Consider the following 72,089-nt stretch of genomic DNA (forward strand, 5'->3'; position numbering starts at 1 on the left):
ACTCTCCTTTGGCGGAAGATTGAGGCATGGTCCATCCTTGTGAGCAGACTGTGCTCTGCCCTGCAAGCCAACCAAAACATGTCACACACTGTGTTCCTCAATCTTGGGTTTATTAAAGTGAATATTGAATGTTCAGAAACTAAGACAGATGGGAACTCCACGCCTAGTAATCTGAATTATTCAGATTTGATAAAATACTGATTCCTTTCACAAAATGGAACCCTGATACACTCTAGGCTAAGCAAGAAGGTGTTACAGATATTCACTAAATCCCAGGGTCTTCCAATTGGAAAGAAACTGAGAGGCTCCTAGTGTCAGGGACTCTGGGGTTCTCAGTAGCAATATCTACCGGGAATTACTATGTTGGGAGTCATGTAATAGAGGATGCAATATTTTTTTAAATAATGAATTTAAAATTTAGAACGAAAAAATTCTTTCTAAAGTTTTAAAATGAACATTCTTGGGTAATTGCCCCCTCTTATGTGTTTATTTTATATTACTGATCTGTGCCTAATATATGCTTGGAGAAATAAAAATGAATTTTTTAAAGCACTATTTCATTTGGATGAGAAATTTCCATTTTAAATTTCTCTGTGAAATTATTGTAAAAACAGGATTTGTGTGTGTGTCTATGTGTGTGTTTTGGAGGGGATTCTGAGTAGCATAGAACACACTGATGTCTACATCCTCACTACACAAACCCTTGAAAGCAATGATGCTGTCCTTGCATGAAAATGAAGATCACTTCAGCAATTGCTGTATTTTGTAGCCCTTCTTTCAGCATATTGTGTATTTTCTTTGTACACCTTTTTTCTCTTTAAATACCAAATGTCAACGTAATCGATTCACCCGAACAGAGGCCATTCTCATTGCAAACTCAGGGAATTGTCTATATTGGAAAAAAGAAAAGAAAAAAAAAAGCCAGGAAATCTGCTTGGACTTAAGGATAAACCATAGCACACACTCCTCAACCTATAAAAGCTGGGATTTCACAACACTGAAGACAGAGAACAGCAGGAGAGGATGAGAGACACTGAATGCAATGACCTCTGGTACTACCTGTATGTGATGTCTTCCGATCTAGTTATCTGGTGAGTGCGTCTTGAAGATTTCGTACAGAAGATAAGCTGAGTGTGCAAGCGCAGGGCAGGGGAAGAATTTGGTTTCTCTCTCAAGTCTGGCAGAAACCTAGGGCCCAGGAGAATGTTACAGGCACTCCTCAGGGAATGCAGACCAAGGAAATCAGCTATCTAGAGGCATGTGCCACCTGCTTTAGTTCTACTTCCACCTCATTGTTGTTCAGTTTTGTATTCTTGAGTAAAAATACTGGAACACATAGCAGGTGGGTATTACTGGTCTCTCCCTGCCAATCCTCTTCCCCTCCTGCAGTACTGCAAGGTCTTAATACATTAAGACCCATCTAAGCAGTGAGAAATGTTTTTGCAAAACTTGTTGATATTCTGGAAATTACACAAGTTCGTGTAGCTACGTCTGAGTACTTAAATTATTATCCAGGTATATCTCAGAGGAAGTGAGAAATATGTGTCCCATTTGGGATTTTGATGAAAACAAAGTATCTTTATAGTTTTAGTCATTTTCTTGTATATTAAAGATATAAATTAAAAACTCCATGAAAGTAACAAATATTGGAGACTAAACCCAATTTGAAGGCATATTGAGAAAATTATTCTAAGTGACTACAAATTGTAAGGTGGAAAGAAGAGGGGCTGTCACTGAATTTATCCTGACATAGGACTAATATCTACCCAGGGATGTCACGGTTGTAGAAGCTTGATTAAATATCTAAAGATTCTCACGCACAATTTTACCACCTAGAATGGCTTTGACTAGAAAAAAAAAAAGTGAGATTCTACACATCTTAGCCTATAAAACAAGGCTGTCACATGGAAAGGCCTTTATAAGCAGTCTCACCTTCTAGGATAAATGTCACAGGTTACTATAGACAGTGGTATGCAGGTAAATGTTTAGCAAACAGCTCTGAAAAGAAAGAATTTGTGTACATATGGATCTATTCACACATGTAAATTTATTATAAATTTCACTGATAACCAAGATGTGTAGCAAGTAATTTACAAATAATATAATACTCTTGTTAATTTCATATAGGAAATTGAATTTCTCAGCATGCTTCCACTGATTTTTTTTTTAAAATTGTTTCCATAGCCAAGCTATGGTTGCAACTGACCACCTCGTGTAGTGATGACATGAATATTGGTTAAGATATTCACGTTAATTTACGTTAATAAGCGAGGTGTACGTGACACAACAAAGATATATGAGCAACTTTACTAGTTCATCAATAATATAAGAGACTACTTTTCTGAGTCAAAAAATAGTTTTGAATACTGGAACAATCTCCCCTTAATTTCTTTTTTGTGCCATTGATAATGTGACAGCTACAGACACGAAGTACTTTCAAGTTTAATCTGCTCTATTGATGTTTTTCCACATGTCCTTATGTCCAGACCATCAGCAAAACAGCAAGTCAAGCCCCAGCTTGTAGCATTTGCTGATTTCTGTGGTGTGAATTCTTTCATCATAGCTGACGTTAACCTGCCAATGTGACTCTGCTGCTCACAGAGATGGATTATTACACAGAGATGAATCACGCAGAGATCACCCAGAGATTGATTATCTATATGCTTCTGTTAAGCAACAGGCTTACAACATTCCTGAAAATTCAACAGTCAGCTCTTGAACTCTTGATAAGATGTTTTGCTCTTGAATGCTAAGACTACTGGTTTCTAATACTCAGAATTTTATGGAGAATGAAGATTTCATCTCCTTTGGTCGGAATCCAGTAACCAATTTAAAATAAAGTTATCTTCTTTCTGAGATGTGCTGCTTACAGCTTACGTTCTATCACCTGTGTCTATGACAGTTATGATACAGTTGCTGAAGTTTACATTAAGGGTGAATGTATGAAAGCTGCTGTGGAAAAACCCAAAGAAGCATCTGTTGATATGCCTTTCAGTGTATTAGCTTCTTCAATGTCAATAAAGGATAGTGAAAAAAATCTGTAAAAAAAAAAAAGAAAAAAAAACTATGAAAATCCATAACCACACTATTTAATTTTTTAAAAAATCACCATGAGGGCAGCCCGGGTGGCTCAGCAGTTTAGCGCTGCCTTCAGCCCAGGGCGTGATCCTGGAGACCCGGGATCGAGTCCCACGTCCAGCTCCCTGCTTGCAGCCTGCTTCTCCCTCTGCCTGTCTCTCTCTCTCTCTCTCTCTGTGTGTGTGTGTCATGAATAAATAAATAAAATCTTTGAAAAAAAAAACACCATGAATGCTCACCATTATGTTGAGTTGGTCTCAACACCCAGAAGAAGTGATGTATTACATGGTGCATTCTTATAGATTTCCTCTCATAAAAAGTAAACATTCAGTGTAAGTGAAAGGAAGTTCAAATGTCCTAGAGAGCACAGCACAAAAGGATAATGATGCAGGCCAGGAAGACCAGGGACCATAGCAGAGAGTACACTTTCATCATTCCATTGCAGACTAAGTGTTATGATTTGGTTGAAAATTTGAATAAGACTTCTGAGATAATTTGCTCCTTATAAGATTACCCAAGGTTGCTGAGAGGGCAGGATGGGAATTTAGTAACCATGTCATCTCATTTTTTTTTTAAGATTTTATTTATTTATTCATGAGAGACACACAGAGAGAAGCAGAGCCATAGGCAAAGAGAGAAGTAGGCTCCCCAAGGGGAGGCTAATGTGGGACTGGATCCTGTCACTCCAGGACCACACCCTGAGCCAAAGGCAGATGCTCAACCACTGAGCCACCCAGGCGCCCCATGTCATCTCATTTTTAAATGCACTTGGGCTCTGAAGAGTTAGATTTCTATCAAAATCATTGAGCTGTGTTTACATCTATATTGGTAGGGGCACCAAAAAAATCACAGATAGTTTCCCAAAAATATTAACACAGAAAAAATTCCGTTTTGCCTACATTTACACATTTGCCTCCTTCTAGACTACCCAGAGTAATTACATCAGATTTCTTTCAGCAAAATTTACATAAAAACCAAACAAATGAAGACAGATAAGAAATTGCAAAGCATACAGAATTGTTTTAGCCTTACAAATAGGAGGATCAGCATATTTTCAAGTCTTGACTAAATCTCAGCTTCTAAGAACCAATAGTGTTGCGGAAGAGCTATTTGATTCTGTTTCTTGGCTTTGGGGTACAACTGTATCTCAGGACTGCTGTAGTACTTTGTACCATGTCTTCTGGAGATGTGGTAACAGGTTAATAGGTGATTCACATAACCGGAATAATTCAAGCAAAATTCTGTTATGGAGAAAGGAAATAAGTAAGTAGAAATAAGGAGGGACCTTCTTGGTCTCCAAGGCGGTTGCTGTTTTAAATTCACTGTAAATCCAACAGATGAGGAAATGATTTCCATTGAAAAGGTAGTCGATTAGAGTTTCTAGAAGGTACACCATGTTGGGGGAAGCCACATGGGAAAGCTTCTCTGTCAGGCACGAGGCAGTGAAGGGGGAGAGCTCTGGGCTAAAAAGCCTTTCCTATGGTTTCTGAGAAGGAGAGGGTGAAGAAGGGGAGACAGGTGTAGGATTTACTAGCTTGAATGATTTCAGTGGGCTCTGGGGCACAAGGGCTGTCCAGGGTTGCCTGGCATCTGGCCCTGGGGTGTTCAGGGTAGGGCCCCAAGCCCTGTAGACTCGGGATTGATCAGTTTGTATTTGAAAAGCAACCCCAGGAAGCGGACTCCTTGGGAAATGGGTCCTATGGGAGGGAGGATGTCAAAGCCAGGAAACTGGGGCTTCTCTCAGTTGTATATGGTCAGATGATTGTATCATTAAGTCTATTTCAGAGGCTAGAAACACATTTAATACAGTTACTGATGTTCAAAATGTATCATATAGAATACTCACCTTCTGTTGAGTGCTTATAACTTTCTGTTTGTCCATCAGCAAATCTGGGTGAGATTTTAACATTTACCTTATATGAGATTAGAAGAGAATTCATGGAGTGGCAGTTTATATAAAGCTCTAAGAGCCTTATGGTAAAAAGTACAAAACAGATTCAATGTTTAAAATAGCAACCACAAGCAAATAGCATAGATGCATGGCAGAGGTTAATTCCATAAGCCAAAAAGCTAATGTTTTGAGTGAAAGGGGGGAAAAAATCATATATTTGTACTTGCCGTTGTAAACAAGAAGGCATGCTGGGTAGGTAGCCTGAAGCCAGCCGAATTAGAAAAACCCTTTCTGAGATTTCTCTTTTCATTATTTATAGGCTGGAGAAGATTCATTGTTTGCAAAACAACAGGGGCAGCTCTCTTTCTACATCCATTGACACAGGAAAATCTTCTCATGGAGGATTTATTTGAAGTCCTGTAGTGATTCCCGCCCGCCCCTTGTACCTGGACATTATGAATATAAGAAAGTCAAATGACATAAAACATTACACTTGGTACTAAAACAAAATTAAAAGGAACCTGTATTTTGAACAGGGTGAGGTGAGGTCAGAAAAGGGAAAGAAAGAATTCTCAATAATACATAGATGATATAAGTGGGAAATTTGTTTAAGGAATAATTTAAAATCGTGGGGGTTTTTTTGTTTGCTTGTTTAGTGATTTGCTTTGTTTTCTTTTGCTAAGATCAAATGTAAGCATTTCCAAGAAAGTGTTCATTTTTGACTGAGGTAAAGCTGATTTTAGGAGAATATAGGAGGTTAGAGTTCTAGAATTCAAGTCTACCCAACTGGTATGCAGGGTGCACCATTTGCAGCTGATCCCTCAGAAACTGTAATTTCTCTCAAAATCTCTTAAGCCTAAGGAAAACATTAAGCACATTTGATCTGTCCCAGAAGGAATTTATTAGTGGCTCGATGCTGATTTGTTGACACAGCAATTCTCACTTCCAGGAAAATCTCCTAATTACCCTTAAAGATTGCCAAATTCAATCTTAAAATGATGGCGTTATTTTCCCAATCCACAACCAAAATGAGTCTCGTTATTTTAGAAAGATTCAGAGAATAATTTCTAACTACTGACCCAAAAGTTGTGATGATTTCCCTCCCTGACCTATGTGATGTCTTTTGCTTGAATGCATCAGAAACGTATCTGTGCTCACGTGAACAGAAGTTGAGAGGAAAGTGGCCAGACCTCAGGACAAAATCAGGGCATCTTAGATGATTTCAGGTCTTTTCATATTTGCCTCATTGCGCATACCTGCTTGATTCTTCTTTGTATCTGCAGAGGGTCCACCCGCACTTATCTAATTCACATGGGAAAATAAAAACAGGCCACATGGGGCTCTGACATCCATCTGTTGCGGATCAGTCTCCCAGAGAGAGCCTGGATCAACCATCAACCTAGTTTCCAAACCCCGGAGGAAGGCCCTCAGAGATCCAACCCATGGGGAGAGCAGATTCAGGGGAGTGGGTGCAAAGGGGTGCTACTGTCAAGTCCTGTGAGGGGAAGGGGCTATATCCAGGATGGGGGGAAGGGGTGCTGGGCCCGAGGGCACAGCCCCAGCACTTTGCTGCAGGTGTCTTGGTCCTCAAGCTCTCATCAAATGCCTTCACCACAAACATCGAGTGTGTGGTGTTGTAAGCAACTGGTCTCAGAACCCTTTTTTGGGGGGGCATGTTTCCCCTGCCCCCATCTCCCCAGTACATCATATTCACCTAATTCCTTCTCTAGGGTTCCAGATTTTAAAACAAAACAAACAAAAAACCCAACTCAGATAAAGCAAATAATCTCTTTAGTTGTCACTTTTCCTAACATAAATGGACTCATGTTATTTCTTTGGAAATGCAGATTGTATCATTTCCCCACTTGATTTCTCCTTTGACCCCAGTTCTTGCAGGGTTATATGGGGCCCAGGTTCCTGGATCTCCACCCCTGATTCTTTTCCCCCACCATCCACTCATATGCCACATGTGAGGTCCCTCTGAAGTGAGAGATCTTCATAAGCCTAGGTTGTTCTCGAGGCAGGCATGCACGGTGGGTCTTTCAGAATTGCTTACCACCGAAATGCCTCCAAATCCATACTTTCACAGCTGATATTTCCTAGCTACTAGAGGTCACCTCTTTTGAGGATGTTTAATTCTAACTTTGCAGCTATTCCATTATGGCTTCAAAGTATATGAGGAAGATGGATTTCTCTGGGGGAAGTTTCTGGAGAGAACTCTCATGCACAGTGTTGGGTTTTAAGGCAGCATTAGAAGGCTTTGCCTTTATTCAGTGAGAACCTCTCTTTCCTTCAGGGATTGCTGGTAAAGGCAAATAAACTTTCAAATGCATTATTTGCTGGGCCACTAATTGATCATTTGATGTAAGACTTCATAGGCTAGGCTGGAGCATGTTATATAAACTCCAAGCTACAGAGGGAAATCCCTTTCTTCCTGAACAGAAGCACACCAGGTAGAAGAAAACGGGTGGAGGAAAAAAGTAATCCCCAGGCATTTTACCTTCCCAGACAAGAACAGAAGAAACATAAGGAAGATTCACATTTCACAGTAACCCTGCCCATCAAAACCTGCACACATGTCTGTCTCTTGGAATCTGACCCAATCATATTAAAATTCTGTCTCCTTTGAGAGGAGAAAGGAGTTCTTCCTCTCTCTTTACACCACCTCCATGCAATGCTTGCTCTCTCTTTCTCTCTCTCTCTCTCACACACACACATTACTATAATCATCATAATTGCTGTAGAAGCACAGCCATCACTAGATAATGTAGTTTTAAAGCACCAGAGTGAATTTAATACTAAAAAAAATCTTTCCACATTCGAGCTGATATTGTCACTAAATGCCACCCCTTCCCACCCCTCCATAGAACAATAAACTTAGAACTCAGATGTGAAGATTACAAGAGGTGATCCAAAATAGTGCCTTTTATAATATTTTCTGAGCTGCTTTTATCTTCATCTCTATTTTAGATTTTAACACGTGAACTATTGCAATTCTCATTTTTGTGACCTCGGCAAATACTCCACTCACTGCCCCTAATTACCTGTTTGAAGAAATATGAGAATTAGGTTTTTACATCTTTCTTCCTAATTTCACTCTGCAGATTGCCCGCCTGCCCACGTCCTCTAAAGTCACTCACTTCATTCTGACTTATTTGGTACCCTATTTCAAATTTGGGTTCTTCCCCTGCCTTCTCCACCCTCTATCCATCCCCTTAGTCTATACTTGAAAACAGCCATTTGCTTAGTATCTCCATTATGAGTGCCTGGATCGGCCATCTCTCTCCATCTATATAATCATCTTGTCTCATTTGTCAAGAATGTTCTCAAGGAGTCCCTGGACAGACAGATTTGCAGGGTAAGAGAACACACATGTGTTTCTCAAGCTTCTCTTGGAACACTTAGCAATTGTTCTTCAACAAGATGGAGACTGGATGGAGTTTGGTACCAACCAAAAATAAAAATAAAATTTTCAGTGCCAATATACTCAGAATGAACATGGTAATAAACAAAGGCAGGGTAATGAGTTTTTTTTTTTTTGAAGAATGAGTGGGTTTTTATAAACATGCTAAGGATTTGTCAGTTGTATGTCTTCTTTGAGTTCCTTTACCAGTAGTGAAATTGAGTTTATACTGATTCACTCGTCCTTTCTCATCCATCTTGTCCTGCCTCCGGAACCAGTGGAGTGTGTTGTTCAGATGGTTGGCTGGAGTTACCAGCGCAGTTCATGGCTCTAGCACAAAGCAATGTTAATTGCATAACAGGGGGAGCAAGTCCATGACTTTGGGGCTTAGCAGCATAGCAGGTTTGCAGATTCACAGAGCTAACCTGCTGGTAAGAAAGAAACAGGTGTCTTGACTACAAAGTCCATCATAACACTAGAATTTATGTGCCTGGAGGAGCAGGGATTTTGTTGTAAGTACTGCCTAATCATCGCTGGAACCCTATAAATATTAAACAGTAAGCACACGGCTCAACGATATTGCTGTCTGCAACTTATTTTGCATGCATAATTAGAATAAATGACAAATACATGTCAGTCTGTTCAGAGAGGGTGCACATGGACAAAATTAATTGTTTAGTTTAAAATCTGAAGTGAAACTTTGGTAGTTTAATAGTAAAATGGCATTATGAATCATCTTACCTATCAATATATATAAATCTGGGTATTAAAAGCAAGTCAAAATAGTTTTTATTTAATAAAACATGACACATTGTCATGATGCTATTAATTATTGTTCTGTAGAGTATTTTACTGTGTGTCTATGAATATTAAATATCTTTCTGTTGCTCAGTAATCTTGAGCCTTTCATGCTCCTTGTTAAAGTGGCATCCTACCAACTGTTTTGCCGTGATTTAAATCATTATTGATTCCTTTCAAAAAAGTACACAGCAACCCCTAAAGACGATGAGTATTTGGAAGCTGCTAAGTGACTTCACCGGCATTGAGACCGGATATCCTGGTAAGCAGCATTTCTTCTTCTAAGCCCTTTGCAATGTTATATTTGTTTGAGGCAGAGGAATGTAGTGAAAAAACAGATACAGGCTAGGGATTTTGTTCTATGATTTATCAATTGTGTGACCTCGGCTAAGACAATTAGCCCTTTTGCTTATACTTCCTTATCTTAAAAAACAGGAAAACATTTGCTTTTCCTGCTTCAAATATAAGGATAAATGAGATCATTTATGTGAGAGTGCTGTGTAAAAATGCTCTGGAAACAAGGTATTTGTTCTTTGTATAGTAACACATACCGGAAGGGAAATGAGAGAGTGTGTTGATCTCTGTTAATGGTTGGCATCTCCTGTTTGAATATGTCCTGTCCATAAGTGGTCCTCAAGTTTGCTCCCAGAGAGCTGCTTGGCAGATAAATAGATTTGTGGCAGTAAGGCTTAGCTAGGTATGTGCTGATGGAGGGAGCTCTTGCAGTAGAATTAGGGAAAACTTATTTCCTAGAGGTATAAAGATCCAAACGAGTCTGAATTTAAAGATACATTATGATTTGATCTTCCTAAAGTAGCCAGAGTTCACTGGTAATGGTGATCTAACAATTCTATTGTAGATAAGATTATGCTGTTATTGAAAATCATATTTTTTCCAGGAGAATTGTGGTAAGATGTATCTAAAATACATTTTATTTGCTCTTTTAGTAAATGTCTGCTTTATGGGATCCATTTTTTTTTCCTCATGCATTCAATAAGCAGAGATTTAACAAACAATAGTACCTATCTATGCCATGTAATGAAGAACAAGACATGATCTTGGTGGTCTGAGATTTTATTACTCTCTTCACTCACCAGACCAGTTTCTCTATGATGGTTTCTAATTTAGTAAGATTAAAAAAAAAGATTCTGGAAAGCCTTCATATTGGCCCTTTTCTTTTCTTTTCTTTCTTTTTTTTTTTTTTTTTGTAGCAATAACTACAAGAGAGAGAATTTCTACTTGTCCTTCTACTACATGTCAGTGTCACCTTGTTTTATGAGATTCAAATTAAATTTGCTCAAGTGTCCATTCCTAAAATACAGGAAGACTTCATGAGCTCTTAGAATTTCTGGGATTCTTTTATAGAGTTTACATGGTTCTTAAACACTTCTGTTTTTGAATTTTTGCTTCTGGTGACTGTTCTGTATTTCGGTAATTTTTGCAAGCATATGATGTCTGTTTTCCATATGTGTTGCCTTACTCTGAGTGCTCAAACTCTTTTATAGCCTTCTAGCTCAGTGCAATGGGTGTTGGATCAAACTTGTGCTGAATTTCCATGACATTTACACTGAAGCATTGTCAACAATTTAACACTAGATTAGAAAAAGCAATAAAACTTTTAGAAGAAAAAAAAAAAACTTTAAAAGAAAATCTAAGTGACGTTGGATTTGGTGATTAATTTTTACGTACAACACTAACAGAATGATCCATGAAAGGAAAAAAAAATGAAAATTTAGATTTTACTAAAAGTAAAGACTTCTGCTATGATGAAGACACTGTTCAGAGAATGAAGGGACAAGCTGTAGACTGAGAGAAAATGCTTGCAAAACATGCATCTGATGAGGGATGTGTACTGAAAATACATTAGGAATACTTGTAACTCAACTATACGAAAATAAGCCACTCAATTAAAATACAGGTGAAAGGGCACCTGGGTGGCTCAGTTGTTTGAGCCTCTGACTCTTGATTTTGGCTCAGGTCATGATCTCAGGGTCATGAAGTCAAGCCCTCCGTAAGGCTTGACACTGAACATGGAACCTGCTTGGGACTCCCGCTCTCCCTCTGCTCCTCCCCAACTTTCTCACACTCTCTCTCTCTCTCATATATATATGTATGAAAAAGAGATGCCTGAGTGGCTCTGTGGTTGAGTGTCTGCCATCGGCTCATGTCATGATCCTGGGATTCTGGGATCAAGTCCTGCATCAGGCTGCCTGCAGGGAGCCTGCTTCTCCCTCTGCCTATGTCTCTGTGTCTCTCATGAATAAATAAATAAAATATTTTTTTTAAAGAAAGATCTAAGAAGATGATGTGTCCCCAAAGAAGATATACCATTAACATCTAATTTTAGAGGCTATAGAAAACACACAAGATGACATACAAAATGTTGTAAAAATCGTATTTAAAACCAAGATAAAGTGCTGAACAAAACTTTGGGAAGAAAAGTAGAAATAAAGATGGCATTTACATGTTGAAAACAAAATTATAGAAAGAGAGTTCATTAAATCCCAAACACTAGGGGACAACTGAATGGGAGAAATCAATTTTAAAGAGTCCAAAGGGATGATAAGAGCTACAACAAACCATGAAAGAGGTAGAACAAATGGAAAGCACATGGAAACATGAGAGAAATAAGAAACAATTTACCTGTTATTGTTGTATAATTGACCATTGTCATATGGATCATTCCAGCCTCTTTTCCTTTCCTCTCCATAAGTTTCCACTGGCATACTGAGAAACCTGGCTCCTACCATCCACCAACTATCTGCATAACTGTTTCATTGTACTGTACACCTGTAGCATCAAAATTATTGACTGGTATCCCTGTGGGAAGCAGCTTCATTGACTAGAGTCCAGTACAATATAGAATTTATTATACTTGGTTTTATAGACTTGACTAATCTCCAAAATTATTTAGGTCAGCACCTTTCTCCTCATCCCCTCTAGTGAGGTGGTTTCAAATATTTCCAAGATAGTGAAGTTCTCCCATCATATTCTGACCCCCATCCTGGGATCCTGTAATCTGATACTTGTCTGTGGGCACCAAAAGCCTAGGGCTGCTTTAAAATGTAATCTCAACCTTAAAATGTCACTTCTAGATTTTCTTATAACTGAGGGCTCTTTGCCCGTTTGCTTCTTGTAAGTTTTCACTAGAATTGTGTCCACACTGTGGCTTCCAGGACCTAACCCAACGTCTGTACGGCATCCACATTTAGGTGTTTTGTGGATGTCTCCTTTCAAACAATTACATTTAAATTTAATCTAAGTTTTCCTCACACTTCTGAAACCCTTTTCCTCTCTCTCCACATCATTTCCAGTTTACTTTTATCTCCCCTTATTTCAAGTCCCTCAAACATGGGGATTTCTAAGTTCCCAGAGAAATAAACTGACTGGCCCATTCAGAGTTTGCTATCAACCCATGGTCCAACCGACTCCAACTCAACCAGGCATTTGGAATTACAGAGATCACTGTACTCTCAAAAGGATTATGGGAGGAAACGTTTGAGGAGGACTACATTAAATAAACAGGTAGAGTTTTTTTTATCTGCTATATTAAAAGAAAAAAAATTGCAACAGAATTTCATAAAACTAGGCCATTAAATCCAGTGATCATCTTTTAGTTTCATCTTATTTGACCTATGAGTGATATTAACAAACAAAACACTTCCCGACTCCTCCTGGATTTTTTTTTAATTGGCATTCAGAACACCAAGGTCTGCTGCTTTTCTTTAAATCCTGCTGATTGCTCCTTCCAGCCTCCTCTGATAAAGTCCCTTTTCTCCTGACCTCCAACAGGTGAGATACTCATAGACTCAATTGTTTGACATAATCTCTTGGTACGCCTCTAATGATCTTATCCAAATCTCTTTCTTTAAACTGCATCAATATGAGATGAGATGATACTCAAATTATAGTCTCTAGCCTACACCTCTCCTTCGAACTACATATTTATGTCTTTACCTGTTCAACATGTCACTTGTATAACAAATAGGCATGACACCCTTCACATGTCCAAAACTGAGCTCATGACATTCTCCCTAAACCTGTTGATCCTATAGGCTTCTTCATTTTAATTATTAGTGAACATATATTTCCAGTTTTTCAGTCCAAAAAGCCATGTGTTATTCTGTATCCCTCTCACACACTCCATGTCTGCCTGTCATTGAATCCCGCTTCCTCACCTTCAGGTATATCCAGATTCTGACTGGATCTGCTAACCACTCTAGTCTGTCACCAACCTCTTAGATTGTTTCAATGGCCTGCTTCCACTCTTGGTTCCTGTTCAGAGTCCTAAATACACAGCAGTCAGAGGGATGGTGGCAAAAATAAACCAGATCCCATCTATCCCCTACTTAAACTCCCCCTGCCCCCACGTGGCTTCTCACTAACAAAAAATGAACCTGGAGTCTATCCTCTGGTTCACTGACATGCACATGACCTAACTGACATTATATCCAGACCTCATCTACTTCTCTTGCTCTTCTGTATTCTATCTAGCCACACCAGCTTTCTTGCACTTTCTTGAGCACACTAGATCTACCTGCACTTCAGGAAACCATTGGCTTACCATGTTTTTTATCCAGATATCTGCCTGACTTGCTGTCTCATCAATTTTATGCCTTTCTTCAAAATTCACATTTTCTATGGAGGCTTCCATGGCTACCCTACATAAAATTTCATAATATCAGACATTTCCTATCCCCAACACCTACTTTATTTTAGCACTTAATACTATTCATTGCCTACCATACATTTATTGTACTACTTAATATTGTTTATTGTCCATCTTTCCCACCAGAATTTAAGTCATTTGAGGACAGGGAGTTTTGTCTTTATAATCAACCATATTATTCTGAATTCACGAACATGTCATAATACAGAGACAGTGTCCTACCAGGATTCATTAAGTCAATAAAATAAATGATAGATTGTTTTAATTCCCACAGCAACTCTAGTAGATAAACATCATTCTCAATAATCACATGAGGAAATCACAGTTCAGGCATGAGGTCATCACTTGCCTACATCGTGAACGCAGCTGGACCTCAGACTCAGGCTTTTATTTTGAATTTTAAGTTTTTTTTTTTTCACATTATTTTTTTCCTAGTAAAGGCCTATGATAATTTCTTAAACCTACAGAATGTTGAGTAAATTCTTGTTGATGGTAATATTTTAGGTATATGTACTTTTCATAATTTTCAAGTGTGGTTTGTATTCTGTATTTCACTTAAATAATTTTGTCTTCTTCAAAGAGATGATAATTTAATTGTTATTTGGCTTCCACTCCAAATTCTGTGTTATTTTCCAACTTAAAAAAAGAAGAATATGTACTCATATCCTTCCTTTGCTTCATTCTTTGAGTATAGCACTGAGAAACCAATAAAACTTTTTTTTTTTTTAATGCTTTGACCTTGGTCTAGACACCATTAACTAATTTTGTGTTTCTGATTTTCCCCCAAATTCTGGGTAAGCACTTCTACAAAAAGAGACAAATCTCCATGCTTTCTTCTGTGTAACAAACATTGGATGGTTGTATAAAAAAAAAATTGTATTTCCAAGTGAATTCTTTCTTTCCTTCTACTTACTAAATGTCCTTGTCTTCTGCCATCCCAGGTTTCTGTGAGGGGATTTTCATATAACTGAAAGCCAAGAAGCCAAGGCCCATGATTGATTAGGACTGCTGCCATATATAAACTTGAAAATTTGCTCCTGTGACAAGATAAGCACAGACAAGAGACTCGATCAAAGTCAGCAGCTGCCAGATGTTAAGGCATGCATTTTGGTCACAATTTTAAGGATGCTAACTGGCTTTAGCACAAAGGAGGTTTCATATGTACTCCCAAGGCAGGTGACGCACCATTGATGGAAGGTTAGTAACTTTTCAGATAAGAGTGATATGTCTGATTGCTATTAAAACATCACCCTTGGTAATGGCATTGTAGGGCTCTTTCATCAAAATGAGGTGTTGGTGCTTGCCACCCACACACTCAATTGGAGTCCAGACATCTATTGATGAGGGTAGTGTGACCGCTGAGGGCTGGAGGCTTCAAGACAGATTGTCCCTGAGCAAAATGCACCACTCACTCGCCGCTGCAGGAAGAATGGCTATAGAAAGTCATTCTGTTGTTTGATTCATGGGTCCTGGGGATAAAACAAAGCCTTAGTTGGACTGTCATGCATTAATCCCTATCATGCTTACAAAATTAAAAGGATTTGTTTTTAAAGTCTAAGATTATTAAATGGTCAACTCTTTGAACAAGAACAGCTTGCTATGGGGAGGAAATCATGATGTCACAGAACAACTTGGATTTCTATGAAATATTAAAAGAAGAAGAAGAAAAAGAAGAAGAAGAAGAAGAAGAAGAAGAAGAAGAAGAAGAAGAAGAACAGAAAAAGATTTTTAACAAGTTTTCCCTAACAAAACACTAATTTGTCAGCTAACAAAAATATTAATTTGTCATGACCTGAATCAGGAAAAAAAAATCCCCTTCTTTAACCTTCACATAATTTCTCCTCTCTCCCTATTGAAGAGGGAGTTTAAAAAAATCCAGAAAGTCATTCAAAGGTGAATCTTATTTTACTTTATAAAGAAATGCTTCTTTTAAAAACATTTTGTTCACAGGTACCATGAGGTTCTTTAAGAGTACAAATTATTCTCCTTTATCACTTGAGTGAAGAGAGAGAGAAAGAGAGACAGTACCAGCCCATGTGTATAAAGTGTCTTCTTTGGATAGGACTGGGTGTACTTTTATGCTGGGCATTGTGCCCAGCTCATTGTAACTTGTTATTCATTTTTTTCTAAATTGCAGCTTTTATTCCAGTCCCTTCAGAGATAATGGGACCACAAATCCTATTATCAGAATGATTCTGCTCTTCATGTGACTTAGGGAGGGTTTCTGTAGTGTAAGTAACACATGTTCCCATCCTCTGGTATGCAAAATAAGACCATTCTAGACATCCATGTTCTTGGTCTATCTTTTACAAACACGTGCACTCTGCTACAGAATGTCAACACCAATGTCATAACATAATGAAAGAAACTAGATTCTTCTTCTAGGCTTCCTCTATGCTTTCTTGAAAATGCAGCTAGCGTAACTTTCTTTCTCTTGCGGAGAATCTTTACAAATGTCGAAGAAAATCACAAATGATGTGATTCGACAAATGGATGCAATAAGAAGAATAGTGAATTTTAAAAATAAACTTTTAGATTTGGTTTTTAAATAAATCAGGGAATGTCCCATCTGTAAGTTGTTGTGCCAGTTACTTAACCACCGTGGGTCTCAGATTTATGCTCTATGAACTCAAATTAATAATATTTACCCTAACTACATTACACAGTTATTAATAATAATGACTACCATCTATTTGCTATTGGGAAATCTAGAAAAATGAAATTCAGTGACCAGAATGAGCAGACAGGAAATCGATTCTTGGGCTGGATGATTAATATTAAGCTTGCTTTGATCACTTTGCTTATTTGCAGCACAGTTGAAGAAGGTTCCTTCACTATGATGCCCTTTTCTATTCAAAAGGACAAAGGAGATCTTTGGTGGTTAGGTTACTGTGCTATCTATGTGCTGTGATTGCTCCTTACAGTTTGTTTTGCTTTCTTTGGAAAACAAATAATGAACCAATTTGTTACTTTGTGACAAATGAACTGGCAGCTTTATCAAGTGGTAAACCACTGTACCTAACAAATTTACATAAAGAAACACAGTGCCAGGAGTCAGTAAGCTTCAATCCTCCAAAGTAGATCCAAACGTAATGTAACCAATACATGAGGCACCTGTGAAAAAATATGTGAAGATCAATTACTCCCAGGGAAAGCTGGGGGTACAAACGTCCTCTGACTCTTGCTGACTATGTTTAAACATGTTCCAATCTAGAACATGTAAGAAGAATGGGCATGAGGCCAGAGTCCCTGCTGAGGAGGCAGGACACCAGGCAGGTGGGTGACTGGCTTCCTAGGAACACTTTGGGGTTTTTTCTCTTGGGAAATTCTTAGGATGTTAGGCTCCTTTGGGGCTCTTAAAATTAGGGACCAATGTGATATTTAATTAATTTAGGGAGGATGTTTAGCTATTCTTTTTTAGCTCACAGTGAGTCTATGTAGCTTGTGAGCTGAGAAGAAAGAGAAGATAAACCAGTGATGCGTATGCAGAGAAGGACTTCCCTCCCTCTCTCATCATTCACTTCTTCTCCCTCGTGTTCTCCCTCATGCTCATTCACATTGCTGTGGTTCCTCTTCAGTTCACTCTATACCATCTCACCGTGGTCTCCTGTTCAGCCTGACCACCAGTGAGGCGTCCCATGCCTGCTTCTTCACAGCCTTACATAAGTGGCAGAGTCTTGCTACTTCCCTCTCTCTCCTCTGAGTTATTCTTATGCACATTTGCTAGGTTAATATTATTATTATTTTTACAGGAAAAAAATTAATAATACTGACTACCATCTATTTGCTATTGGGAAATCTACTTGTCATTTACCTTCTGAACTGTAGGATCCAAAAAGTGGGGCTATTCTGACTTGGGTTCATAATGTCACAAGTCACAAGGATCAGTGGTCCTTTCATGTACTGAGAGCCTCTGTAACAGCTGGTTTTGCCTTACTGGGAACTAAGAAAAATACCTCCTCCATACTTGTATTAATGCTGAACATTCTGACTTCAGGGCTTGACCTGTGAATGCCACCTCCTCCCTGTGTCCTTAACCACTCTTCTGGGAAAAACAGAAGTAGTGCTCCTGCCTCTAAATCTCTACAGTGCTTTGTATAGTTTTTTTTTTTTTAAGATTTTATTCATTTATTCATGAGAGACACAAATAGAGAGAGAGGGAGAGAGAGAGAGAGAGAGAGAGAGACAGTGAGAGAATCAGGCTCCATGCAGGGAGCCCAATGTGGGACTCTATCCCGGGTCTCTGGGATCATGCCCTGGGCCGAAGGCAGGCACTAAACCACTGAGCAACCCAGGGATCCCTGCTTTGTATAGTTTAAAAGATAAAACATACTATTACTTCATATTTTAGAATTATACATGCTCATCATATTTCCTCTTTCATTGAATAAGTTCATTGTACTTAGGGTCCATCTTTAGCATATTGTGCATTCTTCTTTTGGCTTGTTACATATAACTGACGCTGGGCAAATATTTGTTGAATGTGAGCACTTCCATCTTTCTTTTCCATATTCTGGTTTTGGAATGACAGGATGCATGCATATGCCTAGTTCATTTTCAAAAGGCTCTGTGCTTTTAAATTCTGACCTGACACAGAACTTGAGATGATGACATTATAAAATATTCATACACTGGTGTCATCATATCTCATCCCCAAAACTTAAATGGCTCAGCTGACTTAATGGATTACCTTCGTTTTAAGGATCATTTGAATATAATCTTCCTCCCCTCAAATTATTTCAATCATTGTGAGCTTCTGCTGACCTACTTTTAAACCAGTGGAGAAAACCTTCCCAGAGCCAACATTTGTAATTACAGACTAGCTAGTAGTGTCATAGTAGCTACAGGATACTATAAGCCATTTTTCTCACCAAATCTAAATTGAGAGGATCCAGGTTAGTTCACACATCATCTCTTAAGGTTCAAAAGAATCCCCCCAAACTGCATATTTCTTTTGGCCCAAATCCTGAACCAAGGAATCAGGCAGTTGGGAGACCCAAACCTGATAATGGATAAAAGTGATGGTATTCTTATGTTCGAATCCCCAACTGAGACTGATTTATCTAGTCACGGGAAGGGTGGGGGTTGGGCAGACATCCACCCACATGGTTAGAGTCTGGACTCTAAATATCTGGCACTCAGGAACCGACAACAACACATGTTCTCTTGGGTGGCAGCTATGCTCAGAAAGACAGAAAAGGAAGCGACTGACTGAACCACCTTGTCTCTTTCCCAACTGAGTGACCAGATGGAGTCACTCTTCCTTTACTGGCTGAGACTGGAAGGAAGAATGGGGGTTGACTAATGACCACAAGTGTTATGGGTAGATGGCCATTAATAGAGGAAGAACTCTCCCTCTGGGCTATCCATATGGTCTCTACTTGATTGTGGTATACAGTGGAAAGAATGACAGTGTTGGGGTTTTGATTTTTTTTTTTAAGCAAGACAAACTTTTGATTGTCCATTTCACAATCTAGTTGTGTGACTTAAACAAGTCAATAGACTTCTTGAAATCTTAAATTCATCAGTGTAAAAGGGATATAAAATAACAACAATAAGAATGACCGTATTTATGAAAGCACTTTTTAAACCATGAAACCTTCACAAACATCAGCTAGAGATAATATGAAATTTATGTCAGTTCTTATGTCAAATTCTGTAGTCATTTATATCATAAGATATGGACTACTTCTAGTTCTTTTGAGATTTGAAATACAAGCTAGGTACTCATTACTTATTTAATGAGCAGAAGAAAACATAAACCAAATATATTAATCAATACAAATGCAAGTGAGTACATTATTCCTTTAAAAAATAAAGACTGGGGCATTTAAGTGGCTCAGTTGGTTGAATGTCTGACTCTTGTTTTCAGTTAGGGTCATAGTCTTAGGGTTGTGAGATCAAATCCCACTAGCATTCTGTGCTCATCAGGGAGTCTGTTTGGGATTCTTTCTCTCCCTCTCCCTCTGCCCCTCCCCCTACTTATGCATTCTCTCTCTCCCTCAAATAAATAAATAAAATCTTAAAAGAATGAAGACTATCAGATTCTAAGAAAACAGTTTGGCAATATGTTTGGAAAAAAAATTTTCTTGGAAAAAGACTGGGAAAAGATGGACTAGGGAAATGAAACAAACAAACAAACAAAAAACAAAAAACAAAAATAAAACAAAACAAAACAGAAAACATGAAATTTGCCAAAAAGATAATTAAATATAATATTAAAGTTATAATTTACACACAAGGTTATAACATCTGAAGTTTGTACCTATAAAAATTCATAACATTCTTAAGGATATTATGAATCAAAATAGTGAACAGATTGTAAAAACTATTTTAAAAAGAAAAATAATCTAGAATTTATGTACACATGACCAAACATTTGTGATATATCAGAAGTACATGCTTTTCCCCCAATATCTATTCAATGACACAAAGATACTCTTGTAATCTGACAGTCTTTATATTTTAATGGAGCAAACACACACACATTTATATATACATGATACAGGCACTTTCAAAGAAAGTTTGATATTTCTTCCAAAAGTAAACATATTTTAATCTTGTGATCCAGCAAATGCACTCCTTGGTATTTACTTAGAGGAATTATAAACTTATAGTCATACAAAAACTTGCATACAAATGTTTATAGCAGTTTTATTCAGAATTTCTAAATCTTGGAAGCAACCAAAATGTCCCTTCTTAAGTGAATGAATAAATAAAGTGTGGAACATCCATATAATAAAAAAAAAATTATCCAGTGCTAAAAAAAAAAAAAAGACTTTCAAGCTATGAAAAGATATGGAGAGACTTTGATTTATATTACTAAGTAAAAGAAGCCAATCTTAAAAATCTACTTACTGTGTGATTCAACTATATGACATTCTGGAAAAGGCAAAATTATGGAGACAGTAAAAAGATCAGTGGTTTCTAGGGGTTGTGGGGTAGGGGAGGAAGAATGAATAAATAGGCAAATCACAGAGGATTTTCAGGGCAGTGAAAATACTATGTATAATACCATAATAATAGATTTCATCACATTTTATCCAAATCCATGTGAATTGTAATGTAAACTATGGACTTACAGTAATCATGATGTGTCAGTGAAGGTTTCACCAATTGTATCAAATGTACCAATCTGGTGGGGAATATTGATAATGGTGAGGGCTATATGCTGTGTGGGGACAGGGGTATATAGGAAATCTCTATGACTTTCAATTTTTCTGGGAACTGAAAACTTCACTAAAAAACTTAAAATCTGATTAAAAAAAAATTAATCTGTGCAATTGGCTCTATCGGGAGAATCATAAGAGATTCCCAGTATGTTCAGAGAAGCTATTGATAAAAGTCAGCACCCATTCACGATCACAAGACAAGTATTTTAGCATGCTAGGAAAAAAAGAAACTTTCCTCAACCTGATAAAGGATATCTTATCTACCAAAAACAACAACAAAAAACAAACAAAAATGCCCTACAACAAACATCATACTTAATGGTAAAAAGGTTGAATATTTTCTCCTAGATGAGGAACAAGACAAGGGCATACACCTCTATCACTTTTGTTCAAATTTATCAGAGGTCTTAGACAGGACAATAAAACATAAAAATAAATAAAAGTCCTACAGATTGAAAAGATAGAGTAAAACTGTTCTTATTCTTAAGTAGCATAATTGTGTTTGTTGTGAATCCTAAGGAATTTACAAAAAAAAAAAAAACTACTAGAAGTATTAAGTGATTTAGCAAGGGTGAGAATATAAAATACATATAATATATATAAGATACATATATATATAAGGTGAGTATATAAAAATCAGTTATATCTCTGCTATTTACAGTAACATCAAAAAACATAAAATACTTAGAGATTCATTCAATAAAACATGTTACATGGAAGGCGTATTGTATGTGGAAAACTAGCAAACATTGCTGAAACTAAAGAAGTTCTAATTAAATGAAAAGATATATCATGATCATGGGCTGGAAGTTTCAGTATTGTTGTGATGTCAATTCTCCCCAAACTGATGTACAGATTTTCAATCAAAATGCCAGCTGGCTTGTTCACAGAAATTGATTCTAAAATAAAGTAGGTTCTAAAATGTATTTGAAAATGCAAGGATCTAGAAATGCTAGAGAATTTTTTAAAAATAAAGAACTAAGTTGTAGGGCTCACACTACCTCTTCTTAAGACTTACGATAAAGGTTCAATAATCCAGATAGTTTAGCATTGGCATGGGGACAGGACAGAGGCATAGAAAGAATAGAATCCAGAATAAAATGTACACATACATGGTCAATTGATTTTCCACAAAGGGGCCAAGGTCATTCAATGGGGAAAAGATAATCTTCTCAGTAATGTAGCTAAACAACTGTATGCCCATAAACCTTCATACTTTTCTCACACTTTATACAAAAATTACTCAAAAAGGATCATAGACCTAAATGGGAATGCTAAACTATGTAGCTAATAGAAGACATCACAGGAGAAAAATCTTTGTAGTGTAGAATCCAAATACACAATCAGAAACGAAAAAGTCAAGACACTGAACTTCACAAAAATAAAGAACTTGTTCCTCAAAAAGCACTGTTCAGAAAGCAAAAAGGCATAGACAGGAGAAGATATTCACAATACACATGTATGACAAAGGATCACATGAGACGTATATAAATTTTGTAACTCAACAGTAAGACAAATAATCCAGTTAAAAAATGGGCAAGATTTAAACAGCTATCTCACAGAGGAACACATGCTGTATGATCCCATTTATATGAAGTTCTAGAACAAGCCAGATCAGATCAGTTGTTTCGTGGTTGCAGGGTTGAGGGGATTGACTACGAAGGGACATGAGGGGTTTGGGGGAGGTGGAAATGCTCTATATCTAGATTGGGGTGGCAGTTACATCATCAGTTTATGATTTTCTCAAAAGTCATACAAACTGTCCACTTTAAATGGGTACATTTTACTGTATGCAAATTATGCCTAAATAAAATTTATTTTAAAAATATGAAAAGAAAATGACAGTTTATTCATCTCTGCCAAGTCTATTAAAGTACTTGCAGGGTTTATTATCTTTTGTCTTTTGTAGAAAATGAGACTCCTATTCTGTTTTGTGGAATAAAGGATGCACATTGAAATTACCTGAAGTTTTAAAAGGTAAAAGCATTGATAGTTGCTCATTGTGAAGTTTTAGACCACTTCTTTCTGTTTAGCATTTTCTACTCTGCATTACATATTTATTTTGTCAGATTCCTTTCTTTTTCTATGTAGATCCTGTGTTATGGGCTGAATTATGCTCCTCAAATGCATAAGTTGAAGTTATATCCTCAATATCTCAAATCCGAGTATATTTAGGAACAAAGTCTTAAAGGAGGTAATTCAGTTAAAATGAGGTCACTAGGAAGGGCTCTAATCCAATACAACTGCTGTGTTCATAAGAAGAGGAAATGTGAACACGCTAATAGGGAAAAATGATGTGAAGACACAAGGAAAAGACAGCTGTCTACAAGCCAAGGAGAGAGGCCTCAGAGGGAACCAACCTTGCCAGCACCTTCATCTTGGATTTCTGGTCTCCAGAAATGTGAGAAAATAAATGTTGCTTAAGTCTCTCGGTCTCTGGTACTTCTTAGCCAGCCGTTGCAAACCAATACACCCTATCCTTATAGTTAAAACTTAGTAAAAATAGAAACATCCTTCATTAAACAAGCAGAACTATATTGTGTTTTCCTATTAATCTGATTCTTCAGATTCCCTAAATGCCTCTGAAGGAGAAGGGATGCACACTAAAGCACACACACACACATTCTCAATTTTACAAATCAGTGAACCTGGCTTTATCTTGGATGACTACTTTCAGTGTCACAGTTCATGTCACATTATGATAGTAATTTGAAATATGTCCCTAAAATATCCAAGCCTTTTGAGTGAAGAAATTTGAAATCTCTATTTAACATTCTCAGAACGTCTTTGTCTCCAGTCTAGTCTAGTTGACACACTTGGATCAATAAGAGAACATTATTTAGTGTCCCTTTGACATTAAAGAAACAACTCTTGGCCAATCTCTAGTACTGTTGCTCTGTCACTGACCATGGAAAGCTATGACTTGTCAGTAGATTCAGCCCGCTGTGGAATGTAAAATCAGTTTCGCTTGCTTCCCCCACTCAGTTTTTGTTGGAAAACAATCCATCCCCAAACTTAGTGGTTTAAGCAGATAAGTGTTTACATAGCTCAGAGTTCTGGGCTGGACTCCGTCGAGTGTTTTTTTCCAGCTTGGGCTGAACTTCTGCATGTATTTGAGGTCAACTGCCAGGTTGGTTGTGAATTGGCTGGTAGAAGTGTTCCTCAGCTGGGACCACTGGCCTTGCATCCTCGACAAGCAGCAGGACCTGTTTTCACTGTAGAATCGCTTTCCAGGAAAGGAAGTGAAATGGGCAGACCTCTTGGAATGAATCTTAGAGCAAGTGCAATCCACCAAAAGAAAAGGGGTAGGAAAAGAGACTCCACTTGTTGAAGGGGGAGGGGAAGCATTGGACACAGGAAAGTAACATATTCTGGCTATTTTTGCAATCTACCACAGAGAGTATAAAATATTCATCATCTGAACTGCAAGGATAGTTTATTGCCATTCTTTAAAATTCAAAACAGTAATTTTTTCTTCAGAAATGAAATGATTGTTCACATTCCACAGAGTCACAAAGATCCTTTGTGACAATCACTGAGTTCAAAGTCTGGTATTATGATGAAATGGTGCTATTCTTCTTTTTCGGGTAACCTGGTCTGTATTTCCAACTTCTTGAGTTATCGATAACAGGAACTAATGTTGATTTCATGCTATGTGCCAGGCACCAAGCTAAGTATTTTACATTAGCTTATTTAAAATGGTCACTGTCTGGGGGCCTCTCAGGGGATGCCAAGGGGCCAGCTCTGTGACAATCTTCTCACCATGAGTGGTCTCCCACCTGCTGTGCCCAGTCATCTGGGTCAACTGTCTTGGATAACGACACCGTAGATAACCATTTAGGTATTTTGTCAGCATACCTGCCACACAGAATTGACTCTATTTAAATTGCCAGTTTCCCCTGGATGAGACACCAGAAAATCATTTAAGGTTATTTCCATTTTTTCCTGGTGTTTGCCTTCTATAATTGATACAGTTGACTTTTAGCACATTGGGTAACACTAGAAGTTCAGTTGTTTATTTTTTCTCTTCCTCCTTAGTCCGTGGCAGGATATTATGCTCTGAAAGCAGTGAGAATAATAACACCTTAGCTACTATCTATTGATTAGTAATTCAATTTTCTATTTGAGGAAAGTCACCATGGTTAGACATGTAGGGTAGCAGGGATAATTACCAGAAGACCTACAGATCATCAACTTGTAAAAGGTGATTCTGATTTACACACTAGGATGTTCCATTCCAGCTCCCTGGTGAAGGCTACAAAACTGCAGACGGCATCCAGCACTCCTTCAGCTATTGGTAACTCAAGTAGCTGGATGAGATGGGGGTGCTGATGGAGACCTACTAAGCCAAGAAGTGTTAACCATCACAATGCTGGCCGCACTTTTTTTTTTTTTTTGATGTGTTGCTGTAACAGCACAATTGGCTACCATCAATTTTCTGGCTATTCAACACCTATTTACAACCTAGAGTAGTCTAAGGGAGACCACAGAGTGAGATCAACTCAAACACTGAACGGCCACTTACCAACTGTCACGCTGTGCTTTGGCTACAGAATTGCTGGGATGCTGCTAGCTTTTCTGATAAAACTTGGTGATAGAGGCATTGGTCTCAGCAGCCTGAAGAGCCATCTACTCAATTGCTCATAACAATATGTTTGAGTAACACCTGTTAATGTATAAGAACCTCATGTTTACTACCCACTTTTATCCCCACAACAACCACATAGGATTGATTGATAGTTAACAACTCCAATTTTATCCATAAGGGAAGTGAAGTTAACTGGGCTAGATGACCTCCTGGCACACCAGGATGAATGCAGCAGGATGTGTAGTAGGCAGAGCACGGAAAGTGGATTAATTCTTTCCTCTTGGGGAATTGCCACTTACAAGCTGTACCTCAATTTCTTCATCTATAAAATAGGAAGAATCATAGTGTCTTTCTCCCAAGACTGTTCTAAGGATTCAATGTGTTATCTGATCAAAAGCACTTAAAACATCTAGCACAGTCTATTTGATAAAAGTGTTAGCTAGCATAATAGCTGTCTGCTCTTTCATCTACCATGATAACTTTCTATTCTTTCCTGAATCAGGCCCTGCAAAATTTTTTGAAAGCACATTTTCTCAAAACAGCAGTTCATGGTGATCATCCACAAAACCAGTTATCAATGCTCTCTCATAAGAAAAGATGAGAGATAATAAACTGGGGACACAGTTTACTTTGATCCGCAAAGATTGAAAAATTAATTAATTGCCAACATGAAAACATTCAGAGAGCTCATAAAACATACATTGGTCTTACTTTGCATAAAAATGGTGAGAGCTAGCAACACAAAGTCAGATATGTTTGAATTGGATTGGGGTTTCCCATCCTTATCTTTCACAAGGATACAGTTTCCATCTGGCCTCTCCACCATTTTGTCTCTCCTGGCTCACTTCACCCACATTGATGTTATCAGCATGGCCCTTGTAACAGTGAATTTGTAACTTTTTCTCTAGATAACAGAATATTTAGGAACAACATCTTGATTGTGCAAATTTAGGAAAGGGAGCAAAAACTTGCAAGCCTAGACCATGGTCTTCAGCAAGAATCGAGGGGATTGCATGAACCTTAGGCTTTTAGATTTCTAAGTAATCCTTTGTTTGATTTCTTTAGAAATAAGTTCATTGGTTAATTTCCAACCTACTTTCATCATGGTTCTCATCAGTGCTTCTTCCTGCAATTGTGATGACAGAGAACAATGTTTTAGAAATAGAATCATAAGTAAAATTGCAACTACATGTACATTTGGTCCCCTGAGTGGTCTTTCCCAGGCACTCCTACCCTGTTTTATCAGTGACATCTGTTATCAGCCTCTGCACAGTGATCCGTATGGTAAAGAGCTTGGAACCTTATTGTTGTTCCAGCTCATGATCACAAATGTCCCTGCTTCATAAATATAAACCTCAAGAAAACTTCAGCCAGCTACTATTGTATCACTCTTATTGTTGTTGTTGTTGTTTTTAAATAAGTCTTTTAAAAAGAAATATCTGACAGGTAATTGGCATGATGATAAACAATGCATGCAAGATAGAAATGACTTCAAAAGAGGCCTATGACTTTCATTTGTTAAGTTTCTGATATTACCTAAATAGAAATGTGGGAAACTCTCTCTAAATGCCTTGCAAGTGAGTATACTATGGGCCGAGGAACTCACTTACTGATAATTATTGCATTTAATTCTTACTCAAGAACTTTCTAGTATCCCAACTTTCTGATAATCTGCTGGACAGGACATGTACACATGGATATCTCACCTTCACCTACCCTTGACTGTTTCAGAATTAAAAACCTCATCTACTCATCCCTAAAGTATTCTGGCATCTGTGAATTATAGAATGGGCCAATCACACCCCTAGTCACCAAGAGTCATCCTAAATTCATTCCTCTAATCTTTAGACATGGTTGATCCCACAAGTTCAGTCTCTAAAATCATTATTCTATTTATGCCTGATACACCAGGTTCTAGTTCAGAATCTCTTCTCTTTGGCATGAATTGTGATATATGCCAGCCTATCTTTCTGCTTCAAATATCTTTTCTCTTTAATCCACCAAGCTTATCTGCCAGAGATGCCATTTTGAAATGCAGGCAATAATCACTCTGTAGAAAACCTTCAGTGGTTTCTTGTTACCTATGACATAAAGCCAAATTTTAGAATGACAGTTAATGGTTCTTAGATCTGGTCCTTTTTTTTTTTTTCCCCCAGCTTCATGTTCTTTTTCTTTCATTTATTCAACATTTAATAAATGTTAGCTAGACCTGTTGTGGTGGTTATTTTGCCATATATACAAATATCAAATCATTGTATTATAGACCTGGAACTATTACAATGTCAATTGTATGTTATAAGTTAATTATATCTTAGTTAAAAAAAATATTTATTGACCATGCACTATTTGTCAGGCACTGATCTAGGTAGCTGGGATAAATTAGTGAACAAAATAGACAAAAATTCCTGTCCTCATGGAATTTATAGGTGGCAAACTATGACTACATACGACCTGTTTTGTAAATAAAGTCTTTTTTTTAAAAAAAAGATTTTATTTATTTATTCATGAGAGACACATAGAGAGAGGCAGAGACATAGGCAGAGGGAGAAGCAGGCTCTCTCCAGGAAGTCCGATGCAGGAATTGATCCCAGAATTCCGGGATTATGACCTGAGCCGAAGGCAAACTCTCAACCACTGAGCCACTCAGGTGCCCCTGTCAATAAAGTCTTATGTGAATATGCCACACCCAGTATTTTCATGTTGTCTACGCTGTTTTCCCACTATAGCTGCAGAGTTGAATAGTTGCAGTTTAGACCACTGGCCCTACCGAGACTGAAATGTGGCTCTGACAGGAAAAAATTGCTGACTGTTCTCATGCATTTAGACAAGCTGAGGGATATTTATGCAAACTTATCTCTGGTTCAAATTTCCTTATGCCAGAATCCCTGTTTTCCTCTCTATATATTAAAATCTTACAGGGTCCACTTCAAATTTTCTTTCCATTATAAAGCCATTCTTGGTTTTGTTAACTCAAAATTGCCCTCTTTTTCTTTGTTTCAATACTACAGTATTTTTCCATCTCTTTTGCATTTTTTTTAAATCTTATGATATCAGAAATGATTTACCTGTCTGCTTCCCTCTCTGACATGGAGTTCGGGGATCATAGGCCATATCTTCTTACTCATTTTATCTACATTCTCTACCTCCAATAGACCAGGGTATAATCTAGAAATCAAGTACCTAAGATGGAAATTAATCTAATTGTTATTATTATAATTTTGCACACTTTATCCTTTGACCTGAGAAATAAAAATTCTATTTATTATTATAATTTTGCACACTTTATCCTTTGACCTGAGAAATAAAAATTCTATCTAAATGTGACTCTGTGAAGCCCAAGCCTGAGACATCAACTGCAGATTTCTTCCTAGTCAGATATTATAGTTCCTTTGAAGCCTGCAGAGCTATCAGTGTCTTGGCACTCATTTTGGATTTTCTCGTCACGGAGTGAGCAAGGGGACCCTTCTGCTCCCACACTGGTGCAAAGGCACCTTAGACAATTTAGAATATTTTAGAATTTATTTTAATGTTTTCTAATCAATTGACTCAGCAATGAGCCCATTTGTCTGCCTTATGTGATCATTCCATGAAAGCAAACCAGACTTTTGACTCCTGAAGATGGAATTCCTGGTCAGATTAGTGCAGCAGAAATGCATTTTGGTCAGAGCACCCTTCGGTCTCTAAGAAAGGTAAGTCTTCATTTTGCAAGAGTAGGGCCTCACTTGCTTTAATGACTCTGTAAGCTCAGAAAAGTTTCCCCAGAAGTATAACTTGTAGGATTTATAAAAGGCAAAGCAAACCCCAAGGATGTAATTTGTTTTTCCTTTCCCAGAAAAATATAGGAAATTTAAAGGTTATTAACTCAGCTTTGCAAATGGTTTTCAAATAACGTTTGATTCACAAAGCCCTGTGAACAATCAAAATATGAGTTGGCTCTGTTAATGCTGAGGACTCTATCCTCGTCCCATCTAGCTATGCCACCTCTCTTAACATGAGGTGGTGAAAACACAGACACCTGGCTGTAACACATTCACATAAGAGTTCCCGCAGAGGAAGCAGTCCATGGGAAACTTCAGATAAGCTGCAGCAAGATTTCTCTGTGCATTCTGGAAAGCTTGTAAGTTTCTCACAAGCAATTACACCAGCTCTTCAGTGCTCCAAACTACCTCTTAAACGAACTGTAACAACCAAACCAAGAGCTATCATCTGATAATTCTGGCTACAGAGATATAGATTTCCATGAAAATGAATCAAGCAAGTAACACAATTGAGAAACTAAATAGTATGTTTAGAGGAGTTTCCAAATTGGTATCTTCTAGATGGGGAGCACAGTGACATGGATTGATCCTCATATGTGGCAATAACATGTTTAAAGTGTTTTCTAAGCTAGGAATCTTTTGTACATAGATGTATTGTGAACATATAAAAAAGAGGGCACTCATGTTCTCATAGAATCTTAACATTTGACTTCTATAGTTTAACAGGTTTTATTGCAAATGTGACAAGAAAAAATAAAATATTATTTAACTTATTACCTAGCAGGTGATTTAGACCTCAAAATTACTGCCACAGGATCCAGTTTAGGGCCTGACAGTGTAAATAATACACCATCCCACCTACAATTGTAATTACTGCCAACTGTTTTGCTAATTTTATATTTCTTTCATCTTTCTTTCCTAACTTAACTGAATTTCTTATGGTATGATAATATTATTGTTCTTTTTTTCCCAAACTAACTGTATCTAATTAAATCTAAACTGAATCTTTGTACAATATACTTTTTTCCCCTAGCCTTAGTATGGGTGGAATTGTGTCCACCCTTAAAAAAAAGATATGTTAAAATCCTAAACTGTACTATTTTAGAATGTGTCTTTATTTGGAAATAAGGTTGTCACAGATGTAATTAGTTGAGCGGAGAGTAGTATGAGACCTTATTTCAATAGGATTGGTGTCTTTATTAAAAGAAGACTGAAGGGACAGAATCATAGGGAAAGGCCACCTGAAAATGTAGGATTGGAACAATGTATTATAGGATAAGGAATGTCAAAGATCACCAGCAAACCACCAGAAACTGGAAGAGGTAGAGACAGCTTCCCCTATAGGTGTTAGAGGGAGTATGGCTCAATCAATACCTTGACTTCAGACTTCTAGTCTCCAGAACCTGGGGAAGATAAGTTGATGTCGTTTTTGCCACCTTATTTGTGGTATTTTGTTATAAGTCCTAGGAAACTAATGCAGGTCACGAGGCATGGAAACACTGTTCTGTTTGATCTACCTCCACAATGTACTCTACCCTAGGAGATGGACCAAAATTACTACAGTCAGCACACTTCACTGCCCTCTGACTTCCAAATGGATTTGACTGTTGGGGAACTCGGGCAGGATATTATAGAGGAAGAAGATTGAAGTCAGAGTGTTTATACCTAAGTACTGTTGTGATGATGTTTGGGCTTCTTTGTCTCTTCACTCAGAACCATGAATGCAGAAAGTGATTTGAGAGCCTATTTTTCAATTCTCCAAAGACAGCTTTAATTCATTACAAAGAGCAGTTAATTCATACATATGATGAATGCCAGGACATGAAAGTCCTAATTTTCTCAGTGCTTGGATTATTCTCAAAGTGGTCTTCTCTGCACTTGTGTCCTATTTTGCTGAGACTGCCCCTCCTCTAGGTTTAGGGGTCTGCTGCTCCCTACTACTACACTAACCATTGTGATTCACTCAGACCCTTGCAAATAGACTCATCAGTAAATCTTCTGTAATTTATACTAACTTGAGTTAGGATAGCTCTATTTGCTGTTGAGACCCTTACTGTCACATTATCTGTGTATCAGACACATGATTAACATGTCCACTGTCTTCAGTTTTCTCTTGTGGAATTTCTCTCCCTTCTGTAGCCATCTGTCAAATCTGGCAACTCTTGTTTGAAAAGGAGCTTTCAGACCAACTTTCACTGAAGTGTAGTCTGGGAGAGGATCTGAACAAAGTAAGATAAAAGCTAGCTGATGAGGGAGGTACAACCAATTGCAAAAACTATAGAAACAGGAAGAGCAGGGAGCATACCAGAACTGATGGACAAATTCTACTGAAGGAAGTAAAGAGTGAGCAGATGATGGCATTGAAGTATTGGTCAAATACATAAAGATAAAAGGGAGCAGAAACTACACTGGCTCAGAAATTCAGGAAATGAATTGGCAGACAAGGAGATGTAGGTCTTCCATTCTGTGTCTATATCACATGCATATGATTTGTCTTCCCCACCCCCTAATTCCCAAGGGGAAAATAGAGACAACTTCTGACACTTTGTGTTATTTCAGGATTAGTTCAATCCTCCTTTCCCTTAGGAAATGTTCCTTATACTCCTCTCTCATTTTGAGAATTAACCTTGTTTCCCATGTTTCCATATTATAAACCATCTTATCTATTGTTACTAGTAACAGTTACATTATCACATTATGATGGATTTACTTGGAATGGTTTCTGGGAGCTAGCACAAGTACATTCTAAGACTAATAATCATGAGCAAAGATACTGGGATCAAAGTGAACTAATGAAGTTGTCTGATACTGTGTTTGTTCATTATATCTAAGTTTGCTTCAGCCACTCTTTCAATGCATTTCATCAAAACATGGCTGGAGTTATCTTTACTCATCTCTCTCTCACATCTTACATTGGCTGCTGATTCTTTCTGGAATGCTCTACCTTCCATATATCTTCATGCCTTATTCCTTTACCCTTTCCAAAACTCTACTCAAATGTCATTTTCTCGATAAGACCCACCCACACCATATCTGATTAAAATCCCAAAGCTCTTCCGGCTCTGAGCCTAGGCACTCTGGTGTGCCTTAACCTACCTTACATTCATTTTTCTCTCAAGGAAGAATATATTATTTAATTTTGTATCTATTGCCTTTATTAATTTTGCATATCTTTCTCCAACAGAATGCAAACATCATAAGGACAATGATTTTGATTTTTTCATTCACTGCTATAAACTAAATGCCCCAAAGAGTACCTGGCACATAGTAGATTCTCAGTAATATTTCTGAATAAATATATGGAATATGACAGACTTGCTTAATGCAATACTACCTTACCTCAAGGCCCGACTCCACTAATATTGCCAGTCAGGCTCAAAGCCACTACAATTTGGATCCCAAAATAAATGTTATCTCCTCCATTCTTTTGAACTGGTAAAGCCCTTTCCAGTTGTAGATTTATTTACATATATATAATTTATTTTATACCTAGACTGTGATACTTCAGAATTCAAAGACCATGCTTTACTTATCACTTTAGCCTAACACTAAGCACTGAATACAGTATGTTGCCATAAGAGAACTTCACTATTTGAACTCAATTTAAATTAGCAGATATTCTAAAGATATTATGAAAGCTGAAATTTTTCTGAGTTCAATTAAAGAGCTAAATGAATATACAAATTGTTATCTCACAAAATTGATTCTAATAGTAGTGGGTGAGTATTTAAGGTTTATGAAAAAAAGCTTAACCAGCTTATAAGGTATGATTCTCAGAAAGCTATTCATAAAAGCAATAGAAGATGAATTTTTAGTATTTTAACAACAATATTTATTACATGTGACAATATGATCATCCTTTTAATTTAAAAATAAGATATCAACCTAAGCTTGATCAAGAAGTGACTGCTTGCTAATGGGTTAAAGTGTCTTGTGATAAATTACTGTAATCGAAATAAAGAGTCATCAAAATTACAATGCACAATAGCATATACCTTTTGGAGGTGATTTCAAGCTTGAGGAAACAAGTTAATGAGACTCTAGTTAATACTGAGGTAAAAACCCTTGGAATCTCTGAAAAAGAGTACAAAAAGGTTCAAAGAACTAAAAGCATTCAGAACTTCTGAAGAAAAAGGATTCATAAGAACAGAGTTCAAATGTAAAAACATACACATACTCCAGAAACTGAAGCATTACTCAATGTTAACAATGTCAAGGAAAAGAGATGAGTAAGGAATTATCATTTGTAGGATGTGTCTTCGGTCTAGATACTATAAAAATTATTTTGCTTGTACTCTTTCTTCATAAGCTAGTTCATGAGATCTCTTCTGAGGAAGAAGGCTATATATATATACATATATATATATTAAATAATGCTACAGAAGGAAAGAAGAGATAAAAGTCTGGAAAAGCATGACCAGCATTTCTGTCAGTGTATTGAAATTATTACTAGTTTTGTCTTTGAACTTATGTTTTACACATGAAGTTCTATGGGACAGTGGACATGCAGGTAAACAGAGGAGATATGCCAGGTAGCTTATGTGTGGGCTGAGTGGTTGACCTTGTCATCCAGCATGTAAACACAAGCATGGGGCAATCTGGTGCATGACAAGTGTGTGAGTAGTGGGCAATGGGAAGGGTCTGCACCCATATTAGCAGTGGTGATGATGGCAAGAGATGTTGCAGGTGCAATAAGAGTAGTCACAGTCTCAGGAGAGAGAGAGTAGGGGCTCCATGCAGAGACAACACTGGGACCCTCAGTGGGACATAATTTTGCCATTCATCACTGGAGTTCATTCTTGGGGCACATATATTAATTCTCTGGTTCCAGGAAAGGAACTGTCAGTGCCCAGGCAGTATATTTTGTTAGTAAATCCTTAAAAAAAGAACTGTATACATGGACTTATGTCAGTAAAAATTATGGAATAAGAGTCTCCTAATATTCTGTATTCCATTAAAGCAAAGAGAAAATTTGAAAAAGAGTAGTTAGAATCAACCTTTCAGAAATCTGGAAATTAGCCAGAGGCTTACAGAAAGAAATCTGGGGAGCATTTGTTCAAGAAAAATAGCTGAATTTTAGTAAGAACAATTGGTTTTGTGGCATTTTAAGGTGCCCTAGCCCCATTTCCCACTCTCCATTTCCATGGTAATTTTGAAAAACTATAATCCACAATGTGGTGAAAATAATAGACTGACAGCCACCAACAGAATGAGGCTCATTAAAAGCTTTATTCCCAGGAAATTGTCATTATGTGATCGATCCCTGAGACTCTACTTGTAAAACAGTCTGTATTTGACTTGACTCATGGCTCTTCCAGTGACAGAATCTCTGTCACTTATCTCTGGAGACAAATGTCAGGAAACAAAACAAACCAGCAGGTGGTTAATTACCTTCATAGGTGCCTGAGATAGTGAATAGTTGTGGCAAACAAATGTACCAAAAAAGCTTTACAAGAAGAGTTAGGATGTGAGACTCTTCACAGGGACTTTGATATGTTCTGAAATAATCCTGGGAATCTAGAAGGCTGTGTGCATTCCCAGGGCTGTGCTCAGGTACGAGCAGTACATATACTAAGGAACGTCTGAGAAGGTTCCAAGCTCCCACATCTGGTTGATCTTGAGATTGTACAAGCAAGAATGAAAAGCTAAGGAAGAAGTATAATATTCCAGTCTAAGCACTGGAGACATAATCCACACCCACATAGTCACCACTTGATAAATAACAGGAGACTTATTGGTTCCAAGCATTCAAGGAAATATCTGTCCAACCATTAAGTGACCATTAAGCTGAGCTGGGACTTCAGTGACTACACATGACAAAGAATACAGACTTAGAGAACTTGTTTTTAAAAGTCACAAAATAAGAAGATAATAACAATTAGAGAAAACAGCAAAACCAAAAATCTCTGGGGAGATGTGGGAATTTGATTTCTGGAGTTGTCACATTAGGTCATTTAAAAAGTTCAATTATCAAAAAAAAAAAAAATATGAGGCATGCAAAGAGACAGGAAAGTATGGACCATGACACATAAGAGAGGAAACAGTCAGCAGAAACTGTCCTTGAGGAAGCCTATATGTTGGACTTATTAGAAAAATATTTTTGTCAGCTACTTTAAATATACTCAAGATACTAAAGGAAATCAAGTCTAAACAACAAAAGGAAAGTATGAGAATTATGTTGCATCAAATAGCGGATGTCAATAAAGAGATCAAAATTATTTTAAAAGAAAGCTGAAATTCTGGAGGTGAAAGTTATAATTGAGGTGCAAGACTCCCTATACAAGTTATCACAGTAGACTGCACTAGGCAGAAGAATCAACAAGCTTCATGACAGCCCAATTGAGATTATCAGTCATAGAAACAGTAAGAAAAAAGAATGAAGAAAAGCGAACAAAGCCCAGGGAACTGTGGGCACAATCAAATGTACCAACATATTGCACAATGGGAGTCCCAGAAAGAAAGGAAAGAAAAAAAAAGGATCTAAAATCTGAGATATAATGGCAAAAGCTTCCCAAAATGTATTTAAAAATATTAATCTACATGTCCAAGAAGTTCAATAAATTCCAGGTAGAATAAACTCAAGAAGTTCTATATCTAGACATTTCACAATATAACCTTTGAAAGGCAGGAACAGAGAATCTTGAAAGCAATGAGAAGTGACTCATCACCTACTAGGGATGACTGCTAAGCAACAACTGATTGCCCGACACAAAACAAGGAGGCCAGAACATATTGGGATGACATATGTAAAATACAGAAAGAAAAAAATGTGAAATGAAAGTTCCATATTCACCAAAATTGTACTTGAAAAATAGAGAGAGGTTATGACATTTTCTGATAACCAAGAACAGAGAATGCATGGCTAGGAGACATGTCTAAGGAGACACAAAAAAAGAGTGCTTCAGGCAGAAATAAAAGGACATAGAAAGCAGCAAAAATCTACATGAAGAAAAAAAGCACCAACAAAGTTTACTACATAAATAAATATGAATAACAGTAAACATATATGCTTGTTACATGTTTATTTTTCCTCTCTGATTTTTTTTTTAAACTACATGAAGCAGTAATTCCAAATCTTTGTTGGTAGTGGTTTGATCTAAAAAGATGTAATTTATATGACAATAACCACACAAAGGAGCATGGAAGGAATAGTGATATATAGGAGCATACATTTTCTATACAATTAGAATTAAAGCTGGTATTAATCTCAACTCAGTTATCTTAAGGTAATACGTTAATTGTAATCCCCAGGAAAATGGCTAATAAAATACCTCAAAAGATAATAGTGAAAGAAATAACAAGGAATTTAAAATGGTATAATATAAAATGCATGTTTAACAGAAACAATGAAACAATGAAAGAAAATAGAGGGAAAAAAGAAATGAGATATATAAAAAACAAATAACAAAATGGCTGATATAAAGTCTACTTTATTAGTAATTATATTAAATGTAAATCTATTAATAAATACTTCAATGAAAGATAAATATTGAGGGAATGTACAAAACACTCAAAAACCAAAGCATGATACAGCTACACTGTCTAGTAAATATGCTTAGAATCAAAGAAAACATCATCAGGATTGTTATATAATTGTAGAAAACAGGAAGTGTTAACAAGGATATGGACAAATGGAACCCTCCTAAATTGCTGGTTGGGATGTAAAATAGTGCAAGCTCTTTAGGAAACAGTTTGGAAGTTCCTCAAAAGTTAAATAGAAAGTTACTAAAAAAGCAGAATCAAATCTATAAATACAGAGAACAAGTTGATGGTTGCTGGGAGGAGGAGTGGGGGGATGGGCAAAATGGATGAAAGGGAGCAGAAGATACAGGCTTCCAATTATGGAATGGATAAGATGCAGGAATAAAAGATATACTGTAGGGAATGTAGTTAATGGTATTGTAATAGCGTTGCAGGGTAACAGAGGGTAGCCACACTTGTGGGGAACAAAGCATAACATATAGAATACTTGAATCGATCACTATATTGTACACTTGTAACTAATATAACATCCTGTATCAACTTATGTATATATACATATACATATACATATATGTATATATACATATATACACACATAAATTCATATATATGAAGGATAATATATTATCTATGTAATTCTGCTCCTAGATATATATGCAAAAGAACAGTAAACATGTTCACACCAAAACTTGTACATTAATACTTATAGAAGTATTATTCTTAGCAGTCAAAAAGTAGAAGCATTCCAAGTGTCCATCAATTTATGAGTCAATAAACAAAATGTGGTATATCTAAACAATGAAGGGTCATCAGTCATAAGGACAATGAAATATTGATCCATGCCACAATATGATTGGATCTTGAAAACATTATGCTAAGTGAATGAAGCCAGACACAAAAGTCCTCATATTATATGTTCCCATTCAAATAAATGTCCAGAAGAGGCCAATCCACAGAGACAGAGTACAGATTTGTAGTCTCCATGAACTCAGGGGTGGACAGAGATGAAGAGAACCTGATAAGAATGAATGCTATGGGATGATGACATGTTCTGGAAATCCATTGTGGTGATTGAAGGTGAAAGAACATTGAAAGTAAAAACCACTGAGTTCTACACTTTAAGAGGATGAATCTCATGGTTTATGAATTTTATCTCAACAAAAAAAGGAAAAAAAAGTGTCTACATGGACATTTCAATAAAGTATATCAAGAACACATTAGAATTCAGAGATTTAGAGTCCTGATTTCAGCAATTGGTATAACCTTGGGAAGCACATATTCACCAGCTTAGACATAATTTAAAGGTTGTGGCATTGGATGGAAAATAACACTTCCAGATGAAGCTTTGGATGAATTAGTTATTAATAAGGAAGACAATTCTAAAATTAACATTTTTTGTAATTGAAGATATAGCAATAGAAGGCATAGAAGACATTTTGAATTATCAACTCATGAAGTCACAATTATAACATGTTACAGGAAACGTCTGAGGAAATACTGAAGTTCATCGAATGAATTCTGTTTAACACTAAACTAAAGCTTACGTGAAGCTTTTTTGTATGTAGAATGAACGTGTTAGTAAAGATTGCTCTTTGAGAACCATGAGCTCTAGCTGAACAAAAATTTATGTTTTGAAATCATTTATCAGAAATATATCCCAATGCAGTCATAGACTATGAAATCTTCTTAACACCTCCCCCACCCCAGCAAGAGCTACATCAATGGAAAGATCTTTCTCAATATTAAAATTTTTTTATAATTATTTGTAATTCTGAATTTGCCAAAAGCTACTTTGTTGCTTTCTATTAAGTGTGAAAGATGTCCTCATACATATTTTTAGCAAGTGACTCATAACAGACTCACCTGTGCATCATTAAGAAGGTGGTTTCCAAATTTGGGCTTGAGTAACATAGTTTTCAAAGAAAGCAAAATGAGAGCCAGGGGCCTCTATGAAAAAATCAACTCTCTCTTGTATACACTGTATTTCATCAATACAAATTACCTGTCGGATACCCAATTTCTGTAAAGGCTTTGTAAAAGGATAGTGATAAAAGTAGCAATTGGCTGGCATTTTCATGATGTTTGCTGAAAGTATAAATCTTGATGACCTAATAAATGCATTTGCAGGAAAGCAAGCCAGAAAAATCTTATGATCAATTAAAGTACTATGTGCATAAAATATTTTTGTGTTCTTTAAAATTATGACACAATTTTTTTCAAATTGTACTAATGCATTACTATTACTCTATGGATTTTGTAAGGAATATAAAATTTTTGAAAGAATAGTCTTTAACAACTTCAATTGCATTTTTCCCTTCTGCTCTTTGAACAGGGGGTGTCAGATTTTTATCTTTTCCTGGGTCCTGCAAGTTTTATCGCCAATCCTGGGCATGAAATATATAGTTTAGAACCTGGCCTTAAAATGATAGGGCATCCCCTTTAAACTAAAAAAAAATAAAAATAAAAATAAAAATAAAAGTATTTTTTTAAGAAATAAAAACACCGTAAATATCCCAGCAGACTCAATCCTCATAGACTTAATCCAATCTGGTTTCTCAGATTGGAAACCAGCAAATGCTGTGAGGGATGTTTCTTGGTGCTGGGAGGTGAAAGCAGTCAAGCGCCAGTTGCTCACACCCAGGTACCACCATCATCTTGCATGAGGGAAAGTTCTGGACGTGCAACAGTGCACCCCCTGGTAGTTACACAGCCTGAGAAGCACTGCCAGTGTGCAATGATGAAGGCCAAGAATGTGAATGTTCTTGGAGTGCTCAGGACAGGGCTCAGTGCATCCCAGCATAGATTTATCTTGTCCAAAATGCCAATAATGCAGTAGGGGGGAGGCTACTTTTTTGTCTTTCCCGCGCAGCACTATCTCCTCTCCTGCTGTCCCCAGAAGCCCATGTGGGGCAAACCTCATCCAGAAGACACATTACACAGACCTGTTTCACTCAATATAGTCTGAGAAGTAGGCTGACCCAATGTCAGAAGCACAAATAACAGCACAGGTCTACAGGGTGAACTGGGTGAAAAAAAATCACATTTTCCTCATTGCCAACAGGGTCTTCAGTTTGCAAAGCTCATGTAAGTCAAAAGAGCAGAGTAAAGGCTTTTGATGTCATCCCAGAAATGTACTATGTGCACAGACCACCAAAAAATATGTTCCATTAACCTAAGACCTAGGGCAGCAATGCTACAGTAGAGCATATGCTTTATGTTAGTTTTGCCTAGCACACTAATTTTTTTATGCAGTCAGCTGTTTCATCTTTCTTCTTGAAGATAGTTTATTATCTGCTATTGCTATTTCAATTGACAAAGCTGGCACATATATATACCATCATCTATAAAGCTGGGATTAGCCAGATAAGGAAGCAGAATCTTACAAAACTATCTAATGCTACCAGGGTAGCATAGACTTCTACGATTATGACATTCCCTATTTCTAAACATTTCTCCTAGAATTATACAGATTGTTCCAATCTTCAAACAGATGAACAAAGAAAGCAAATTGAAAGGCAAACGTAAAAAATCAAAAGTCTTTTCTCCCAGTGTGGGAAATTACTCTAGATTGTTAAACTTACCATCAATTTGCAATTTATTATAAAGACTTTTTCTTTTGCTCTTCTCTCCAATAAGATGCATCTTATGGTTGTTTTTTTTTTTTCAATAAATTCAATGCATTTGGAAAAATACCCAGATGGTTTAATTTCTTTAGGGAAGTATATGTATCCAAGATAACATTCACAGCTGCCAGAAAATGTATTTCTCTATTGTGGCTACCACCTGATGTTCATAACATAAAACTGGAACAAAAAATAGAAAGGCAAAGAATAAAAAAAAATGAAAAGGATTACAGAAAAACTAAAATTATCACTATTTTCTCTTAGAAAAAAGTAGAATAATCCATCTCTAAGACTGAAGCACATCATTATAGCCAGATCAATGTAACAGAGTAAGTTCTGAATCCTGTGGAAAGAAGAGAGGGTAATTATGCATTTACACTTAAAGAAGTACTGTTCGAATCTGGGTTTTTTTGGTTGTAAATAGCTCTGAGTGCTATCTTATGAGCCAGTGGAATTGGAAGATCTTTGAAAAATCAATGCACATCAAAGTCATTTATATTAAATTCTAACTTAAAGATTCAATGGGCATGATAATTATGTAAAGGTCTTCATTTTCTAGTCAACAAAATTACTGAGCACTTACTGTGTGCTTTGCATTGAACTTGACATGAAAGGGGGGGAAAAGGCACAGTAGCTAAAAGCTACTATTGTTGTGTAAACTTCTTTTGAATTTCTCGGTCTGTGCTGGGGTATTTTTCTAGACTGCAAATACTTCTTTATACATATCTGAATTCTATCAATCATTCATTGGGAATTCAAGCATCTAGTACTCTAGATAAGCATTTGTGGTCAGAAGTGATCTCTTTGTTTTCTGAACCAGAATTATCTTTCTATGTATGTAGGTATGAATGTATGTATGTATGAGTGATCTATCTATCTATCTTATCTATCTATCTATCTATCTATCATCTATCTACTATCTACCTTTTATGTGTCTGTCTGTATATCTTTAATCTACCATTTATTGCAAACCAGCTAGATGCAAATTTCTTTGTCAATGCTTTATAGCAAACACTAATACAGTTCATAGTCTGTGCCAGGAAATATTCTCAGAACATTTAATATCATTATATCTTGGACATATTGTGCATTCATTTCCAGATCACTCCAGTAAAGTGAATATCACAATAAAGCAAGCCAAATAAATTTTATGGTTTCTCAATACATATGAAGGCTATATTTAAAAACTATAGCCTACTAAATTGAATAGCATTATGTCTTAAAAAATTTATATACCTTAATTGAAAAACATTTTATTGCTTAAAAAATGCTAACCACCATCTGAGCTCTCAGCACATCATAATCACTGACCACAGATCACCATAATAAATATAGTAATAATGAAAAAAATTGAAATACTGTGAGAAATACTAAAATGTGACAGAAACATGAAGTGAACAAATGGTGTTGGGAAAATCTCACTGATAGGCTCAGTTTATGCAAGGTTGCCACAAACATTCCATTTGTAAACAATGTAATATCCATGAAGTGCAATAAAACAAGGTGTGTCTGTACACAGAACACTATAAGGTTAGTAATATTATTACCAATTCGCATTTTATTTATTAATTGGAGGTGCAGAGACATAAAGAAACTTGTTCAAAGTCATTTAGTTGGTAAATGGTAGAGCTGGAATTTAAACTCAGGCTATCAGAGTCTAGGGTCCAAGCTTTTAAGCAGTTTCTGTGTATTTTTTACCATATCCTATTACTGCAACAACCCTGTGAAGAAAGAAGTATAATCTTCATTCAACAGGTGACAAAATGAGGCTCAGCGCCATGCACACTAACAAATTATCCTGCTCATGTCTCATAGACACTGACAGAAAACATGAGACTCCCATTCTGGTAATACTGTAGCCAGAATAACAGTATTTTTTGTGTTCCAATTCCCCAAACCACAGTTCTAACAGAGTGAAAGGAAGAGAGACAGGTGACTATTTTACATGCAGTGGATAGCATTATAGGAGGCAGACCCTGAGCTTACAGAACCCAAATCTTTTATAATGGGGAAAAAAGCATACCTGTTATTTGCCCCAGAGGAAGACATCATCTCTATCTGTCAAGGATGTTCACTCTATAGGCATCCTTGAAAGGAAAGTTCAGAACACAGAAGGGAGTGTCTCTTTTTATAAGACATGCAGAAATGTGAGACACCCATACAGAATCTATTCTCAACAAAAGCCACATAGCTAGTGAATAAAGAAATTAAAATTTGAACCTGAATCACCTAATTCCTGTATTTTTCTTCAATGACTAATAAAACTACTGACTTGTCTTTTCCAGAGATGAGTTCTTCCAAAAGAAGATAGAATCTAAAACATATCATAACTGGTTTAAAATTTATAGTTATAAATAATGAATAACTGAATCTAATGTTATTTATTTGTTTACAAATGAATTCATTACAGTTTATGAGCTGCTATTCCATATAATAGTTGAAAAATGTAATAAGTCAGGGTAACTCAACCGTTTCCACTCTTAAAATTGTGCGTTTTTTTGGATAAATAACCAAATATAGGATTTTTTTCTTTCCAATTTTTTTTCTCCTCTCCTTGGTTTGATATAAGTTTCTAATAGATCTATATACTATCCTTACATCTGAGAAGGAACATTCTTATCCATGGGCCATCTTCTTTTCTTGCTGACCTTCTTGCACTGAAGCTCATTCCAACTATCCTTATGGGCATCATAAGCTGACAGCCCCTGAAATCTTGCTCACCCTTCCTCAGGAAGACCAGGAAGCTGTGGCCACTGTCCATGGTCCTGCCCATACTGTCAAGATTTATTTCAGTTTACCAGCACCATCAATCTAGCCTCCTAACATGGCCTACATGACATGTTCAACAACCTCGGGCTTCTCTACAAAGCTTGTAGTCTCCTTACACAAATGCTCACAAATGTGAAAATTCATTAAGCTATCCAGGTTTCTGTTAGTGTATTTATAACACTCTGCCTCCAACTTTGCTTTGTAGTTAGGACTGAAAATGTGAAGAACCAGATCCTTGCTCTGAAATCCAGACAGTGTCCAAATCTTAGGCATGTCCTCTCCTGTCTTTCTCTTTATGTTACTGATAAAACTCTTATTTCTCTTTTGGTAAGAAGATGATTGTTACTTTTTTTTTCTTACTCTATGGCTTATAATATAAATGTTCTTTGTAGTTTTGCAAGGATTTTCTTCTTGAAACCCACATTTTTTCTCTCTCAGCAAAGCTTTGTTTTTCCAAATAAAAAAACCTTACTTTTAACATTATTTATCTGTCATTTATCATTTATTCATTCATGTATCTAATTATTTGTGATAGATTTACTGAAAGTCTGTTCAGCACTTCAATTGTCTTCTTTTTCAACGTTTTATCTGCCCTCCTTCTCAGTCAGTACATGTAGAAAATATTCAATAATGCATTAATGATGAGGTGCTAAGAATGGAACAAATAGGGTAAAGAGAATGAAAAAAATTAATATTAAGTGTTAACCTTATGCAATATTTAAAAATGCAAATTAAAGACCAAAACTTAAATACAAAAATTCAAAGAAGGCATAAAATAAAGCATTCAATATAATCAGGTATGAATGCATAGCAACCAAATCTTCTCCAGTCCAGAAAATATATCTCTTCTTTGCAAACATACTTTTCTTTTTATTTACCCTGAACATTTATGCACCAGAGGGTTTCCCCTCCTTCTATGATTTAAATAGCTAAATAAGAAAAATTACTCCAAGGACATTTAAATCCTACTTCAATGACTATCCAAGGTGAAAGAGTGATTCTCTTGAGGTTTTCTGCACTAGTTTTCCAACCAGTTTTGAGAGGTACAGAAGTGTGCCCAGAGTAATTATAGGTATGCTCAAGATACTGATCTCCTCAACCCTTTAGATGTCCAGAAGCAGAGTAGATTGCTGGAACTCCCAGCTAGTCACCTCTGACCATGTGCAGATCTTTCTGGTTATATCAAAGTGCTCTATAAATATTCTTTTCTGTGTGTACCATAATGTCAGACTGTTGGGAAAGACTTGTTATATACCAGGTCTTACTAATAACACATGATATAATTTTGTAGTTATATTTGTAATGGAAATATTTATCCATACTCCAACTATAATCCATTTGGAAATAATTTCATCAGTATCTTGCATATGATAAATTCCCAAAAATATTTTTAATGGAAGTCTATTTATAGACAAAAGTAAGCGTAAATTTGTTTTAGACCATAGTTAGCCATATTAATGGAAGAGATGTAAGACAGCTTATATTCCAGAGAGCTAATATATATATATATTTTTTTTTTGAGGCATTTCAGTGCAGTTTGCTAGAGAATGTCTTGGTTGAAGTATCAAGTCTCTGTTAAAAAATGCTACTAAAATGTGGGTGTCTGTTAATGAAAAACAATAGATTAACTAGAGAAGTTGATTTTATTTTCCAATAAACTGTAAGAAACCCCTGAGAGTTTTTCTTGTAGTTAGAACTATCTCAGTGGACGCTATAAAATCTCTGAGAAGGAGCAGACACTGGTAGCTCTTTGGAGGTTTGTGCAAAATATACTGCCAGTGTTTCCATGGAAAAAAAACCATGCCATATTCAACTTTCTATGACCAGAACTGTACACAAAAATAGCTAGTAACTATAAAAATGGGAAATAGATAAAATAAATGAAAGATATGATGGAGAAATAACTGGCAAGGGATGCCTGGGTGGCTCAGTGGTTGAGCATCTGCCTTCGGCTCAGGGCGTGATCCCGGAGTCCCAGGATTGAGTCCTGCATTGGTCCATGAGTCCCCACAGTGACCCTGCTTCTCCCTCTGCCTATGTCTCTGCCTCTCTCTGTGTGTCTTTCATTAATAATTAAATGAAATCTTAAAAAAAAAAGAAATAATTGGCAAGAGTCCATGATGAATAAGTGAAAAGTGTGAGAGAGAGTTGACGACAGCTCAGGTTGGAGACCGGGAAAGGGATGATGAAAACAGAACTGGATAATAAATTACTGGGATTCAGGCTTGAGATATAGATGCTTTCGGTTGGTGAGCTGGAAAAAGGCAAGTCAGAGAGGCTTAGGAGATAAAGAAGAGAAAGCGTGAGTGATCCATGGTGTGTGTGTGAAAGAACTTCGAGTTATATAAAGCTACAAGGAACTTGTTACAGACTAATAGCCATTTTTGAAAGTGGTCCAATAGAGTAAAGTAAGAAACTTCCATTGTGCTTCATATTTGAGAATATACTAATTATCTAACAGAGAGGAGAAAGAATAGAAGCATTTATTATTCTGACATTTCCAAGAGATGAATGACATTAGATGGCATAGTTGAAGAAGAGCGAAAGCCAAATAAAGGTTTTTCTCAAGAAATTTTACCTAAGCCTGCAAAACAGCTCAAAGGAAATGGTGATTCAATTTTAAAACAAGGAGAAAATGAGAGAAACAACAATGGAACTTCTGTGTAGATAGTTCATTAAAATAACTACATTTTGGATTGCCTGGATGGCTCAGTTGATCAAGCATCTGCCTTTGGCTCAGGTCATGATCTTGGGGTCCTGAAATTGAGCCCAGGATTGGGCTCCTTACTCAACACCTGGAGTATGCTTCTCCCTCTCTCTCTCTGCCCCTCCATCCTGCTTGTGCTCTCTCTATGTCTGTCTCTCAAATAAATAAATAATTAAAATCTTAAAAAAAAAGACTCCATTCTGGTCAAGAGGACAGATAGAGAATTTAACTATTACACTTTTCTGGTTGGGTCTCACTATACAGTTTAGCTCTAATGCCTTCTTCCCATTTGACATGGTAGAGGGATGTAAGAAACCGGTGATTTTTTATGAGTGTAGGTTATACACAACAGTGCTAAAAGACATTGTTAAAATATATGGTGACTGACCCATTGATACTAGAAGAAAGAAACAAGGTTCTAGCTAAATCAACAAAACCACCTAACACTTATAGAGGGACTATATTAAAACTGTAAACTTCATGGGGGGGGGGGCTACGATAGCATATCACAACAAGACAACATATCTGCTTTGGGGAATTAGACAAAAATGCCAAAAATATTTCTTTCAGGAAAGGAAACTAATTTTCTCAGTGACTCACACTGAGTACTCTTTATTTATAATTTTTTTAAAAAAAATTCTAGGTCATACTGGTTATATACCTACTGTTGAGTAGCTATGTCAGAATGCCTAGCTTTTTGACATAAGCTAAATATTCTTGTTTTGAAACCAAATATGAGACTAGAAGTTAAGTAGTTATCCCAAAATCATAAGGCAATAGAGACCACTTGTTCCTGAAAATATATAGCCTCATTTGTATAGTTTGTGTTATGCAATGACTCATCTTTTATTCCAGTTAATCATGGTACAAAGTTATTCAAAAGAATAACACAGATCAACATGAATAGTATTATAAATTCAGGCAGAAGTTCAGAGGTTCCTATAAGAGATATCTATAATTATTGCTTAGACTGCCAAAAGTACAATAAAAGAAACTACAACCCTGAATAGCAGACATAAAATTCATATTAAGCTTATGGAATATATGCAGATTAAATTCTAAAATTCAATTAATTCAAGGTTAAAGCTACATCCACATTTGAAGAAATTGTGAAGTGAAGTTCTTCATTATTTCATACATTATTGAGCACTATATTGAACTGCTAAAATACTATACTTAGTATAATACACTATAGCTTTTGAAAGGTACAGAAGTGATTTTTGTTAAAGCTTTTGTTAGTTTTGAAAATAGGAATGTTAAGTAAAAAATATCAAACCATTTGAGAATGTACAGAGAAGAAAATGAAAAACCCCTTCTAATCCCACCACCAGGAAAAAAATCATTAATTCTGTGGCATCAACATTTCAATGGCTGTATACTATTCCATTTTATGTGCCCCCCTTTAATCAATTCCCTGTTAATGCAAGAACTATATGTAAACTCTTCCCTATTGTGAAAGTAGTCATGGATATCATTCTCTTTATGTTAAATCCCACTTGTGATATTTTCTACGTAAGATGACCCAGAATTGTGATTGCTGAACATTTCACATTTTACTTTTTTTGACTGTTCTCACCAGAAAGATCATACCAATTTACACCCTCTTCACAATAACATGAGCATACTCATTTCCATTAAAATCTTGACAATACTAGTTTGCCAATTTTTCATCTTTTTCAACATACTAAAGAAAAAATGTGTAATTTCATTGCTTTTTTTTTCATTTTTAATTTTGGATGTATTTTCAAATACTTGCTGGCAATTGTGTTTCTTAACAAACTATCTTTAGCTCCACTTCTTTGCTGGACTCAGTACCCACTTAAAGTCACTACTAATAAGCATATTTATTTGAACCCACTCCTCTCTAGCACTGATTAACTCATTTGACAGATACTCCTTAAGCCACTAATATGGAGCAAATACAGTATGCATATGAAGTAATCATTTAAAGTAGGAGACAGCCCAAGCCCCTGAAAGAGACATAAGGAATAAAAGTAGTAACAATCACATCATTAACAAAGTATTGACAAAGCAATTGCAGGTACTGATGTGATATGAAGAGAATAGAGAATAGTGTGATTGAGAAAGAATGTCATAGAACCCTGTTTGAGGGCATGACATTTCAGATAAACCAAGTATCATGTAAAATATTCAGCCACTGAAGATCTGGGACAAGACTATGACAAGGCAGAGAGAGGGGTTCAGAACTTTGCAGGCCATAGTAAACATGAATTATCTTCTTATAATAGGAAAAGAGTATACTTTGTCTTTTTGGTTTTTTTTAAGCAAAGCATAGGGTGCTCCTCTGTTTTGAATTGTCAGTTGACACTGTCATTGTTGTCACTGCAAATCCCTGCATGGTTATACCCTCCAGGTATACCGACGCAATAGTTCTTTAGCAATGGGCAGAATAGATCAGAGATTACACCTGTCTGGGTCTGTGTGATCCAAATAAGTGCTCGGAGTGGGCTGTCCCTAAAGCATTAGGGATCTTTGTGGTCTACTGAATGAGTGGTGTGTGTAATAAAATGTTAAAATGCCTCGGTTTTGGCAAACAAAGGAAACAAAGAATCAGGATACCAGGTAGGACTCCATCCCTATGTGATCTTATAGGAGGAGATGGGTCATTTGTGGAGATTTTGGGAAAGGGAAGACTCACTAGTCTTTTTTTTTTTATTTTAAACTTTTGACTAACTTACCAAAAGTAGATATTTACAAAGTCAGAGATAGTAGAAAAGAAGACTTTTCTTACACAGAATTTATTTCTTCTTTCCTTCTTACATAAACTGTTGCACTATAGAAGCTACTCATATACCTTCCTGAGAATGAGAAAATAAGGATGGTCAAAAATGGCAAAATAAAATATATATTTCCACTATACAGAGATGACCATTGTTAATACATTAATATATATTAGATACATATCTATTTTTTCTTTATTTGTATGCTTTGTTTAATTTGTGGTATCATAGTGCATATTGTGTTTCTTACTCCTCTTCAATCACTCTCAAACTTCCAGTTCAATAAGGTTTATCTCATTTAAAATCCACATCATGTTCAAATGTTCAATTGCCTCAAAAGTGCCCTTCTATCTGCTTTGTTCAAACAGTGTCCAACCAGAGCCCACGTTTTGTATAGGTCTAAATCTGCCATCCCTTTTTTATGTTACTGATTTGTTGAAAAGACTAGGCCTTCTATATAATCTGATAGAGAGTTTTTTGGGTAGTGTTGTGACATGATCCCACCCTTCCTATCATGGAGAGGAAGGCAGTGATTGCCCCTTTTCTCTCTCACCTGAAATCTGGTGAAGGGAGCTTGGACAGGGCCAGAGGTCAATATGTATTTCCTGGGTTTGTGGACACAGTACAATGATATCTGAATTATGCTTTTGAAAAGTCCAAAGCAAGAGACTGACTTGTAACTGTAAAGTGAAGATGGTGCCATTGGGAGTGATGTGCACTTCTATCTATGGTGGGTCCATGGGTCCAACTTGTCTATTACTAATTGTAGACCCTAAGGAAGAGAACAGCAGGCATCATGACACTCAGGGAGAGTCAGTCAGAGGAAATACAGCATTCGTACCACAGGGAGTACAGTTGTCTATTTCTAGTGAAAATGTCTGAGGAGTCAGCTTCAAATATTTGCTTACAATTCATGCCATTATAGTCAGGTAAGGTGTGTGTGCATGTGCACTTTATTTGTCCTTTCCATCCCAATCCTGGAAGAAGAGCCAACTGCTGCCTAGTGGGCAAAAGGCAGGAGCAGCTCAGGTGTGGAAGAAGTAGAAAGCTGGCATTCCCATTCTTGCTCTTGTAGGGCTCCAGTAGCCAGTCAGCCTGACAGGGGCAAGAAAGAAGCTTTGATGAGTAATGAAATTTGGAGTTTTCGTTATTATAGTTTAATTGGAGAAATGATACACCTTTTGTGACTTCAATTTGGAGAACTATTTGTTATCTAGGAATGAACAGAAATGCAAATGGACCTACCGGAGATTATGCTTTCAAGAAGGTTGAAAAGGACCAGTGAGAGTAATTTAAAAATTGCTTTGTGATTGTTCTTTATCATGTCCCACTCGTTCAAAGCACTAATTATAGGCAAATAGTTGCTTCACTCTCACAGAAAAATAATGAGAATATAGGATTGTTTCTTTAGAATTGCTTTCATTTTATATGCATATATCCCCTTGTGGTAAATGTGTCCTTTGAGAGTGAGCTTCTTAACTGAAATTGTTAATTTTTATTGTCAACACGCAAGCTGATATTTGTATAGCACTCTATAGCTTAAAAGGCACTTTCATGTTCATTACATTTATTACCACACTTTTACTGACTGTATCTTTTTCAATATTCCTGAGTTGCATCTCCATTATAACAAAATTGTCCATGTTTTCAACATATCTCATTATGTTGCCTTCTAGTGCCATGATTGCATAGATGGTGTTTCCAAAATTAGAACTGAGTCGTTTTCAGGAAAACAAAAGAGCCCATCAGCTACTGGAATGTTTCACATGTGTATTTAGAAAGCAGTCTATTCCATAGGATGAATGTCATTTGGTCATTACTCAGAGGAGAAAAATATCAGAACACTAAGGAACAAATAAAGAATAAAATGAACCAACCAAATGTCAAAAAGTCACATAGATCATAAGGCAATTCATTAGGGAAATAATCAACTTCTTTGATTCAGCTCAGCACATTGCATGACCAGTGCCCTTAAAACAAGAGAAATGAAAAGACAAGGGAAGTTGACAGCTAGCAGATTTCAATAGGAAATATTCATAGAACAGCGGTTCTCATTAGACATGTAAAAATTATGACAAGGTAGGAATTCTATAAGAAGTAAAGCAACACTCAATAATTGTCTCTCTCTTTTTCACAGAGATAAATGACAGTGCAGTCCATTGTCAGTGTTAGCAGCAGTTTAAGAAAAGGACTTCCTTCTCTCTCTTGACAGAATACTGAGTAGAGTGTGAAGAGTGTGGAGGAATAGTAGAGGGTCAGGATGTTAGATATTTCAGAAGAGGGAGTATAATTTTTTCATTGTGAAGAAAGAAATTCACTTCAGACAAGTGTATTTCTTTAGCAACTCAATTGGGAGGGGCATAAGGCAAGAGCTATTGAAAAATACCATGTCTTTATTTAAAGACAGCCTGTTTAGAAAGCTAATAGATACAGCCGAGGTATCTATATAGATACTTTTGAAAAACCTTGCTATTCAAAATCTGTCAGGAGAGTGGCAGGTGCTTCAACCAACAATGGCTTGTTTGAAGGGGTGAAGAGTGAGGAGCCCTTCCAGGGGCTTGGTGTCTATTGAAGCTGGGACATCACATAAGTACTTAGGCTCTGACTCAGTGCAAAAGACATGTCTTATTGGCTAGAAATTCTTGCCTTCCTATCTCAATCCTTTGTCCCAGGAGTCAAAATTATAAAAAGTTCACCAATAAACCTCTCACTAATTAATGAAGAATTCTGTTAGTTTCTGTGTAGGTAATTAATCTAGGAGGATAAATTTACAGCTCTTATCATTGCTACACATATGTTATAACAGAACACTTGATCAAGAACAGAACTGATTCAGATACTTAACAGGTGTGCATATAGTATCTATCGGTGCATGCCATTCAACTAGACACTGGACAAAAGATTGAAAACCAGTGTCTCATGTTCTCTTAAAATACAAAGCTAATAGTTAAAAAAATTAAAAATCCGGGTTCCCTTTAAACTTTGTTTCTAAATTTCAAGCAAGGGTTGAATCCTTTCATAATGAAAGTATTTTTCTACATAAAAAGAAGAAATTAAAACTATATCTAAGAAATAATATCTCATTTCGGGCCTCATTCATGCAATAGAGAAGCTATGAAAAATTATGAAGACATTCTCTATTTTTCAGTGCTGAAAAGATAACCCTTTATGAAATCTCTACTCAGTGAAAATAAATATAATGCAGAGGATCATTTGCAAAACTATGCTGCATGCACTTCTGGGATTTAGGACTTCCCTAGCATGAGATGAGATCTATTACCTTCTCTGGAAACTAGGCTAGACTTTGTAAGTGCTTAGAATAGTTTGAACTTTAGAAATGACGTTGTGAGACTTTTGGGGCTTGGTGGTAAAAATTCCACGCACCTCACTCTCCTAAGGATGGTTTCTCTTGGAATGCAGAAACCATCTGAGAGGATGCCTGAGGAACCCATGATGAAACTCAGGTGAAATACAGAAACAAATTAAATGCCTCCAAGTTGGTCAATCAATCAATCAACTGATTGGTAGATAGGATGAGCTAAAATAACATAAAGTGGAAACCAGGCTTGAAAATCCCTCAAGCAGACAAAACAATTTTAAGCCAAGTAAGCAAAACTAAGTTTACTATATTTCATGAGCATAAGCAAAATGTAATTTAGGTTATTTCTTATAAATGTTTCTGATAATCATGAAAGAAACTGAAATCATCTTTCCAAAATGGTATGAGATCATTGCCTTTAGCCAATCCCCTGCTGTCTGGAAACCACATTGTAATAACCAGTCATTGCAAAGGTTGGACAACCTCCTCATTGTCACTTTATAACCCATCCTGGAACACCATGCTCCTGAGTTCATATCAGTTTTGGGTTTGAAAGTTCTCAGTTCAGAAGCTATTCTTGTACATAAAAGACTCTCACTAATTACTATTTCATTGGGCTAGTGGTTTTAATTTTGCTATTTGTGGATTTGGACAACAGATATGGGGATAGAGATATGTTATATAACTATCTCTGTGTATAAAACTTCAAATTCTGCAAAGAAAAAATTGGTTTAAAAAACCAAATACTCTTCTCTCTCTCTCTCTTTTTTTTTTTTTAACTATTTTAACTTTAATGTAAAAGCCTTGCTGCATAAGTTGAAATATTTGTAGTGAGAGGTCTTTTTAATGCTAGCCTAGCTTTATTTAACATAAAATAATGTATTTTTCCCTTAAAATAATATCTTTTCCCTGGTCTACTACCTGACTTTAAGTATATGTACATCTGAACTCTCCAACTGAACCCTAAATCTGCCTCTATGTAAAATACAAATTACTATTAAATAATTTAAAAACTATCTGTATATCTCTAATATATCTATTTATATAATCCCTCTCTCGATATATAGACATAAGATGGAACAACATATAGTGATTTAAAATAATAAGGAAGTTATGTATTCCAAGAAAACTATAGCTGTGTGTTATATATTTTTAAGTTAAAAAAGGCTATATCTAATATCTATCTTAGATATTATTTATATCTAAAATATCTAATACAACCTTGTTTTGTGATAGACGATTGATAGAGATATTTCTAAATATTTAAAAATTTGGTAGATAAATATAAATGTCTAGAAGAAGACACATCCAAATATCAATAGTAATTATACCTAAGTTGTAGTATAGCAAATGATTTTGATATTTTCATATTTCATTAATCTGTATATTCTCATTTTTCTTCTATTTAGCATGTCCTATTTTAAAAAGTTATAAAGTTATACAAGCCAAATCTCATTTTAATTGCTTTAGCCATTTTATTTGCTATCCTTTTGTCTAACTGTGTGTACATGATGCTAAAGAGCCAAGGTACTGCTCTCTTGATGTGCCCAGGTTTTGGCAATGCTCTTTAAAAATGTATTGCTCTCTAAAAAAAAAGAACAAAGAAGAAAGAAAGAAAGAAAGAAAGAAAGAAAGAAAGAAAGAAAGAAAGAAAGAGAAAGAAAGAAAGAAAGAAGAAAGAAAGAAAGAAAGAAGAAAGAAAGAAAGAAAGAAAGAAAGAAAGAAAGAAAGAAAGAAAGAAAAAAGAAGAAAGAAGAAAGAAAGAAAGAAAGAAAGAAAGAAAGAAAGAAAGAAAGAAAGAAAGAAAGAAAGAAAAGAAAAAAATGCTGCTCTTAAATGTCCATAAATGCTTTTTGCAATTGTCAGGATGCGGGATATGGAAACCTCTACTTTCCTAAACTGAAAAAGAACGAGAGATTACTTCTTGCCTTGGAAAATGCTCCCCTCCCACCCTAACTCAGAAGATATTTATTGTTTCCTGTGTGATGTTATCAGTGATCTCTCAATGGCAGCTGCAGTGGTTTAATCCATAAACTTCTGACTTTATGGGGACTTTTAAAAAGACATTCCATGCTCACTTGCAGGTTTGTTATATAACTACTAAGTTTATTGATTTTGACATATAGATAAGTGATTTATGTATTTTTTTCAAGTAGGTACTTTTGAGTATTTTATTTTATAAAGAAAATTGCAGGTGAAGCAAAAAATAAAGTGTGCAAAGCCTTCCTCTCCTTTTGCTAAGACTATCATCTACTATTGAAAGAACTTTCATTACTATTCCCCAACCCAAAGTGGGAAAGTCAGCAGAAAAGAAAATTTCTTTTCTACCTTTCCCCTCAATATCTTCTTCGCTGTCTGCACCAGTAATTGGACAAACAGAAAAAGCATATTTCTCCCCTAGATTCCTGACACGTATCTCCATGGTTGATGCCATTTTAAGAAACAGATTTCTAAAGGGCATGGATTTAATTAAATGGATTCTGGAACAAAATGGAACAACTCTTTCTGTTTTGTTGGACTTATGGGGGCTTTAGAAAGTCAAACAGCTGCTGTCTCAGAAAGCCAATGGGTCTCACATTCCCATTGTCTGCAGTTCCTGTAACTTTCTACAAGTCCTTTATGGTTAACAGCACAACTAACCATCAGCTACTAGGAAGCATTGTTTGCAGCATGGACAAGACATGCTAAACTGATAAAGACTGCAAGTTTTTGAATGGACAAACTGTAACTGGAAAATTTTCTTATTCACAGAAAGATCTATGGGATTAAAACTCATAATGCGAGTCATACTTAGTTTGTATTTTGTTAACATTCTATTTGGTTGGCTCGGCAAGACCATAAAACTGAATGTATTTTATCTAAAACCTATACACACATTTTTTTCCCGTATAATTAGTGAAAAAAATTATTAACAGAACTCCTGGTGTTAAAAAACTATTGGTGCAACATTTCAATTTTGTAATGGATGTTCCCAGAATATTCAAGGCTTCTGGCCAAGAAATAATAATTTAAAGAGGAAAAGAAATACTTCACTTTCTGAGAAACTTTTGTAACTTAGGCCTAACCCTTTTTTAATGAAGGATTTGTGGCTCATCAGTATAGACCAGGGTGTCCTTGCTCTGGCTACTGATGGAAGACACCATCCTCCTGACAGCAACTCTGCCGTGTTTCTGCTATTATTTTCTGAAATGCAAATATGCCTACATTTTTCTTGACAGTTTGACTAAAAGCAGGATATGAGATCTGACTAATTAATGCATAACTGGAACTAAAACCAAAACTTTCTAGTCCTTTAAATGCTACTAAATGTGAGTTAAGAACTGCTTTTCTATTAGCTCAGACATATATTTCAAATTTGACTAAAGTATTTTCATCTCTGTGTGTAACTGTGGAATCTCTGAATAAAAGACCTATTTCTAGGATTTTCCATAGTTTGCTTCCAACTAGAACCCTGAGAACTTTTTTCTTTAAAAACAGATTCCCAAATGTATCCCAGACTTATTCCATTAGTATCTGTAGAAATAAACCCAGGCTTACTGAAACTATGGCTAAATCTGAAAAAAATTAAAATATAAAAATAAAAAATAAAATAAGGCTAAAATTAATAGGTTTGCAAAAACTAAAAGGGATTATTTTCTAAAATTTATATGGGACATTTGGCACTTGTAGCTTCAGGAGCAGTGAGAAACAAAGGTGTATTTTCATCTATCATTATCTCATCAACATTTCTTCATGTCCCAAATAGTACTTATTTTGTTTGAGATCAAATATTTAAATATTTCAAGAAAATTCATTGAAGCAATTTGTAAAATATATCTCTTATGGTTTAGATTATACTGAAGAATTTTATAAAGTTTATAAATTATTAGTTATTAAATATAAGATAAATATAAAGTTATTAAATATAAAGTATTAGATATAAAGTTTATAAGTTATTAATTATTTGTAAAATATATCTCTTATGGGTTAGATTATACTCACAAATTTTATAAAGTTTCTGTCATAAAATCAGTATTTTATTGAAAGAAATTTTTTTAAAGTAATTGAAAAGAATTTGTTTCTAGCAATGTGGTAAAGATGGTTTGTAACATGTAAACATACTGTATAAAATAAACAATTCTCAAATATAGATCTGAACTGCGAATAAGCAGAAAAAACAAATTCCAGAATGAAACTTGCTGTGGATACTAGCATTAGCCAATAGAAAATATATAATAAGCATTTAAAATGGAGGCCACATATTTCAGTAGCCACACTTTTTAAAAGAGGTGCAAATTAATATACTGTGATTGCTATGCACAGATAGAAGCACAAAACAGATATGGATCAGAAGCAGATGCATCTATGCATGGAAATTTGCTGCATATTAGAGGTACTATTGTATTTCAGTACAGAAAGGGGAGATAATCAATTGATAATGCTGGAAAATTAGTTACCTACTTGGAAAAATAAAATTATGTTCTTCCCTATGTCATAAGCAAAAATCAACTCCAGATATAACAATAAGGAAAGATAATTCCGCTATATCTGTGGATATGTGTATACAGAAAGATACCACAAAGAGAGAACAAGTCAAAAGCTAGCAGACAATATTTACCTAACAACAACTGAAAAAAATCAATATCCAGAATATTAAAAGGGATTTCTACGAATCAGGGGTAGGGGGAAAGCAAATCATCCAGTGAGAAAAGGGTAGTAACTTTTAAGTATCTCACAGGAAAAAAAGAGTAAAAATATAGATATTTGTTCAACTTTTTTAGTAATTGGAGAAATGCAAATTATAACCACAAGATGATGGCTTTTCACACTTGCCGTATTGGCAAGCTCCTCCTACTTCCATTTTCCTTTTTCTTTTTTAGAAATGTCTTACTAACTTTGACCATTTGTTCAGCTTATTAAATTACACAAAATCCTCCACGGAAATTTTTACTGGAGCAATGGCTCAAGTTGGGGAGAACTGAGTTTTTTATGATAGCTTTATATGCAGTGAAATGGTACATCTCTCCATTTAATTAGGTGTTTTTAAATGAATTTCAATGGAGTATTAAAATTTCCTTTAAAACAAGAGGCTTGCATTAAAAAAATTATTTCAGGTTACCTTAAATTTTTCATAGCTATTGTAAATGGTACAATGCTAATTATTAATTTTTCTATCCTACTACCAGAGAGTGTAATCTGAATGTCTCTTCTCCAGGAATTACAAATATGATCCCAGCCAGTTGCATGTGGGACAGTTCTCCAGTGTGCAGATGTTTGAATCTCTTTGGCTCATGCCTGAAATCCGGGCCTTACTAATCACCCTCAGGGTGCTCTCACCCACTTCCTTCACTTCAGCATTTTGGAGGACCCTAAGTTAAGGACCTGTCTCTTTAGATGAGCATCTATGTCATGATGGAGGTGAGGGCCTCATCTCTAGCAGAAGCCCCTACCTGTGGCTGCTGGCATCTCAGCTCATACTGTCCCCCTCTGACATCACTCAGACCTATGTAGTGACCGAGGCCACTGACCATACGGTAACTCACTTCTTGAACAGTTTTCCTGAGCTTCTGAACAGCAAACATCTGACATCCAGTTTATTCATGACAGACTGCTCTCCTGCCATGGTTCCTGTCTTCTCATTGCTGATGCTTCCTCTGGACGATAAAAACAATCTTTACATAATGATTCTGACAACACTCTTGAGTCCCTAAAAACATGAAATCTCATTTGTGTCTCTCCCTCTCCCTACTCATCCCACACTTCTTTTCTCCTAACAGCTGATGGGGACTCCAGAAGGCAGAGGATGCAGTTGGCCCAGAGCCTTACACTGCTGAGGGGGAGAGCATCCTCTGTGGCCCCTTCTTCCTGCCTTCTTTATTCCTCACTGACATCCCAGTCTGTATCCAGGGCTTCCTGGCTTGTGCAGATCAGGAGATGTCTGGAAACCCAATGTAAATGTCCCTTTAGGTTTCTGTCAGTCACAGAAACCTGATAACAGTCTATGTCAGCTTGGAGGTGTCCAGCTTGGGCACTACCCATGTCCACACACTGGCTTTTCTGGGTTCAGAAAATCAGCCTCCACCTTTCACAGCCAAACCTTTCAGTGGGATCATCCTCCTGGGGCTTAGTTCTTGACAGCCATTGAAATGTAAATGACACCCTGCTGATGCTTCCCAAATTGAGGGGCACAGATCATAAATGTCCAATGAGATGCTAATAAATGTTTGAAGAGAAAAAAAAAAAGGAATTCTGAAGTTAAAATAGTTTGGAAAACACTGCATGCTCTTGGATAATTATCATGCATATTAGCACACTAAAAAATCTGTGAAGTCCTTTCATGAAAAAAATGCATTATTTTGTTTAGCCAGAATTTCTAAACTTATGTGATAGATCCTACTTTTCTTTAAAAAAAAAAAAAAAAAAAAAAAAGATTTGGGGCAGCTCCAGTGGCGCAGTGGTTTAGCGCCGCCTTCAGCCTGGGGTGTAATCCTGGAGACCCGGGATCGAGTCCCACGTCGGGCTCCCTGCATGGAGCCTGCTTCTCCCTCTGCCTGTGTCTCTGCCTCTCTCTCTCTCTCTCTGAATAAATAAAAATAAATAAATAAATAAATAAATAAATAAATAAATAAATAAATATTAAAAAAAAAAGATTTGGGGATCCCTAAGTAGCTCGATGGTTTAGCGCCTGCCTTTGGCCCAGGGCATGATCCTGGAGTCCCAGAATTGAGTCCCACATTGGGTTCCCTGCATGGAGCCTTCTTCTCCTTCTGCCTATGTCTCTGTCTCTGTCTCTCTCATGAATAAAAAAAAAAAAATCTTTAATAAAATAAAATTAAAATTAAAATTAAAAAAAAGATTTTACCTATTTATTTGAGAAGAGAGAGTACACACACAAGCAGGAGGAACAGCAAGCAGAGAGAGAGGGAGAAGCAGACTCCCCGCTGAGCAGGGAGCCCAATGCAGGGCTTGATCCCAGGACCTGGAGATCATGACCTGAGCCCAAGGCAGATGCTTAACTGATTGAGCCACCCAGGTACTCCACGGACCCTACTTTTCTGATTAATATTTATTAACACTTCCAGGACATTAGCATTCTGCTGATCTCTGTTTGAGAGACACAGGTAAATTCTTTTCTCAAGGTCCTTTTCCTAAGCCTTTATACACAATTGAAGGACTTATTTTTGCTGCTGTCATTTCTTTACTGTTTTGAAATTCAGGATCATTCAACAACGTTCAGAATCAGTTTTCCTAGTGAGACTCAAATTGTGATTGCACCACCAAACCCCTTTCCTGAGTAGCTCTGGTCACTTCCCCACTTTCGGGTCACTGATCCCCAGCCACTTCCTCTCCTGTCCTTTGAAACTGGCCCAGAAAGTTTCCTCCTCAGACTTAGGGTGAGTGTCACTGAGCCTTCTACTTTCTTTCCATGGAAATTCTAACACTCGAGGCTTTGGCTTGCCTATCTTCTTGGTGTATTTCTATCTAGATTAACATTGCCTCCATTGTCCTTACAGCAGCCTCTTTGACTTTGGACAAATATCAAAGCAGGGAGTGAGGTTTGCCTTTGGCATTTTCTGCCAAGAGCTTAGGAGGCCATGAGGAACTGTCCAGGGCATCCCTGACCAGCCCTCAGAGAGGTTCTAGTTCAAACCTTCCATTTAACACAGAGGCGAACGGGGGCCTGGGAGAATTGGTGTGTTGCTCAAAACTGCACAGAATGGCAGTAGCAGGATTCATTAGTAATCTGGAATTTAGGTCAATAGACTCCTAATCTTGTAGCAGAACATTTGGTGAGTGCAATGAACAAAATAAGAACAGAGATGTCAGATACATATTGCCCACTCCTAATTATGTCTAAATACACTCCCCACAAAATAGATCATCCAAATCTTGGAAATATTACTCTATTTACATGGGTGCATATATCCTGATGTGAATTTTGAAGTTGCCATTTATAAAGTCAGGAACACATGTGAATGTGAATATTGTAGTTGAGGATGAGGACACCTCTTCTCCCTAGGTTCCAACAGATCCATAGATTATAGATAAACAAGGTCATAGCAGCTGCTTCAACAATTTAGGACTTCTGATAAATTGTAAGATAATTTGGCTAGACCTGAGAGCTAGCCAGGCCTCCTCCTCTTCCTACCTTAGAGCTGTCCTCGGGTCACACCTGTGACGAAAGCTGTCAGCAGTGTGCTCATTCAGCTGTCTGAGAGGAGCACAGAGCAACATGTCTCCCTGGGTTGGACTCATGAAAGGTTGTCTTGTGAGCAGATGGGAGCCTCTTTGCCAATTTAAGTTAACTGCATGGAGAACAGCTCACAGAGTCCTTCTAGCTCACCTGTTTGCTTTCTCATCACCTTCCCTGGGCCACAGGGAGATGCCAGTCCTGGCCAGGGGTCTCCATCTTTGGCTGGGCAGAGAGGGCACTGATCTTGTGATCTTCGGGGGATATTATACTCCTGGCAGCAGGCAAATGCCTGGAACTCCTATAGCTAATGAGGTTCTGACTGCTTGCCAGTGACCGCCTGTGGCTGCCTTACTTAGCCATTTATGGAAATAGCAGCCCCCGCAGACATAGACTACTAAAGCCAGATATATACAAAGAAACTAGACAGCATTGGGTATTAAGATTCTGAATATTACTCTTTTCCCAATACATGTCAGACGCTTACCTGTCAAGTGGACAGTCTTTGTCCTTTAAAAAGAAGTATGTGGGGAGTCTGGTGACTGACTCATTAGTTCAGTGTCTATCTCTTGGTTTGGCACAAGTCGTAATCTTGAGGTTGTGAGATCACACCCTGTGTTGGGCTCTGCACTCAGCTTGGAGTCTGCTTCAGATTCTCTCTCCCTCTCCCTCCCACTCCCTCTTTCTCTCTCTCAAATAAATAAATAAAATCTTTAAAAAATAAAAACAAATAAATAAAAATAAAGAGTAAGGCATTCATCATAATGTCAAGAGTAAACAAAAATTTATGAAACACTTAGAGGATTGCAAGTAGTAAACAAGTATTATTAAATTGTAGGGTCCGTATGCATGAGTGTAAAACAGAGGGTAAAGACAGCAGACAAGGTCTTCATCATAAAGGGCCTTGCCCAATGTCCTCAGGAGCTTTCACTGTGTCTTGTAATTTACCCCTGCAGCTATCGAGAGTTTTGATTCAGAGAACTGGCATGATGAGATCCACATTTTGGAGAAATATCACTGCATTTGTTGTAAGAACTAAAGGAAGGATAACAGTAGGAGTTATGTTAACAGTCTATAGACACATATAAAACACACAGATATACCCCACCACCACCACCCACACAATGTTGAAATATTTGGGGCATGGAGAGGTAGGCATAAATCTCAAGATAAATTTAGTGAGCAGAATAAACAAAAGTAGAAGTAGATATTCTGAATAAATGTGGAATATGAGGAAGAAGGAACTTAAGACCCTCCTGGCTTCTTGGCTTAAGCAGCTAGAGTGATGTGCCATTCCAAGAAACAAGAACCTTATGAAACTGTATGAGGAGAGACCACATTTGACAGGACAGTGATGGTTTTGTTCCAAACTAATTGACTTCTCAGTGCCAAGGACTTCTAGACTTACCATTTTAGGAATGCAGGCTTTGACTTGGACAGATGTTTGTGCTGGAGAGAGAGCCGAGATCATTCAGCACAGAGTGACATGTAAAGGTGTGATCACAACTTAGAGTCTCCGGAGAGTACGTGGGGAATGTCTGGGGTGTTGGGATTATTCATGACACAGCTATAAGTTCCTGCAATACACAGAGGTTTAACATCTCACCTATAGCCCTTCATTCTAAAATAATAACCCAGTAGCTCCAATGGCTTATAGTTGGAAATATCATTATATCCATGTGATCTACTTGTAGGCTGAAATAATAATACATAAGTACTAACCCACTGCTCAGACCTTCTCCTTTCTTCCGTGCTCCTATCTGCTACAAGAACTTCCCATTTTTTGGTTCTTTTTTTCTGGAACATTCTCACCATCCTGTTCCAACCTAAATCCTCCTCCCATGTTCTCTTGCCACTCAGAGCTCAGCTCCAGGTCTCCCTGCCCCGTACCTTTCCAGTCTGGGTCACATTTCCATCCTAATAGTGCTCATCTTAACCTGTAGTGATTTCCTTACTTTCATTATTGAAAATTTCAAACATAAGAAAGTAGAGAAAATGATATATTAAATTCCCATCTACCCAATTCCTGGCAATAGTTAACTTTTTGCTGATTTTATTCTTTCTGTCCCCTACTTCATTTTTTATTTGAGTATTTTAAAATGAATTACATAGAATCATGTCCTTTCTCCTCTACTACCCCTTTCTCCTATTACTTCACTATACATTATGCATTTTCAAATGATAAATAACATATAATTTCTACCATGATACTATTGCTAGAGAAAATCAACAGAAACATGGACTGCCCAGTCCACGTGTAATTACCTCCACTTATTATTTTTTTTGAATCAGAACCTGAACAGGGTTTACATATTGGACCTGATGGTTAAAATCCCTTCAGGTGTCCTGTTTGTTTTTAATGTTTCCATGCTTTCTATTTTAAAAAAAATGTTCAGTGTTGTGACAGGAATGAAATAATGTACCCTATTGATTTGACCAATTGCTTCCTTGTGGTATTCAAAATCTGTTTCAAATCCTTGGTCAAGACCACTTCAGAGGTACTTCCTATTATATCTCATCAAGTCCATATGTGGTATAGACATCTAGTTGATTCACCTGAGATGATGACATCAGTTTGATTCATTCATTTCACAGTTTTGTTGACTTTAACTAATTGCTTTGATATTCAATGAAGTATCTGCTTAGGGACATTTTGCCATTAGAAATTGAAAAATGATGACTTCTAAAACTATTTATCCTTCTGTGTTTATTACCTATAATTTTTCCATAAAGAAAAAAATTTGTCCTTATACACAATTTGGTTGGTTATCCAGAAAACAGTTCTACTATTTACACTTTATACTGAAAAGAACAAGTTAAATACTTCTTTCCCTCTATCAATTTTTTTTTTTTGAGTAATAAGCTATTGCCCTCACGACCTGCTTTGGGGGTGCTTTTTAAATGTCCATATTGTATCAGCTTTGGACATTTAGAGTCAAAGTCTCTGTGTTCTCTTCCTTTGGTCTTTGACACGAGCCCATTAATCATTCATTGCTTCCTTGTTTCTGAAAGAATATGATGTCCAGGCTCATATTGTATGTGCCTCTGACAAGAAAGCAGACATTCTTTTGAACATGCCTCATTCCTTCTAATGAAAAATGTCATTTAGAGACCATGATCTCTCAGTGTTAACAACTGTTTATTGGATTGTCATTACTCTTAGGCCTTTCAGTATGCATTTTATTTATTTATTTATTTATTTATTTATGATTTTATTATGATTTTTTAATTATTCATGAGAGACAGAGAGATAGAGAGAGAGAGAAGCAGAGACACAGGCAGAGGGAGAAGCAGGCTCAGTGCAGGGAGCCTGATGTGGGACTCAATCCCAGGACCCCAGGATCACACCCTGGGCAGAAGGCAGGCGATAAACTGCTGAACCACCCAGGGATCCCCCTCAGTATGCATTTTAACAGCAAACAGTTCATGATGAATTTATATTAGTTTTAACCTTTCTAAAAAACCTCGCTTACTTCTTTGATTTTATATTACCTGGAAAATCTTTGTTTTTGCTAATATTAGCAAATTGCATATTCATTTTATCATAAAATTATAATTTCAAAAATAACAGTACTAATATTACTAAAAAATTAAAACTACTGGGATCTTTGGGTGGCTCAGCGGTTTGGTGCCTGCCTTTGGCCCAGGGCATGATCCTGGAGTTCTGGGATCAATTCCCACATCAGGCTCCCTGCATGCAGCCTGCTTCTCCCTCTGCCTGTGTCTCTGCCTCTCTCTCTGTCTCTCTCTGTCTCTGTCTCTGTGTGTGTGTGTGTGTGTCTTTTATGAATAAATAAATAAAAATCTTAAAAAAAATAAGACTACTGAATGAAATTTAAGATTTACATATATTGCACCTCTTTACTCCTAAATATGTCAGTGTATATTTTATTAGGAAATATTAAAGATATTTTTGTAGGACCATAGTTTTATTATAAAAATTTTTAACTAGGTCTTTCTCAAGTTTTGAGCTCAAATTAAAATTTTCATAGTACTCTTCTGGAGCTATTTTTTTAAAGATGCATGAAACACTCTTGATAAAATTTAACAATCATTCTTGATAAAAACTCTCAACAAATTAGGAAAAGCTAGAACTCTTTCCATCTGATAAGCATCATGTATGAAAAACTTCCTGTTAATATTATACTTAATAGCAAATCATTAAGTAGTTTCCCTTAGAGAGTCTCTGGCAAAAATATCAAGTGACATCTGTACATGGGTATTTACTACACCATTTTTGTTGTTGTTATAGCAAAAGACAGAAGGGAGAAAAATTAAAAAAAATTGTCTATAGGAAGGAGACTGGTAAGTAAACAATAGAAAGCACAGTGGTGTGTCTCAGCAGGTACAAAAGATAATAAGAAAAATCTCTATATGATGTCCAATATCTGATTACCTCTAGTCACCCTCTCTTTCTTCCAATAAACAATGTTTTTGGTCCAGATTTTATAATTAATATCTGCTGGAATATTGGTTCAACTGGGAGATGGAAGGTAGAAGTTCAGGCTATTGCCAATGTTGGGACACATTCCTGAAATTGTTGTATCAAAAAGCAAATCCATAAGTAATTTTGATGGATTTTTAGTTATCATATCTATCTGTTTTATTCTTTGATTAATATTTGTCTCTTCCTTAAACTGTAAGCTCCATATGAACAAAGCCTTTTGTTTATTTTTTTTGCTCCATATGAACAAAGCCCTGTTTATTTTTCCTCACTACTCTTTTCCCAGTATCTGGCACAAAGTTGGCACTGAGTAAATATTTGCTATGGAAGTATTATTAACAAGTGAAGTTTTTTGGGTTGTAGTAGAAATTATAAAAATAGTTGTCATAACTTTGTATTCAGCTCATCACAAATACTCTTATGTTATCAGTAAAGAATTTATAGATTTATGTTTTACCTCTCAGTCTATGATTAATTTCAATTTTAATTTTGTGCAAGCTGTATGGTGAAGGCTAAGTTCTTTTTTTTTTTTTTTTTTCAAATAATATCCATTTGTGGTAGCATCATCTGTTGAAAGATCCTCCTTCCCTCATTTCATTCTTTGGCACTATAGAATTTCTGGAAGAAGATATAGAAACAACTTTTAATGACATTGGGTAAAACAAATATTTTTCAAAGTAAGACACAGAAAGAAAAAACTGACCAATTGGACTAGTCAAAAGTTTGCTTTTTAAAAGACACTGACAATATAAATAAATATGCAAGCCACAGGCTGGGAATATTTGTAAAACATATATGAGAGAGAACTTGTATCTAGAATTGATAAGGAAAGGATAGAAAGGCAACCTGTGATGAAAAGAACAATAAGATGTCCCTGTAGATCCCCACACTGCTCTGTTGTCCACATGCCCTGTATAATCCCCTCCTCTGAGTGTAGGCAGACACTGTGCACATGATGGATTTCATATTCATGATTCAGTTACTAAGCAGTTGACTTTGAGTTAATCCAAAAGGAAGATTATCATGAGTGGTCTAATATGCAGGAGTAGGAGGCTTCTGCCAGTTTGGAAAAAAGCAAGCGGCATGTTGTGAATGGTCATGGAAGGACCATAGAGCTAGGGTATAAGAGAAGCCTCAGAAAATTATTGAACAACAGCCAGTGAGAACATGGGGATCTCAGTTACTAGGACCACAGAAAACTGAATTCTGCCAACAACCCAAATGGTCTTGGAAGAGGCAATGAGCCCCAGGTAAGACCACAGCACTAAAGACACCTTGATCTCAGTCTCATGCGTCTATTAGGAACAGATGCTAAGCCATAAAAACTGTGAGGAAATAAATGGTATTTTTTTTTAATTTTTATTTATGATAGTCACAGAGAGAGAGAGAGGAAGAGACATAGGCAGAGGGAGAAGCAGGCTCCATGCACCGGGAGCCCGACGTGGGATTCGATCCTGAGTCTCCAGGATCGCGCCCTGGGCCAAAGGCAGGTGCTAAACCGCTGCGCCACCCAGGGATCCCGGTATTTTTTTTTTTTTTTAAGATTGTATTCATTTATTTATGAGAGACACAGAGAGAGAGAGGCAACGACATAGGCAGGTGGAGAAGCAGGTTCCTTGAGGGGAGCCCCATACAGGACTTGGTCCCAGGACCCTGGGATCACAACCCAAGCCAAAGGCAGACGCTTAACCACTGAGCCACCCAGGTGCCCTAAATGGTATTGTTTTAAGCCACTAAATATGTGGTAATTTGTTATGCATCAGAAAACAATATTATACAACTTAATTTAAAAATAGGCAAAATCATTTTTTTTCAAGATTTATTTATTTATTTATTTATTTATTTATTTATTTATTTATTTATTTATAGGGGAGAGCACGGGAAGGGCAGAGGGAGAATCTGAAGCAAACTCTGTGCTGAGCATGGAGCCTGATGCAGGGCTAGATCCCACAACCCTGAGTTCATGACCTGAGCCAAAACCAAGAGTCAAATGCTCAGCCAACTGAGCCACCCAAGTATCCCCAAAATCCTCTTTTGAATGTGCACTGGACTTAGTGATTCACTTTTTAACAAACAGAGTATAAAAAAGGGAAAAATAGTAACTTTGTAAAGGAGAGATCTGGTTGACTTTTACCTTAAGTGATAAGGTTAACACCACCAGTAATAACTCATGTTGGTATCATGAACCCTTGGTGGGATATAATTAGAAGGGCACTTCAGGGTAGTTTCCCTAAAGCTCATAATCCCAGTCAAGGGAAACACCCAATACTGGGGACAATTTATAATATATCTTGGGAAATTCCTTCAGACTATCCTGGTGGTGAAAGAAAGTGAGAAATTACTACAGATCAGAAGGAAATAAGGAAAAATGATGTCTAATTCAGTATGATGTCTGGGATACAATACTGAAATGGAAAAAAAAGAACAAGAGTGTGAAAGCTGATAAAATCCAAAAGAAATCTGAAGTTTAGGTATTAGTAATGTATTAATGCAGGCCTTTTTGTTTTGTTTTTAGTTTTGAGAAGTAATATAAGTTGATAACATTAGGGGAAATTGGATGAGGGTATATGGGAACTCTATATCATCTTTACAACTTCTCTGTAAATCCTTTTCCAAAACAAAAAGTTACTTAAAAAGAGACACTAACAATACAATAAAATTAATGCAATGCCTAAGTCCAATAAATAACTCAAGGCAGTAGTGCTAAGCAAGTAGAGGGCAGGGATTAGAGTTAGACCAGAAAGCTGAGTTAGATAGAGCAAGGCTGAAGAAATAAAATATGAAAAAGTAAGCTAATTATGTCACAAACTTACTTGACATCTAATTTTCTCCATTGAAAATTTGACAATTTCGAAGAGCATTCAAACTGACACTGTGAAGAGATATTCTGTAGCTCACTGACCTTTGAATGAAGTCATATTTGTACTCTGTGACTTCTGATTTCAGGTTATTATCGTGTCATTTAGAGACATATTTTGTCATAGTGTTTTCAGTGGAGTTATTCATTTTTTTGGAGGGCAAGCAAATCCATGTAGTTAGCTAATAAGAAAGAAAAGGGGCCCCTGGGTGGCTCAGTGGTTGGGTGTGCACCTTTGGCTCAGGTTGTGATCCAGGGGTCTTGGGATCGAGTCTTACATCAGGCTCCCCACAGGGAGCCTGCCTCTCCCTCTGCCTATGTCTCTGCCTCTCTCTCTCTGTTATCTCTCATGAATAAATAAATAAAATCTTAAAAAAAAGAAAGAAATGGTAAAATTTTGAGTAGATACTTTCTAAAAGAACTATGTGGTTGACATATCAGCACATGAAATAAATACATAAATTAAAATAATAAGATACAAATATATGCCCACTAAAATGGCTAAGCTAAAAGATCATAATAAGTGTTAAAAAAGATGTAGAGCAATTAGTACCCTCACATGTTACTAAGTAGAATAAAAATGGATACAGCCCTTTTGTGGTGATAGTTTGGCAGTTTCTTTTTTTTTTTTTAAGATTTTATTTATTCACGAGAGACACACAGAGAGAGTCAGAGACATAGGCAGAGGGAGAAGCAGGCTCCATGCAGTGAGCCCGATGTGGGACTTGATCCTGGGACTCCAGGATCACACCCTGAGCCAAAGGCAGACACTCAACCGCTGAGCCACTCAGGCATTCCAGTTTGGCAGTTTCTAAAACAGTTAACCATATACCATTCACACAATCCAACACCTTGATCCTGAATTTTTACCCAAGATTACTAAGAGCATATGTCCATAAAGATATGTACAAGAATGTTCATCCTACCTGTATTCATAATAGGCAAAAAAAAAAAAAAAAAGAAAGAAAGAAAAGAAAAGAAACAACATGAATGTCCACACCCAGGTAAACAGATAAGGGATTTTGGTATGTACACGCAATGGAATAAGCACTCAGCAGTACAAAAGAATCAACTATGAGTTCATGTAAGAACACAGATGTAGCTAAAATAATTATGCTGGTAAAAGAATCTGGGCTAATAAAAAGAGTGCATTCTGTACAATTCCATTTATATAACACTATAGAAAATGCAAACCAATCTGTAGGACAGCTAGTGGATCCATGGTTATGTGAGTATGAAGCAGGGGGGATGGGTGGGAGGGATTACCAAGGGGCAAGAAGAAACCATTGGTGGTGACAAAAGTATTTGTTATTTTAATTGTGATGGTTTCACAAGTGTAGATACATCAAAGCTCATCAAATTGTTCACTTAAATTTGTACCATATATTGTGTATTTATTACATAAAGCTATAAAAGGGGGGGAGGTGGGTCATAAAAAAGAAAGCCATGGCCAAGCATGGCCTCCCTTCCCCACCATAACTGTTTGATACTCCCATGTGTGGACTGCTCCAAATGGCAGGCTCTTTGGAGGCACTGTGAAGGGTGAGGGCAACAATAATGACAATTTTGCCAAATTCATTTAATTTATTACTTTTCCTTGACACAAGGTCAAATTATGAGAAAATTGATCAATAAAATGTATGTGAACATGTATATTTTTGAAAACTCTTCCTCTCATTAAAACAAGCAATTCCCTCAACTGTTAAGACATTGTGGGAAAATGTCAGCTCCTTCTTTACCACCCAATTTCTCCAGTCCTGAGACTCCCCACCATACTGTTAAATTGCTAATAGGTTTCTCCAGACACTACTATTATTAACAAATTAACATGAGCAACACCTAGGGAGGAGGAGAAGGAGGTTTAATGTGAGAAGATCTCTCATGTGTCTTTTCTGATGCATATTTTGAGGAAAAGTATTTGGTCTTCTGAAATGTTAATTTAGCATCTTCCCCTCCTACTCACCCACATCAAAGTTATTAATAAAATGTTCAAGAACAAAGAAATAGGTGCTGCAATTGAGATTCACTTTATATCTGAACAGAAGAAAGGGGAACAAATGGTTGGTTGGCTTTGCAGGGGAAAAAAATGAACGAGATGTTTGAAGTGTGGATGATCTAGCAATTCAGAAGCAGAATATAAACATAACAAATCATGTGCACATTAGTAGAAGAGATTCTAAGTGTTGAATTTAAAATGAAAACTATGATCGTGCACTAGATTAAACAGAAAGCAAGCAAAAGAAAAGAGATAATAAATTTGGTCCAGTCAACGAAATAAAAAATGTTACTGGCAGTGTTGGGGGAGGGGAGATGATGATCCTACTATTTTCCAGGTGTGCGATTTTCCAGGGATCTTATTACACGTATAAATTTCTTCATAAATCTCAACTATCCAGCCAAATGGATACAGTGCCTATTCTACAGATAAAGAATTAATACTTAGAGATTTAAATAAATTTCCCAAGTTCAAAAGATTGTTAAATATCAGAATCAAGAGCCAGACTAAACATTTCATTGTATAATTATATCATCCTTACTTATAAATTCTGTAGTTGATGGATGTTTGAGTTATTTCTGCTGTTTTATCATAATGACTGTCTTATGAGCACCATGAACACATAGACTCATGGCAAGGGGGGCATACACCATCGAAGCCATGTCCATAAATACTGCCAAGCAGTGATCTAAAGCAGATACAATATTTCCATCTCCACCATCAGTGCCTGAGAGTTTTAGATGCTTCATATCCTAGACAATGCCTGATATTTTGTTTTTCCTATTTAACAATTCTGTTCTTTTTAAATTGTAATCTGTTGCATTTGTTTTTATTTTACTATCCCGGTGACTAATAAGGCCAATTCCTATTAGCTATTTGATACTCACGTTTATGAAATGTCTTTAAGTATTTTGCAAACTTTTTGCTACTGAGTTGGCTCGCTTTTTCTTATTGAGGGATAGAGGTCCTTATATAGTCTGGGTCCAAATTCTTTGTTGGGTAGATTATTGCAGATGTCTTTGCACTTTGTGTCTTACTATTTTATTCTCTTATGGAAACCTTTTGATGAATAGCCTTTCTTAATTTTAATATAGTCTGTTATCCACTTTTCCCTTTTTGTGCTAGGAATATTTCTATCCTATTTAAGAAAAATTTGCTGACTCCTCATACTTTTATAAATATACTCCCATTATAGGAGAATAGGGATTTAACACTTTCCTTTTCTTATTTATTTATTTATTTATTTATTTTTAAAGATTTTATTTATTTATTTGAGAAAAGTGTGCATGAGAGAGAGCATGAGCAGAGGGAGAAGGAGAAGAGGGGGAAGCAGGCTCCCCGCTGAGCAGGGAGCTTGATTTGGGGCTCCATCTATCTCAGGACCCAGGATCATGACAGTGCCAATGACATACTTAACCAACTGAGCCACCCAGGTACCAGCCTTTTTGCATTTAAATGTACAACTATTCTGAAGTTGATTTTGGTGTATAATGTGAGGTAGACATTAAGATTCATTTTCTCCGTATGGCTGTACAAGTGTTCCAGAAAAGCTTATTGAAAAGCCATGCCTTCTAGATTTCACTCTAGTTGAACCTTTGTCAAAATTCAAGAAATATGACTTGCTTCTGGATTTCTTCTTATCTTGGTCTATTTATCGACCATTGCATAAATAAGATTCTATCTCATGATACCAGATACCATGTTTTGTTTCAAGATACCATCTTTGTTTTCCTTCTTCAAGTTTATTAGTACTGATATATTATTGATGTTTTACATTTCATATATATTTTTAATCAGAGAAGGTAAGTCTCATGATGGCTAACCTATTCTTCAGACAGCTCTCTAGCAATTTTTTCCCTTCAATGTTGTTCTTGTCTGGCTCTTTGAGGCTTCATCCTACACTTCCACAGATGGATATTCAGCCAAAGATCCAACTGAGACATTCTACAGATTTCTAGATATCTTCCTCTGCACAATGCATTCCCTTCTGAAATTTGCCACATAGATTGTAGACTCCCTGGTCTCTTCAAACTCCAGTTCCTGTGTCTTCACATTTATAATATTGTCAGGCTCTGTTCAGGGTCCCTTTCCCTCTGTTGCATCTCGGAAATTGCTTTGTGGCAGAAAGCCTGAGCTGTGGCAGGCGTTACCTCATTTGTTTCTTTTCCCTCAGGAATCACAGTCAGTTATCTGGTGGGGTTTTGTTTTGGTTTGTTTTTTTAATTTTTTTTTTATGTCTGATAATAATTGTTTCTAATTTTGCCCAGTTTCTGGATGTTAAAGATGGGAGGTAAATTCTAGATCACCTTACTATCTCTACACCAGAAGTAAATTCTAAATGTATTACGTTGAGCATGCACAATCTACATATACTTAGTATATGGAGTCTAAGCCGATTTATCTTAAAACTATTTCATGTTCTTGGAAGTAGACTAAAAGCCAACAGGGAATCACTCACTTTTGTAGCTTTAGTAAATTTGTTCCAGAGCACAGTGGGTTGAACATGTAAATGGCAAAAGTTAAATGTTGACATATTCCAAGCACCGATATGAATAAAGTCCCTCTTGGTGATTATACAACTGACAACAACTTATGTATCAATTCTTAGTTTCCCTGCAGGTAAA

The 72,089-nt window shown here is 36.5% G+C and overlaps 2 long non-coding RNA genes across 5 annotated transcripts; one reads left to right on the forward strand and one right to left on the reverse strand.

Annotated features, from left to right (window-relative positions):
- Positions 1-2,068: 2,068 nt before the first annotated feature.
- Positions 2,069-23,599, reverse strand: LOC140635547 (uncharacterized). Of its 2 annotated transcripts, XR_012032885.1 has the most exons (4): positions 23,372-23,599; positions 14,753-14,876; positions 4,111-5,415; positions 2,069-3,038 (listed from the first exon to the last, which is right to left on the reverse strand). It is a non-coding gene; the product is annotated as an uncharacterized lncRNA (long non-coding RNA). The 2 variants fall into 2 exon arrangements; XR_012032876.1 differs by lacking the exon at positions 2,069-3,038 and having other exon boundaries at positions 3,049-5,415.
- On the forward strand, positions 8,705-23,438 carry LOC140635544 (uncharacterized). Of its 3 annotated transcripts, XR_012032865.1 has the most exons (7): positions 8,705-8,884; positions 9,356-9,432; positions 12,485-12,695; positions 14,781-15,036; positions 17,054-17,115; positions 22,921-22,988; positions 23,103-23,438. It is a non-coding gene; the product is annotated as an uncharacterized lncRNA (long non-coding RNA). The 3 variants fall into 3 exon arrangements; XR_012032863.1 differs by lacking the exon at positions 12,485-12,695 and having other exon boundaries at positions 8,706-8,884; XR_012032866.1 differs by lacking the exons at positions 12,485-12,695; positions 17,054-17,115 and having other exon boundaries at positions 8,708-8,884.
- Positions 23,600-72,089: the final 48,490 nt, after the last annotated feature.

This window comes from Canis lupus, chromosome 1 (genome assembly GCF_048164855.1).
Source record: "Canis lupus baileyi chromosome 1, mCanLup2.hap1, whole genome shotgun sequence".
Taxonomy (NCBI): domain Eukaryota; kingdom Metazoa; phylum Chordata; class Mammalia; order Carnivora; family Canidae; genus Canis; species Canis lupus.